Source organism: Aythya marila, assembly GCF_965140915.1.
Source record: "Aythya marila genome assembly, chromosome: Z".
NCBI classification, from domain to species: domain Eukaryota; kingdom Metazoa; phylum Chordata; class Aves; order Anseriformes; family Anatidae; genus Aythya; species Aythya marila.
In genome coordinates this window covers 88,454,792-88,526,126 of record NC_139080.1, presented here as the reverse complement: position 1 = coordinate 88,526,126, position 71,335 = coordinate 88,454,792, and the positions used below count along the sequence as shown (strand labels likewise).

The 71,335-nt window shown below is 49.2% G+C and overlaps 1 pseudogene across 1 annotated transcript; it reads right to left on the bottom strand.

Annotated features, from left to right (window-relative positions):
* Window positions 1-34,648: 34,648 nt before the first annotated feature.
* Window positions 34,649-52,585, bottom strand: LOC309890276 (delta-1-pyrroline-5-carboxylate synthase-like; annotated as a pseudogene). Its single transcript has 11 exons — window positions 52,487-52,585; window positions 51,874-52,018; window positions 49,549-49,622; window positions 49,215-49,323; window positions 47,887-48,113; window positions 39,732-39,869; window positions 39,427-39,622; window positions 39,075-39,196; window positions 37,101-37,287; window positions 35,469-35,555; window positions 34,649-34,851 (listed from the first exon to the last, which is right to left on the bottom strand). The product of its transcript is annotated as a delta-1-pyrroline-5-carboxylate synthase-like (transcript).
* Window positions 52,586-71,335: the final 18,750 nt, after the last annotated feature.

Here is a 71,335-nt window from a genome sequence, read left to right as displayed (position 1 = left end):
GAAACTCAGTGTGCAGTCCAGGACGTCATGACCTGAGCTGCCTCTGGAGTGACTCTGGTGAGTGATGAACAGAGGTAGCAGTTGTTTTTGGGGTGCGGTTGTCACTGCAGTTATTTTCCTACATCCAATAGAGTAAAATTCCAGTTTGCCTTTTAGAGGTGCTTTAAGTGGCTTAAGAGAACAGGTGGAAGCATCTGCCACGTGGGGCAGGTAAGAGGCTGAGGTTAAGGAGGGGATGAGAGTAACTGTCCAAAGGCTGCTGTGGGTTTTGCTGCTGTGGTTGCTTTCTCCTCTGTTTATCAGGTGCCACAGGCAAGGTGGGCTGTGATAGCCCTTAGAACAGGAGCAAAGCAGGTCTCTGGAATGCTGCGTTGTTCCTGAGAAAGGTGTTGTAGAGGAAAAAGGTTGTCTTGCGTGGCGGTTCCTGATGGCGGTCTTCTTCCGTAGGGGAAGAGGTGCCTGAAGCCCCATGCTGTGTAGCCTGAGCACACCTCATTGAGGATGAAGCCTGCTTTCCAGCAGTTCCCAAAACTGTGTTGAGGCTGAAATGCTGTGTCTGTGTTTGGGTTGGGTTTCAAGTTTTCATGCTGTGTTAGGGATGGGTTTCAAGTCAGTGCAGCGGAGGGCCAGGACCCAGCGTCCTGTAGCGTGTTTTGACCCGTCAGCATGGCCTTTTGGTTCTCAGATAGCCTACTCAAGTATGTGATTTTTCCTGCAAGTGATAAAGTGATATTATTACATTGAATTGGTTTTCTTTGGCATGTTGTGCTGTGCTTTTTTTTTTTTTTTTTTTTTTTTTTTTTTTTTTTTTTTTTTTTAATGCTCCTGGATTTTTCTTTCTATGTAAAGAAAGGTTTGAGCTAATTTCAGTTGAAAAAAATCCAGTTACTTGCTTGGTCATATTGTCCTTTCAAGATTAAAAGCTGCAGCCTAAGCATGCGGAACGTAGCTTCTAGAAACAGCCCGATTCTCTTGTCTGCACTCTGCTTGCTGTTGAGCTAAATCAGATTAAAAACAAACAAACGAACAAAAACACGCCAGCTGCTGCTTCTCCTTCTGCTCTCTTTCTACTTTCTTGTGCTTTGCCCCTTCCCTTTCCCAGGTGATTGGGCTTGGGTGCTGGGCGCGGCCAAACGGTATATGAGCCCCAGGTATGCCATCAGAGAGCTCCTTCTGCCTGGGCTGCTCTTTGGGGTAAGTGCTTTGTTTTTCCTTCAGTCAGTTGCAGGGCTCTTTAGGTGGGTCAGAGTCTACGGACGGACTGATGCGTTTCCAAGTAGAGAGCGGTACGCACATCTTTTTAAGGTAGCAACTAGTAGGATCTGGTAGAGTAAAGCAACTGATATAGTACTAGGTGCCTTTATTGCATGCAGTTCTTTCTCAGGTGAGTCACTGTTATGGCATGTTCATGGATAGGACAATAATGTTAGTTTGTGTGTTTGCTTAGTGGTTCTGGGTCCCTCAGGATTTTTGCAGGATTACGGGGCTTACTGTGAGTCTTTGCCTGTATGTCAAATACTATCAAAGTTACAACCTTGGTGGCAAAGTGAGGGAGCAGGGTTTAGGAGAAAGGTATTGTCGAAGCTCCCTGTGTAAGCATGTATCTGAAACCAGCAGCAGTAGGCATGTAAGGTGTAATCTTGTTCAGGGTTAGGGACAGTTTGTTATATTTCTGCAGCTTTTGCCTGTGGTTTTGCTGGCTGTTGAGTCTTTAGACCTTGCATCCTTCTAGATTTTAAGAGCTTGGAATTCACTTAGAAGAGGGATGCTTAGGAGGGGTTGCTGGCTAACTTGTTTTTGGGAAATCATGGGGTACGGTTCCTTTTTTTGGCGTTACATTTCAATCTTTAGGTATATCAAGCCATTTGTGTCACTGTCCAGAGGATTCACAAAGAGCTTCAGCGCGCATTGCAAGGGGCTCGACTGCATAAGCGCAGTAGTACGAAGAGACTGAGCAGGGTCACCTTTTTCATCTGTAAAGGATAAGTCTGTAATTACCCCTGCTGGGACTGCTGTGCATTCATGGCTTTTTGGCATTTGTGGACTTGAGGGTGTGTTTTTTTTTTTCTGGCTCTGGTCTCTGTGTTTGAGTCCTCTGCAAGAAGCTGTACTGTTTGCGTGTCCATCGTGGGCATGACCTTCTCTCTTTGTTTCTTGTAGCCCAGGGCATGGGCACGGAAACTTGAACGAAGCACGAGGGTGAGTGGACAGCAGTGTGGGCCCTGAGTTGGTCAGTGGACTGTGTTAGTCTGCTTTGCCTGTTGGGCAAACTACCTTGCGACAGCAGAGTACGTCTCCTGCCACGTTTCTGAGGCGCGCCAGACGTCAGCAGTTCTAGTTCCTGAAATGCTGGAGATGCATCTCTTTGGGGTGTTAGGTGGGCGAAGCGGTGATACTGGGCTGGGGAACACGGGTCTGGGGCTTCTTGGCTCTTGCGGTAGGGGATGAAAGAAGAGGAGTGGGTATAGACCGTTTTATGGATTGTCACGTTTGTCTGTTCTTTCTCCTTGATCTAAGCCCCGTGGGCTTGGCTTGGCACAGTGAATGGAAGCGCTGGGTGTGGGTTGGGAAGGTGAGTGGAGAAAAGTTGGAAAACAGGCATTGTTTTTGGTTTGGTAGTCTATTGGTCCACCTCTGGGTGACTCCTCTTTTCCAGGGATGAAGAAGGTACTGGGAACATCCTAGCTGGTCTCTGTGGTCCACACTGAGGATGGATTCTGAGCCCTGAGAATTAAGTTCAGGGGCAAATCTTGTGTGTTGGCAGGGGGAGGCAGGGAGTTGTCTAGGGGGTGTCTATCTGATTTCAGTAGCAGAGCAGGTCAGTTGACTACTGTTTTGTTTCTGAGGAGGGTGCTTCCCTGGAAGAAGTTTGGCTGGCGTGCTGGTGCCTGATGGCACTTTATTTCTGCAGGTGAAGAGGAGCCTTAGGCTTGAAGCAGTGTCCTGGCTAGCCTTTGTGTTCCTTGATGAGGATGGAACCTGCCTCCCAGCATTCCCAAGCTAAGCTGGGGGGGCAAGTGCTATGTTTGAGTTGGGGTTGTGAATGGACCCATAGGGCAAGGGTCTGTGCTTGTAAGTCATTGCAGCGGATGGGGCCTTTCAGGATTGATCAGGTCAGGCAGAGATGATGTGTGGGGAGTTCTGTCACGTACAGCGTGAACACGTGCCAGGCAGGGCAGTCCCAGCTTGTTGTCTGTGCTGTGCTGTTGCTCTTGGTGCTCGGCAGGCCCTGGGGAAGCCATCCTGAGAGTATTGAACACTTGACCTCATCGGAATAACGCTGATGTTCAACTGGGAGCTGAGCACCTCTTGTCTTGCAGTAGGAGCTTAAAGGGATCACTTCTTCCGTGCGTGTAACTTTTATTTTATATCGAATGTTTCCTGATATGATCATTATGTGTTACGCGCTCCTCAGGTTTTGATATCCTCATCGCCTTCTTCCACTGGACGGATTAGATGGGCAACTTGGTAGCCACACTAAAGGTCCTAAATGCTTGTTTCGTCATCAATTCTGTGATTCTGTGATCATAGGACTGATCCAAGCACTTCTTGTCTTGCAGTCACAGCTTAAAGAGCAGATGCGTTTTGGGTCTTGTGCATATTTGGTTTCAGATTGTGTCTGTTTCCATCGTCACTGTTGTGGAAGTTATCTGGGCTTCACCAGGAGCTCAGGCTGGGGAATTCATTTCTGAAGCGTTATTCTTAAGGGGTTTGCACTGCCCATCCTTCCGGTCTCTTGTCTTAAAGGCAAGCATTCTATGCGTCCATCATCCCAGTTCTGGCGGTCACTTTCAGTCGCAGGTCATGGCATTTGAGTCTGTCCCTGGGGTAGCCACAGATCATCTGTTCTGACTCGCTGTCACTGTAGGGCTTCCCTCTGGGAGTTGTCATTCTGCCTGGTGTCATTCTGTTACGCTCCTAGATTTTTCTTTCTATGTAAAGAAAGGTTTGAGCTAATTCCAGCTGAAAAGAGTTTTTTGTTTGTTTGTTTTTATCTGAATAGAGTAAAACGATCTATTGATGCTTCCTTAGCTGGGCGTAGTGCCCAAGAATGGGGAGAGAATGAATGGCCTCCTGAAAGAATCATACAGCATTATGGACCAGCTACCTGGAACCTGAATGAGGTAGTATGGGGGCCCGAGAACCTATTTGTAATTTGAATTGAATAATTATGTTGCAAGCTGTCCTTGGAATTGTAACTATATATAGTTACAATATATATAATCGTAAACCATAAAATAGCTGAACTGGGAGCTGCAGGGTTGATGTGGGAATGTTGAGGTGAAACTCTGTGGTTTGTAGCACGCAGGAGGTCAAACGAATGTATTGAATGATCTTTGCTGGTCTAAAAGCACACCAATCCCAGCCATGTAAATCCCAGCTGAAGGTATAATAACATGGTAGAGTAGCATGGCTCTGCTCTGAGATGAGACATAATTTGTGGAAGCAGAGCCGAAAAGATGCTTGTGAGTAGATGAATTACTGATCGTTTTGACTCTAGGAATGGATGACTTCAAGGAGGGAGCTCCTTCAGATATCAAGACATTGCTCTCTGAAGTAAGACAAAGGTTTTGTCTGAGAAAAAGGGAACAAAAAGTTAACCATTCATGTGTTTGGGTTTCTGTGTGGTTTGTTGTTGTTTTTTTTTTTTTTTTTTTTTTTATGCACATTTAAAATGAAGTGACTGTTTTTGTGCTGGTTACATGCGGTGTCTTTTATATCCATTTAAATTACGTTTACTCTGGGAAAATGGTAGGCAATAATGGAATAATGAAAGTTAAACTTGATTTTGTTGTTACACCAGACTGAAGCATGATTTGAATCAAGTAATTGGAATTACAGTAGGCTAAAATTGCTGAAAAACGAGTTTGGAAAGTTGAAATGCATTTATTTGCTATTAAACCTTACTGAAAACATTTGGTTGTTTTCAGTTAAGAACTACTGGATTCATAAATGTAATACACAAATGAGAACATTTATGAAGTTTAATATTTAAACCATACCATTTTCAAAATACAGAATTGTTAATTTTATTGAACAAGTTTTCCAGTTTTCAAGCAGTGACCTTGCAAACAGTTCAGGTAATCGGTGACCCTTAAAAGCACAAGCCAGTGTTTTCAAAACAAAACAAATCTCCTACTTAAATATCTCTTTTCTAGTGATCTTCTAAGAGGTTAATTACTAACCACCGTTTGCTGCTTATGTTACCATCCTCATCCTCCATCCTTCACTCCTTATCTCTTCTTCTCTTAAACTTCACGTTGCCACTGTTGTTTTCAACCTTTCCTCTTGGATGGATGGAGCAACATGAAACAACTTTTCTAGCCAGAATAGAATAATTTCTGAATTTTATTTATGTGTTAGCATTCTTCATTCTGGTTGTGTCAGTGGTCCGCTGACTTAACTGACCAGCAGCCTGCATTCCCTGCCACCAGCCCCTAACCACCCCCCCAGAACAGAAGAACTGAGCAACCATTCTGGAAGGTTCTGGTGGTGAATGTTGTCATGAATATATGAATGTTCTTTACCCTCTTCCAGTCTTAATCCTATTTGTACTTTTTTTCCTTTTTTTTTTTTTTTAATAACCTCATTGGAAGAAGTAGCTCTATACATTTGTACGGGGTCACAGCGGCTGCTGCTCAGCAGGCATTGATCTATGGAGGATGGCACTGTTAGCCCACCGTGTTGCTGGAGGGCAGCCACTAAGCGATGACCTATGAACCAGGTCATCACCTACCAACCAGGTGATTGTGATGACCCATGGTGGCAGAGACCAAACTGTCCTTCAAGAAGGCCCCAGGCTCACTGCATCGTCCGGTGCTGAGGGGTCTTCATCTCCTCCCTCCCAGCTGGGCATGGTTGTCTTCTGCTGAGGTACCCCGGTACCACAGGGCACTGACCATAGCATCTGCCTGGGAGGGGAAGTACCCGTACTCTGAGATGGAGAACAGGAGCGTGCTCCTCCCCGATCTTCTTTCTGAGGACTTCACCTGGGACAGCCAGATCTCCAGGCTTATCGTGGGAGTGCTGTTCTTAGCGGATTTTTCAGGTGGGTTGGGCACGGTAGAGCCTCCCCGGAAACGAGCCATTGGGACACACCAGGCCCTCGGGGGCCCTGGCCCGTAGATGGCACAGCTATCTTGTCGCTCTTGAGGACTCCTGCTGTGATGGCTAAAGAGAGCACGGATTGGCTTCTCTTGCGATGCAGCGACTGACAGGCGCTTAGGCTTGGCAGCATGGGACTGGCTGCCAGGCCCTGTGGCCCACGTAGACATGTCCTGATTTCTGCCTGTTCTTCCTGCAGGTTTCACTTCTTTGTCAGAGAAGTGTGTCCAGCAGAGCGGCACAGACAGAGGTGCTGACGAGCTGGCACAAACACTCAATGACTACATGAGCGACGTTTTGGAGGGTAAGAGCCATGCTGCCAGGCTGTTGTATATGGGGCCCTGAGGTTGCTTGCGGAGGGCAGAGGCAGCCTTGCTGCACCAGCTGCTCCTGCCTCCTTGGAAGGGCTGTGGAGCTCACTGTGGCCTGGGGGGACAGTGGGAGCCGTGGGGCTCCCGTGGCAAGGGAGGAGCGCAGCAGGTCTCTTCTGCTGCCCACTGGGATGAGGGAGGCCCCAGTGGACTGCAGGCTGGCAGACGTGCCTCCAGGCAACAGGAAGGGCTGGAAGGACTTTGCAGGGAATTACAGGCCCGTCAGCCTGATGTCAGTATCAGGGCAGGTTACAGAGCTGTGTTTGGGATTTAGTATGAGACTAACGTTGGTATCACCCTGATGTTTTAATTGTTGCAGAGCAGTTCTTACACTAAGCCAAGGACTTCTCAGGTTCTTGCTCCGTCCTGCCAGCAGGCAGGCTGGGGTGAAGAAGAAGCTGGGAGGGGACAAACCCAGGACAGCTGACCCAAATTGGCCAAAGGGCTAATCCACACCATATGGCATCATGCTGAACAATTATATGGGGGGCTGGACGGGGTGGGGGGTCTGGCTGCTTAGGGATAGCCTGGGCATCAGTCAGCGGGTGCATTGTACATCACTTGTTTGTACACAGTATTATTAGTTTTCCTCTCCTGTCCCCTTTCTATTCCCTGTATCTTGCAGTTCACTCTCATTCCTTGTCAAGTTAGAACAGTTGGACCTTGGTGCTAATGACCTGGAATTACTGGTAGGTGAGGCATGGTGGGGAGGGAATATGGGTGGTTGGTAGGGGTAGCATCTGTACCTTTTTGGAAGTGTTTCTTGTTTTGTTTTGTCTGAAATGCAAAGAAGTAGACCCTCAGGTTGTTTGGGAAGATTCTGATCTGCCCAGGATGGCCTAGTCATTGTTCCCAGTGTAATGTTTTCTTTGCGTGTTGGCCCTGTTTCACTTTCTACTACCCTTATACACACCTTGCTCTGCTTTTTCCAAGCCCCTTTGCTCTGAGGCATTCTTTGTTGCTATCTAGCTGCCTAAAGATCTTTCCTTTCCAATGAAATTCTTGTCTGGTACTTTATTTCTCTGCTGTGTTTCACTGCCACCAGCTGTCGTTTTTCACTTCTGCTGGGCTGACTTTCTGCATTTCCCTTCGTAATTTATTTTCTCCTTTAGAAAGTACAGGACCATTCCATGTTGTTCCTGACAGTGATGTCAGCCTAGCATGTGGTGGGTGCCCTCTGGATCAGGGTGCCTCCATGGAGGGCTCTGAACCCAAGCCTAAACCTAAGTACGCTGAGAGCCAGTGCATAATCTTGAATTACAGCTCGTCTTGACACTGGGGGAAATCCAGTGATATTTACCTTTGCAGTTGTGGATCAAGTTGTTACTGAACCCTGTTCTTAATGTTCTGAAATGCTTTTTGGCAGAAAGCCAACTAAAATGGGAGACAGAAGAGATTTTGCAGCTTCCTATGCACAAAGCTGCAGCCTGCTTGTGAGAACAGTTGGCTGATGCTTGAACAGCACTCGAGTGGTGCTTTAACTCCTAAACCAAACACTCATCAGTGTGTGTTGTGTTTACAGGTAACAAAAGGAGCAATACTATGAACACGTCTACCGTTGCTGATAGCGCTGCTATATCATGTTGGGATTGTCAGTGTTAACCAAAAGCTTTTATTCATGTCCGGGAGGAGGGGGAGAAAGAAACATTTCTACTGTGGGTCCAGCATTTCCAAAACCTTGCTACTGGACAGTCCTTCCTGTTGTCTTCCATGTTTCCTGTTGGGAGCTTCCGCAGCCAGTATGCTAACCCAGACACTTCCAAACATATTTGCAGCAGTATTGTGGCACACCAAAATGTTAGTTTCATAAACCATTTGGTGAATGGTTGTAGGAGGTGTGAAAGCAGTAACATCGAGTTTTGCAGAGTTTTAGTGTGATTTGGAATATCCTAGAGCAGTTTCTCCCCTGGAAAGGACTGACACTGCTACTGCTGTGACACTGCTACTGCCCTGCTCTGTTACAGCCAGATAACTCTGGGAGTGCTACCAAACTTGTGCGAGCTTTGGTTAGACCAGAATGAAGTCCTGTACCCAGCTGCACACTGTAATAGCAGAGAAGTCCACATCAGATTCTGTGACGTTTTGTTCATGTCCAGCTTGGGCTCTAGTGGTCTGATAAAACATGTCATTTGAACTGATTCAATCTTGAGGTATGACACGTATTCCTCTGATTGTTAAATGTCATGCTCTGCATGAGTGCTTTTTCTTCGGTAGGGCCTACAGCGCAGAGAAACCCCTCATCCCAGTGAGCTGAAGGTTATGAAGAAAGTTGTTGAAGTTCCGTGCAATGAGGTACATGCTGCAAAACCTGGCACAGACCTGAATTCACCTAAGTCAGAAGCGAGCGCTGTTCACTAAGAAATGGATAACTGTACAGAACATGTTGCAGATGGGGGAAATGGAGAGGCAGTGTTTGTAAGCTGGGCAGAAAGAACTTAACTTTTGGGAAATGTGAGACTGGACTGAGCATGGATTGCTTGCATTTCATGAGTTATAAGCTACCTTGTGGTGTCTGCTAGGACCACTGAGACAGCACAAGATACAGCAAGGATACAGAAAAGGCCATAACGGGGAATGTGTGCCTCAATGCCGCTTCAGTCACAGAAGAGGGAGAGAAAAAGAAGGCTTTGGGAAATGGTGTCAAAAGCCTTGCTGAAGTCAAGGTAGACCACATCCACAGCCTTTCCCTCCTCCACTAAGCACGTCGCTTTGTCATAGAAGGAGATCAGGTTCGTCAAGGAGGACCTGCCTTTCATAAACCCATGCTGAGTGGGCCTGATCGCCTGGTTGCCCTGCAAGTGCTGCGTGAGGACTCTCAAGATAATCTGCTCCATGAGCTTCCCTGGCACTCAGGTCAAACTGACAGGCCTATAGTTCCCCGGGTCTGCCCTCCGGCCCTTCTTGTAGATGGGCGTCACGTTTGCTAGCTGCCAGTCAACTGGGACCTCCCCCGATAGCCAAGACTGCTGATAAATGATGGAAAGCGGCTTGGCCAGCTCCTCTGCCAGTTCTCTCAGTATCCTCGGGTGGATCCCATCCGGCCCCACTGACTTGCACACATCCAAGTGCCGTAGCAGGTCGCCAACCATTTCTTCATGGATAGTGAGGGCCACATTCTGCTCCCCATCCCCTTCCACCAGCTCAGGGTACTGGGTATCCAGAGAACGACCGATATTGCCGCTAAAGACTGAGGCAAAGCAGGCATTAAGCACCTCCGCCTTTTCCTCATCTTTTGTAACAAGGTTTCCCCCCGCATCCGGTAAAGGAAGTCCATTTTGCATTGATGGATTTAGCTACATATATGGTAAAATATCCTAATTATCTGGGATGTAGACGAGAACCTTATGAGCAGCAGATGTAAAAAGGAAGATATCGCTCAAGGCCAATGGGTGAGGGAAGGATGAACAACTTGTTGGCAGGAAACAAGGCAAAGACAAGCAAAAAAGGCCTAAACTGTCCAACAGAAGGTCAAAGTCCACAAAGGTCAAGAGAGCTTAACCTGCTCTTCCTCGTTGCCTTCATCCTGAAAGACCCCTGCCCACGACCACCAGGCTACATTGCGCAGGCGCAGCCGGAAGGAACTAAGGGCAGGCAGTATAGAAATGAGTACTTGGAAGAGGTCCGCCTTTTTGGGGAAATCAATGAATATGTATGAGAGCTCATGTAATATGTAACAGTATTCGTGTATAAAATTGTGAGAGACGAGCGGGCAGGCGCGCACCTTTTTCAGGGAAGCCATTCCCAGTGTGTCCGGTGCACCGCAATAAAGCGTACCTACTTTACAACCTTATGGTTGTGGAGTCTTTTCCGCGCGTCGGTTAGGGCTGTGCTTAGGGGAGAGAGAAAGCTCGGGCTCCCTTTGTAAGTGGAGCTGTGAAATGGCAGCTAAAGGAATTTGTGGACTATGAAAAGCCTTCTGTTGTGAGCACTGTTAACCGCCATCTAACAGTCACTCGCCTGAGGCGATCGGCTCTGGGGCAGATGTATTCCACAGTGGAGTGGGGATCACAGTGTGCAGCCATCAAAGTAGCTGAGGGAACCACCAGAAGCCGGCAGCCCTCACGAGGGCAGCTAATGAGGCTTTGCTGGAGCCAGGAGTGCCCCCCTAAGTCACACAAAGGCAGCCCCTGAGGACTGTGGCTCCTCACCTAAGGCTTGCTGGGCAGCACTTGACGGATGGGCATGAGGAGAAGCTAAAGAACATCATCGAGGGAAAGAAAAAGAGCATCATCACCAGCCTGGGAAGGGAGCCGCAGCCAGGGCAGGGGTCTGGCCCTGTGTCCGCGGTGGCGGGCTCTAGAGCCCAGGCCCTAGGGAACAGCCTGCTGGGGTCCCCGTGCGTGGTGTCCCTGGCTGCCTCCTGCCCTGGTGCCTCAGTGACTGCAGCGCTTCACCTGCCTGCTGGCCTTGGCTGCAGATGAGCAGCTCTGGGGGACCTCTGTCCTGCAGCCCCAGCAGCATGAAGTGCCAGAGCTGGTGGTTGCCCCACACCTCTGCCTGAGTACTGAACCCTCTGGCAGATGCCTTCCCCAGCTGCTGCACCTCCCCAGCAAGGGCCAGGTGCAGCACTGCTACCACTCCAGCCCCTGCGGCCACTCCAGCCCAGTACAGGCACCTGTGTGGTGCTTAGCTGCCAGCCGGGTTAAAGGATCGATGGGCCGAGTTCAATCTCGTGCCACTATACAAGGCTAAGTGCTGGCTCCTGCTCTTGGTTCACAGCAACCTAATGCAGCCGCCTAGGCCTGGGGAAGAGTGGCTGGAAGTGTGCCCAGCAGAAAAGGACGTGGGAATGCTGGTTGATGGCTGGCTGAACGTGAGCCAGCAGCGTGCCCAGGTGTCTCATCCTGGACGGCATGAGAACTAGCGTGGCCAGCAGGACTAGGCGGTGAGATCAGAGCACATGATGACACTAGTCACCCCAGGACTCTGAAAATGTGCCATTTCCAGTTCCAAAGCCAAAGTCGCAGGTGTTTTCTAATGTCTCCCTATGGGCAGGATTTTTGGATGTGCTCTAAATTGTGCTCGCTCTCTCTGTCTATTGGATGTGTGACCATGTTTTCAGAAGGACGGAAAATGCAATGTAGAGGCTTTTTTGCAAAGCACTTCCTGGCACTGAAAGAGATTTCAGCGTGAGGGAAAGGATGTAAATGTGATATGCCAAAAACTGCAGAAAGTGGGAGAGAGCATCTGCGCCTCACACACTCAGCGGTGTGGCCAGGGTAGTATTATCACAGGAAGGATTAATGATTAGCAAGAGATCACAAAAGAATTGGTAAGTTTTGATACCAACAAAAGAAGTTAGCTGTGATGGCAACACTTGGCAGGATACTAGGGTGCCATCGCCACATCTGCCTCCAAGCTGAAGGCTGACAGTGTTATTTACTTCTATGTGGCACTAGAGAACTTTCTAGATTGCTCAATAGCAACCAGAAGGCACCCTTGTGTGGAGATCACGTTCCTCACAGGCCAAACAACTCAAATTATAGAAGTTTCTCTGCAGACCCTGCAGACAGGGGCTTCTCCCTGTTCTAAAAGCTGTGGGGTCAGGGTAGAACAAGCAGGGAAAGTGGCCCAGAAGGTGTCCATGTCCATACTTTCCCAAAGTATATTCACCTTTTCAGACAATGAAGTGCTGTTAGAGCTCCTCCTTTTTGCCCTTATCAGTGGTCGCTCAGGAGGTTTCTGCTTCTTAGGTGCACAGCCAAAGTTCCAAGGGGCCACTTGGGCCTTCTCAAGGATTAGCAGTTTGCAGGCTGACTGGCAGTTGTGTCTGCCAGTGTTTTAGCAGACCTTTGCTGTCAGAATGTCTCCCAGGATTGCCAGGTCACATCCATGGCTGCTCTGGCCACTGAGTGGGAGAGGCAAGGCTCTGGTGTGCCCATGAAGACAAAGGGAGGTCCTTCAGGCACACTGGCGCTCTGGGACACGCCACAGAGCCACAGGGTGGTCCCAAGAGGGTGTGAGGGCACACAGGTGACGTGCGGAAAAGACTCCACAACCATAGGGTTGTAAAGTAGGTACACTTTATTGCGGTACACCAGGCGCACTTGGAATGGCTTCCCTGAAAAAGTGCACACCTGCCCGCTCATCTCTCACAATTTTATACACGAATACTGTTACATATTACATGAGCTCTCATACATATTCATTGATTTCCCCAAAAGGCAGACCTCTTCCAAGTACTCATTTCCATACTCCCCGCCCTTAGCTCCTCCCGGTTGCACCTGCGCAGCGTAGCCTGGTGGTCGTGGGCAGAGGTCTTTCAGGTTGAAGGCAGTGAGGAAGAGTAGGTTAAACTCTCTTTACCTTTCTGGACTTGGACCTGCTGCTGGACAGCATGTAGAAGTTTTTTGTTTATCTTTGCTTTCTTTCCTGCCAACAAGTTGTTCATCCTTCCCTAATGAGTTGTTCGTCCTTCCCTCACCCGTTGGCCTTGAGCAATATCTTCCTTTTTACATCTGCTGCTCATAAGGTTCTCATCTACATCCCTATAATTAGGATATTTTACCATATATGTAGCTAAATACTAATTTGGATAAGTTTTAGCATCTTCCCCATCTCACAGCGGCCTTGTGGCATCTGAGAGGAGTCAGGTGCCTGGGCCTCACGCCCTCCACCCTGGAGACAGCGTCCCCCTTCTGTCCTGGGTGACATCACAGCAGAGCCCTTTGTGACTCACCCCTGGGACAGCTACAACTACCCAGCACCAGCAGGGCAGCCCCACAGTGTCCACGAGGATTACAATGGGACAGTGCACGAGTTGTGCGGCTCCTTGCCAAAGGGGCACTGACGATTTTTCCCTGGCGGGGCTGCTATTACTTGTCCCCGAGATCCTGAACGCTGAGAAGGATAGCAGATCTGCTGCATATTCTACGTGGGAGACCCATGTGCTTCAGAGGGGTAAGTACGCAGGCACTGCTGGGCCCGTCCAGCCTGGCCCCAGGCTCCAGGCTCACCAGCAAGCTGGAGCCGGGGCTCCACCAGGGACGGGTGCCACAGCATGGCACTGCCATGCCACTGCCACAACTGAGGAAGCCAAGCGAGCGAGGGTCCCCAGCGGGCTGGACGAGACCAAAGTCAGCGAGTGCACGCTGTTCTGCAGCAGGAGCCCGTTTCCCTGGAACATCAGCAGAGGGGTACAGCTGGCAGGGGGCATGCCGGTTCCTGAAGGGCAGGGCAGCTGTGAGCCAGGAGCCAGCCCCAGCACAGCCTCCCCTGGCAGCAGGGGAGGCTCCCAGCGGGAGAAAGTGGAGGGGACCCAGCTCTTGCTGTGGGGACAGGCAGCAGAAGGCTGCTCACCTGGCAGGAGTGCTGCAGGACAGGGACCTTTCCTGCTCTGCTGCCAGCGGCAACCTTGAGGAAAGGGGGCATCAGTGCTCCGACCCAGGGCTTGCAGTCGGCAGGGCGGTGGGCACAGGGCTCAAGAAAGGGCATGGCTCTTCCCTCTGCCTCCTGCCCCGCCTACAGCTCTGTCCATTCTTTTTTAATCAGATGATGCTTCTGCTGCCTCCGTCATGTCTCCGGAGCCCAAGGACGTGGAAGCCTGTGACTACTTCTGGGCTGTTCTCACTGGCACCAAAATGGTAACTGCAGACTTTGTCAGTGCGTGAGGCTCAGCCTGCTTCTCCCAGCTGGGGGCTGCCATGTTTGCTGCCCACACACAGGCTTTTGGAGGGCTGCTGGCTGTGCTGAGCTGCTGCCCTCCTGGCCCCTTGTGCCATCACTGCACCCCTGTGGTGCAGTGGCCCTGCTGGCCATGTCGCCGCCCTCTCACCCTCCCTATTTGTCTCTCTGCTCCCTGACTGTCAGGAAGAGGACTGGAAGCTGAAGTTTCTGGCCTCGATCCGCACCATCTGCAGCACCAGGATGGAGAGGACACACATGTACCTGCCCAGCGACGAGCTGGGAGTGGAGAAGAAGGTGAGGGGATACCCAGTGGGGCGGGGAGGGGGGAAGGGTGAGCTGTCCGGGCACCAGCCCAGCAGTCAGAACAGCACAGGGGTTTCTGCACACAGGGGAGGGTGGGACGGGCCTCTGTGGGAACAGAGCAGCCTGGCCTGTGCCCCCCTTAGCCCCCCGGTCTTGACGCCAATGCTGGTATAGTGCCAGCAATGCTCTGCCTGCCCTGCAGATCAGTGCCAGCCCCTGGCAGCTTCCCGTGTCCCATCCTGACCATGTTGTCTCTCTCCAGATGCAACTGCCTAAGTCTCCCTTCGACCACCTGCGCACTGTGATGCTCCTGGGCTGGCAAGCTGCGTATGCCATCAGTGAAAGGAGGTACCTGCCCCATACCCTGGCTCGGCCAGGGCCTCTCCACAGCATGGGCCTGACAGCAGCGGGCTTCCCCCACCCGGGCAGGACTTTGGTGCTCTGTCTTAGGGCCTCAGCTCTCCCCTGCACCAGATAGGAGGGCAGAGGGTGCCATGCCAGTAGAGCCAGCCGGCAGTGCCGGCAGGGGCTCTCCATTGTCTCCCTTCCCAGCTTTTTTCCCTGAAGGGAGAGAGGCAGGAGCTGGAAAGGGCTTTGTGCACTGCATGCCATGACTGCCCTCTATCCCTGGCTCAGCAGCACGGGAGAGGGAGAAGATGCCTCCACACAAGCCTTGCCCACCCAGTACGGGTCCCACCTGGTGACCCCAGGCCCTGACATCTACGGTCACCTTCCCAGGGCATCTGGGCACTGCTCCTAGTGCCAGCCTCCAACGGGCACCTTCTCTCCTCTCCTTGCAGCAAAGAGAACCTAGCACTGCTGTCACAGCACCTCGGCCCCTGCATCAACGCCATTGGCTCTCTTGCTTCAGAGACAGAGAGGGGCAAGTTGGATGCTTCACTTTATGCTGAGGTAAGCAGCGAGTGAGCTACAGAGAGCCTGCTGCCAGTCAGTTCCTGCGCACTTTTTCCTAGTTAGCTTTGGCTGCTGAAAGACCACGGGAGAAACAGAAAGACAACGGAGATCCTGAGACACCACTGGGCAGGTTGCTGGCACCACTGGGCAGCTGAGGCCTGCCTCAGGCAGCAGGCATTCAAGCCAGCTTCCCATGAGGAAGGACCAACAAAAAAGCACCACCCGCTCTGTCTTCCTTACAGATTCTGAAATCTCTGGACAACGTGCTGAAAGTGCTGGTGTGTACTTCATCGGACTACACTGCCACTATGCTGGAGATCATCTTGCAGGTCTGTCCCCAAGGCCGCGACGGGCTATACCCCTTTTCCAGGCTCTTCTCTTGTTCAGGAGAAGCCTGGGCACGCTGCGTAAACCCTGCCCGGCGCTTGGCAGAGCTGCCGCTACGGGAGCTGCCACTGCATCCCAAGGCAAACCAGCAGCTTTTCTCTTCTCAGGCCCTGCTGCCCCTCACAAGATCCGAGAAAGTGGCAAAGCGTCGGTATGCCGTGGGGAGGATTGCCAGTCTGAGCAAGGCCCTGATCCCCACTTCTCTGATGCAGGTAAGGAGCTGGTGGTTCAGGCAACCTCTAAGCACTCCCTCACCCCTTCCTGCTGTCTCAAGTGCACTAGCTCAGCCAAGCTGCCACTGTCCATCCTCTCAACCCCAGGACTCGTTCACAAACAGAGTGGGCACGGTCAGCGTTCGCACCTTCCAGACGAAGCCTGTGCCACTCCTGGGGCAGCTGATGGGGTGCCTCACCCTGTGCTGTGCCGAGGAGGACAAGAACATCAGCTGTGGGTCTGCAGAGGCTCTTCACGCCATCCACAGGATCGTGATGGTGCGACAGAGTAAGAGAGGCTGGGGTGGGCTAGCACCTTTCAGACACGAGGGCCCAGTCAAGACCAGGCATGGTGATACGCCGCTTTGTCCGCCCTCCCCAGCTAGAGGAAAGAGCAGCACATTCCTCCAAGGGTGGAGCAGGGGAGCAGCCGTGCTGCACCAACCCTAGGGGGCTCCCCCAGCCCCTATTGGAGCAGCAGGATGTCCCCTGGGGCAGTGGCTTAGTAGCACTCCTGAGAACCAGTGGACTGGAGAGCCTGTAGCAGTAGCAGCATCGTGGGGCTTCTCTCCTGCTTCAGAGCAGAAAGCCGGACCAAACTCTCTGGCCTTTCTGCAGACTGCGAGGCGGTTTGCCCTCCTCCCCCTTGCAACAGAAGACCCATTTCCTCCCTGGCATGTCTCCTGTCCCCACCCCCTACCCTCCACCCAACACAGAGTGCCCCTCTTTGACAGACACAGCGCCCTGCCACAATCAGAGCTCTGCTTGGTGTTCTCAGCTGTCTTCTCCAAGCAGCAGCTTCTGCATCATTCCTACCACTCACCCACTCTCTGTTTGCCTTGCTGCCCAGGCCACCTGATGACACCTACCTATCCGTATCTCTTGCTGGAGCGGGAATGCCCAAGCACCTTCCTGCCCAAGGACGCTGCTAACGAACCAACGGTAATGAGCCCCTCCCTTCCTGGGATTCTTGGCTGTGAGGTTGACAGGAGACCTGGATGAACCAGTGCCCCAAGAACTGCGGGCAGGAGGCAGGGTCCGTCACGGCCTCCCAGCAAGCCGGCTGCAGGGTCCCACCATATCTCAGCAGGGAGCAGCCAAAGGCTAATGTCAGTGGCCAGCGTCAGCACTGCAGGTCCAGCTGTCCTGGCCACCCACAAGGCCTGGCTGCCTACACACCACCAAGTGTGCCCTGACCCTGACCTCCACCACCTGCCTTCACCCTGCGGGGCAGTTCCCTCTCCGCAGCCACTGAGGCTACAGTCATCCCAGCCCAGGCCGGCCCTTGCAAGCCCACGCCAGCTCTTGCTCCTGCCTGTGCTGGGGGCACAGTGCCAGCACTGCCCTGGCTCTCTCTCCAGAGCTGCCCTCGCTGCTCAGCTGCAGCCCGCCACCAAGGCAGGCTGTGTGACATGTCTTCCCTCCTGCAGGTATTTGGCAGCTTCCTCTTCCCTGTCGAGAGGACGGACTTCATCCTCACCATCTTGGAGGGCATGACACACCCCAGGGTCTCTGACACAAAGGTGGTTGCTCGCATGTTGGATATGATCACAGACTCACAGATGGAGGAGGTTAGCAGTTTGCAGACAGATTGCCCTGTGCTGTTGCCCTCTCGGGGGCCGTTCTCCCTGGCCCGGGTCCAGGGCTTGGGAGTCCCCGACAGCCATTCGGGCTGGCAAAGAGCCACAGGAGGGAAGCATTTGCTGGTGGCAGCTGGGGCCATGGCTGTGCTCCGCTCCATTCTCCCTCGTCTCTCCTCCAGGTGCCACGGGTCATGCAGATCATCCATGACCGCCTGGCGTCGGTCAGCAAGGAATCACTCCTGGACATCCTGAAGAGGACCCTTTTCCAGATCACCTCCTTGCACCCTGAGCACGCGGTCCAGGGCCTGCTGGAGGTCTTCCCGTGGTGCGATAGGTACAGGGCCCCCCCAACCACCTCTGGCACAGCTCAGGACCCTCAGGGCCGGCACAGGCCAAGGGGCAGTGGCTGGGGTGGCCCCATCGACAGCATGCTTTGTCTCTGCAGGGTTGCCACGGCCATGTGGCAGACGATGGTCTCCGAGCCCTGCGTTGCAGAGGACGTGCTGAGAAAGCTGCTGATGCAACGCATAGGGCCTGGGCACGATGGCTTTGGCCCACACCACAACTGTGTCCGTTCCTGGGCTGTGAGTTCCTGGACCAGGCCTCGCTCACCCCCAGTGGGGCTGCACTCCCCTCCCCATCCCCTCCTCCCCTCTTCCTCTGTCCCCAAACGACAGCCTTCCCTGGGGCTCCCCAGTCAGGGGGGCTGGGAGCCAGAGCCCAGCAGGGCCACATGCACTGCTGGGGCCCCACTGCGCACAGGCATGCAGCCCACCCCTGCCCTGCCGCTCTCTGTCCTCCTCCCTCCCCGCCTGCTCCTGCCTTGCTGGGCAGCCCCGGGCAGGGCGGCTGCCTGGCCCAAGCAGGCTGCAAGGTTTGGCCCAGGGAGCTGAGGACAGCTGGCAAGACCCCCGGGGCCTGCTGGGCCCTTTGCTCTGGACACGAAAAGCTGGCTTGCCCATGCCACAAAGCAGAGACGAACCCAGGGAGCCGCTGGGGCTGGGCCCCAGGCCAGGCAGCCAGGCAGCGGGCTCTGGCCCGGTGCCTCCATCAGCTCAGAGCGACGCCTCACCCCCACCTCCCTCACCCCCCAACCCGCAAGCTCTGGCAGTGCTGCAGGGACACCTGTGCACTGAGAGCTGCACCTGACTGTTTTCTGCAGGTAACCAGTGCCATGAACAAGATCTTCCAGCTGCCCTCCAGCAAAAACATTGCGCACTCACTTTTCCACAAGCTCTACATTGCCGTGCTCTTCCAGATCTCCTTCATCCATGAGTGCACACTGCAGGACTTCAGCAGGAGCAGCAGTCAGATGGGGGAGTGCATGTGGCCTCCAGGCATCTTTCTCAGGTGCTCCATCCCCTCTGCCAGGTCTGTGCCCCAGGCCGGAGCCAGCGCTGGGGCGCCACATGTGACGCGCATTGTGCTCTGCATGCAGGACTGCGGTGACGACCATGAGAGCTCTTTTCCAACACGTGGGGGGTGCCACTTTGGTTGAAGACATCCAGACGCAGGGTGGCTGGTGCACGCTTTTAAGACATGAGACCTTCCACACAGGTGTTGCTGTGCTGACTAGGTGAGCGCCTCATCAGTTGTCCTTGTCTCCCCTGGCACTCTTCCCCCAGAGGTGGAGGGCCCCACGTGATCCCCTTCCTCGTGGCTGGTGAGGTGTCCCCAGGGGTCCGAGGGACAGCGTTGACCCTCAGTGCTGGTGACTGAGGGATCTCAGGAGAGACCGGCAGGGGAAGTGGCCTCTTTGATCTTTAAGGTCCCTTCCAACCCGAGCCATTCTACGATTCATTCTATGATTTCCATGCTGCTGCCTCTGAGAGCTCCTTGGTGAAGGGCTGCTCTTGCCCAGTGCAAGAGGAGGACTCGCAGGACCTGTCACCTTCCAATGCACTCCTTCCTCGGGGACCAGTGGTGCAGGAGAGTGCTGGGGCTGGCTCTGCAGGCAATGCCACAGCCTGCACTGGAGCTGTGTGGCAGAGCAGCCGGAAGGGTGGCCAGAGAGCGCGGGAAGGCTCAGTGGCCTGGGGATCCAAAGTGGTCAGGAAATGGCATCTGTTGGAAGGCCACAACTTGTGTGTAGGCAGGGCATCCCTCAGTGAATCGAGCACATCTGTGCTCGTCACCCTCCATGTTTGCAAAGGCAAGGTATGTGGTGAAGGGCGGGTGGCCTCTCCTCAAGTGGATGGCACCAGCTGCTGAAGCAGAGTGCAGAAATGCAAGCCTTGCCCTGGTCTGGCCCATGGGATAACAGCTAGCGCTGAAAGCACAGTCCCAAGGAGGTTTGTTTGCCCAGCTTGGTACTACCAATGCGTTCTTCCCCTGGCCAGGGCTCTGCGAAGCAAAGCACCGCTCTTCGGTGCCTCGGCGTTTGAAGAGGCAGTCATATGTCTCCGCCAGAGACAGAAGCACAAGGAGATCACCGCCATGGCTGTCTTCATGGAGGTAGGGCCTAGCAGCAAGCGGTGCCTCTCCAAGGTGCCTTGAAACTCTGGGCTCTCTGGCAGATTCAGCGTGCTGCCAGGAGTCCTGCCGGCTGGGCCAGGCTCTCACTGGGCTGCTGGGTGTCTTTCAGTTGCTGGACTGCGTAGACTTTGAGCAGTTTGTCAATGCCTGCATCCCAGACATTCTTCATTCACACCTGCGCAGTCAGTCCTCGGTGCTGCGTAGGATGGCGGTTACAAGCCTCGTCACGCTGTCTACGAGACCCAAGATGGTGAGTGGGGGCATCTGGGCCAAGTGGCGGCATCTGCCTGGGGCTGGGCTGCAGGTGCTGTTGCCCGCAGAGGCTTGCTTGGACTTTGCCAAGAATCGGGAGAGGCGGTAGTGGCTCCACTGCTCTCACTGCCTTCTTCATCAGCCCCTGAGCGCTTCTGGGCAGCCCCTGCCTGGACTGTGCAGCACGAGGCGAGCGGCACCAGTGTCCGCTCAAAGGCACCTCCTGCTGTGCCAGAAAGAGGTCAATGCCAGGCCCCAGGCCAGCCAGCGCAAGGCTGCCTCAGCTGCAGGAGCACTCTACCCAGAGCAGTCATCCTGCTGAGGTTGGGAAGATGAGGCCCCGCACGGGGCCAGGCTGACACAAGTGGCTACTTCTGCAACCCAAGGCAGCAGCCTTCTGTCTGAAGGGGCCTCAGCACGCTCCTGGAGACAGACCTCTGCTCTGGGCTGTGCCTGCTGTAAGCAAAGGGCTTCTGCCAGGATGGTCTTCGGTGTTTCTGAAACAGAACTGCTGTGTTTCATGTAGGCAGTAACTCTGCAAGACCTGCTGCCAGAGGTCGTGCAGCAACTGCAGGATGCCAACAGCGACATCAGTATGAAGGCCGTGACTGTCCTCCGCAACACTCTGCGCCTAGCAGATGGGCAAGTGGCTGGCCCCATCGCTCTGCAGCTGCCTGACAGGCTCCTGCCCCTCTTTGAAAACGTAAGTCTGGTGGGCAAGCAGGAGGTTTGGCTAGCGTGGCCACGGGGCACGTGAATGTGGCCTGGGGGTGGTGCGTCCCTCTCCGCGTGTCTCACTGGCCTGCGGATTCTTCGCCCACCACGATCCCTGGGCACGGGCTGGAAACGTTTTGCTTGCTGCTTCTTGGGCTCTCCTGCTGGGGCAGCCCCTCCCTGTGCAGAGCCCTGCAGATGTGTGCTCCACAATGGCAACTTCTCCTCGGCCCCTTGCTGCCCATGGCCGCTTCTCCCCTTGCCATGTGTCCCCTTGCCAGCCCCAGGGTGGACCATCTGCAACCCACTGCCTTGCCCTTCCTGTGTCTTGAGCCATTTTGCACTGCCCACACACTTGGCCTACCTGCCACAGCTCACTGCAGAGTGAGAGCCAGGAGCGTGTGTCTCCCTGTCTGCCACACCGACCCCTTGCTCACTGTGAGCTCGGAAGAGCCTGGACTGAGGTCCTCCCTTGTTCTGTCTCACCAGGAGTCCAGCTGCATGAGAGAGCTCTCCATCCTTCTCTGCAAGGATGCCATGGAGGTTGCAGAGGGCACCCATAAGATGGAGATGAAGAAGCAAGTGCAGAGCACCATCCTCCCCCTCTTCTTCCACCTGCATGACCAGGACCAGCGTGTGGCTGAGGTGGGGACACTAAGCTGAGCATTCACTTGAGGGGGCAACACCCCTCAGGAGGGCCTGAGCATTAGGGGCATGGGCTGTTAGCAAGGCTCCCTCTGAATGTGCCTCACCTCAGGGCCAAAGCTCCCGAATCCAAAAGAAAGGTGCAGAGCCCCTCTGTGCCTGCACCAGGCCCACCACAGCCATTTTGCCCCTACTACACCTCCGCCTGCACAGAGGGCCAGAGCGGAGGGGCCTCTCCCTGCCCCACATCCAGCCCCGCATGCAGCCCTCCACAGAAAAGCCCACTGGGAGGCTTCCTGCAGCCCCAGAGCTGTCAGGGGCCAAGAAGGTGGGCACGGACATTTTCCAGACCTGCCCTGCCTGCTCCCAGCTGTGCTCAGCAGTGCTGCGTAGCCACAGATACCTAGGCACTAGAGTTTTCACGGGCATCCCAGCTGTGCCTGCAGGTGTCTGAGGCCAGTGGTGAGGTGCCCAACAGTTGTCGACCCCATGTTATGCACAGGGACCCGCCAGATGCCTAGGCTGAATGCTCCTTTGCTCTCTTGGGCATGAGCACCCTGGAGCCGCCAGCGTGCTCACTGCAGAAACCCTGGCCTGCAGGCTGCCCTGGGCCACGCAGAAGGGTGCAGCCCCTGCCAGGGGTTGCAGGAGCCAGCATGGCTGCCAGCCTGGGAAGGGAGCCGCAGCCAGGGCAGGGGTCTGGCCCTGTGTCCGCGGTGGCGGGCTCTGGAGCCCAGGCCCTAGGGAACAGCCTGCTGGGGTCCCCGTGCGTGGCGTCCCTGGCTGCCTCCTGCCCTGGTGCCTCAGTGACTGCAGCGCTTCACCTGCCTGCTGGCCTTGGCTGCAGATGAGCAGCTCTGGGGGACTTCTGTCCTGCAGCCCCAGCAGCATGAAGTGCCGGAGCTGGTGGTTGCCCCACACCTCTGCCTGAGTACTGAACCCTCTGGCAGATGCCTTCCCCAGCTGCTGCACCTCCCCAGCAAGGGCCAGAAAAGCCCCCAAGCCTCGCCAAGGTGCAGGACAACCAGGGCCTGTCCAATGCGCAGTGGTTTCATCTCCCACTCTCTGCTGCTCTGCAGGCCTCTCGGGAAGCCCTCCTTGGTGCTGCCAAGCTCCTGAAGTGGAAGCAGCTCAGGAACCTGCTGGAGACAGCGCAGCCACAGAGGATTGGCAAGTGCCTGGTAAGGACAACTGCCCGAGGGCTCCCAAAACCTGGCCCAGACAAGGCCTGCCAGCCCTGGCCCAGGGTGCAGGGTGGCTACCCTTGCCTCTAGCCACTGCATCAGGCTATCCCAGCAGGGGAAGCCAGTCCCACGTACAGGGCTGGCCTGGCCAAGGGGCAAGGCTGCACCAGCCCCATCCACATGTACTATTCTCTTCCAGCTGGTGGGGCACAGCAGCAGAGTGGATGACTACCTGTGCCAGAGCCTGCCATACCTGTGGAGCCCCCAGGAGCCCCTGCAAGAGGCGGCCATCAGGTTCATTGGTGAGTCACAACCCCATGGGCCCTTTGTGCCCCACAGCAGCTTGGCCGCAGCCCCAGCTGCTGCTGAATCAGCCACGTGGCTGCAGAGCACTGCCGGCTCAGAGTGGGCCTGGAGTGCCTGTGGGGGCTTCCTGCTGCCCTCGGCCACCCCCTGCCCACGCAGTGGTTGCTGGTGGGAAGCTTAGCGAGTGCCTCGCAGCCTCCTTGGGTGGTGTCACACTTGGGCACACATGGCCAAGCCGGCAGGGATGTTGAGGGGGGGACTGTGTCTGGGGCGAGCTGGCCAGCGGGATCTGTGATGGGCTGTGTGTACCTAGGGCTTGCTGGGCAGCACTTGGTGGATGGGCACGAGGAGAAGCTAAAGAACATCATCGAGGGTGAGTGAGGGCAGTGGGGTATCAGCACAAACTGGCTGGGAGGAGAAAAGACCCTGGGCAGTGAGCTGCGACCCCTGCCCCAGCTGAGGAGGTGGGGTGGGCTTGGCAGGAGGGGTTCCTGGGCGTGCTTCCCAGTGATACAGGCTCTGAGCTGCCCTCTGTTCCTTTCCATGTCAGCCCTGAGAAGCATGGAGGGCTACAGCAGCCCTTCGGTCTCCTCCCTGGTGACTGAAACCATCCTGGACCTGAGAACTTCCTCCACATTCAGCCTGCAAGCACTACGTTACCGGCTCCGGAGGGTGTGGGAGAGGAGGCCCCGTGTCCCGATGTAATAAATTAGACCACACAATTTTCTGGTCTATTGAAATTATTTTATTAATTAAGTAAGCAGACACAAGCAAAACAGTGCTGGCCAGCTGGGGAGTCTCCAGCTCTGCAACAGCACGCAACTTCCCTTTCCAGGGTTGCTGTTTTATAGCAGTCGAGTTCCGGCTTGTCAGGACTTGTTGAACTGGCTGAAGCTGCGCAGTCTATTGTTGAGAGGGGGGTCGTTGTTCCTCTGCTGGTGATCACGTGTTGTGCTTGTGTTCAGGTGGGGGCAAAACAGGATGTCTTGCAGTGGGTGGGTGGTATCTTACAGAATCTTTGCTTTAACAAGGATGTTTACCCAACACCCTCTCCTGCTATATGCTTGCTTAATCGTCCCCCTTATCAAGGCTGTTAAATTGTGCAACCTTATCACCTTCAGCAGATTCTCCAAATTCCTCAAAGACAATGAACTAACCCCCACTAATTTATCACACTGAGAGCTGGCTGACTATGCTGCTGCAGCTGTGCTCAGTGCTGAGCCCAGCTCCAGCTCTTGGGCCCCGCCGAGTAACCTCTCTGCTGGACTTTCCCCAAAGAAACAGCCCTCTTTCTTCATCGCTTGAACGTGTCATTTTTTTGTGTGAAAACTGAATGGCTAGAAACCTCCACGGCACCAAGCTGCTCTGCTAGGCTGTGAAACCAAGAGGAAGGAAAGCTTTTGCTTCCCTGGCCACAGCGTGTTAGAGCAACCCACCGCCTTGGCCTTCCTGGGCATCGGGCCATTTTGCTAGGAACAGCGCGATTTTAGAGTGAGCCTGATGGTACGGAACTGAGAGATTGCATGGCCAGCCCTGAGTCTAACTGACAACCTACTCATGTCCTCTGGATGAACTTTGCTCATTATAATCTCACTACAGTGCCAAAATACACCTCCATCCCCAAGGCTACCCGCCTCCAAGGTGCAACTACCTCTCACTGAGCACACGCTCTGAATTTCCCTGAGCAAAAACAAAAGCCAGGAAAATGTATACCAGTCACAACAAAGGCGCATATGACTTGAGTCGCTCACTACCTAAAAGCAGGAACATAGTAAAAAAAGGGCTCAAGAGAGGAAAATGTTGGGGAAGACACCACCACAGACAAGTAGGGAGGACGTCGCTGACTCCTGGCATCAGCCGAAGGCTGCCGTGCTGAACCTCTCTTCCCCCCTACAGGGATGCCTACAGGGTGAGGTCTGAACCCTCAGTTACAGCGAGTGCTTCCCTGGGAAACCTAACATTCTCTATAGAGTTGTTCCACAAGTTAACGTATATGTAGCTGGTTGTGTTAGTCATATTCTTGGTATTTGCACGTGCTTTGCAGACAGAGTCTTCATCAGCGGCAATCCAAAAGAACCTGTGCTCGTGTTGCTCCAATAAACTACACCAGTCATTTACTAGACTGAAAGTGTATTACACGATATGTGCACCCATGATCACGATAATTTAGTCTATTGAATACAACTGGATTTATAGTTCCAAACAGGGCATCGCTCAGAATCCAAACCCAGCCACCCCCAGCCCCTCTGATATCTGAGGACAAGTTGGAACGCAAGGGGGTTTAGGTCCTGCCAAACTTCCTTATCCTTTAACACAACATGCTTTACTAAACGTCTGCTACAGTGGAGCAAATTACTAATGTTCCGGCAGATTCTATCACCTCAGCGCTACAGGAGGTCACATCCTTATCAGCAGGGGTAGTTCAGAACCATGAGGGGTTAGACTGCATAGTAGCATCCCATGGAGCAGTAGGTACACGGCTGCGTTGGAGCTGCTTGCTTCTACGTAGGTGAAAATCAGGTGATCGCCAGTGATGCTGTTATCTCAAATCCTTTGTGCCCCATGCTGGCTGCCCAGTGGGCAGCTGAGCACCACACAGCTGCTCTCTCACTCCGTCCTTGCACCGGGAGTGGGGAGAGAGCTGGAGGGGCCAAAGTGAGCAAAGTCATGCATTGAGGTAGCGCCCAAAGAGAGCGGGCTGGCTTCTGCTGGGATGTCAGCCATTGCTGTGATGAGCACTGAGCCTGGGCCAGGGAAGGCGCTGCAGCTGACATGCGGGACAACGGAGGGATCAGAAGTAGCCAGTGTGGGTTTCTGAAGGGCTGGTCCTGGGTCTTTGTGCCTAAAGGCAAGACTCCACAGAACCACCAGCAGGGGACAGGTATCAAGTCAGGGATTACTTGAACAAACTCAGCCACCATAAACAGAAATGGAGGTGGGTGCTCTGACCAGCTCCCCAAACACAAGTAGCGGTATGCCATGACACCCCAGGATCGCAACCCTATGGTTGTGGAGTCTTTTCTACGCATGAGTTTGGCGAGCCAGGCAGGAGGACTCTGTTCGGCTGCAGGATCGACTGTGGAGCAGACCTCCTAGGCGCGCCCCGAGCCCCTTTTTCTCTCTCAGAGGAGCTCCTCTCCCAGCCGCTCACTGCAGGGATACAGGAAGTTCCTGTGGTTGCGGGCAAACGGTACACCTTAATTAAGGTAAGCCAATTGGCCGGGGAGGTCGATAAGCCGCATAGAGATGTCTAGCGTGCAACACGAACCCTGAAGGCGTCTTGGGAGGTGGCCGGTAGAGCGGCCAAAAGGGGTCTTGAGTAGAAGCTGCCATACCCTGGTTCTAGGAACCACAAGGAACATCCTGAAGATCATAGAAGAGACGGGAGGAGGGTAGGCGAGCTTTAATGGTAACTGGCATAATGTTTGCAGCTGCTGGGGAATAATTCTAACTGGAATAATAACTGTATGTTGTATATGTAAAGGCCCGGGCATTTTTGTTAAAGTGTTCTTTTAAACATATGTTAATATGTGAATATGTAAATATAATATAAGAACTGCCATTGAGGTGTATGCCTAAGGGAACGAAATTTGCCCAGGCATATTATCTGCTCGTCGGGTTTAAATGTCCTCAGTGTAATTGTCTACAGGCAGTTAATTTACAGTGGTCTGATTTTACTTGTGTATCTCTATATATTGTGGATTTTGGAGGGATTGGGATTGACTAGTAACGAGCTCCTAGGAAAATGGTGGAATATTAACTGCTATAGATTAGAATGGGAAAAGGTCAAAGCAAAGAAATCCCGCGGAAAAGCCCCCTAGAATGTATACTAACACATTGGAGGGATATAATGGGACGAGGGGGGACAGAGAGTAAAAGAACTGTTATCAAATATTGTAATCAGTGGTGGCCACTTTATAAACTAGAGGATGGAGAGGAGTGGCCCCAAAATGGAACTATTAATCATAACACCATATTACGGTCAATATGTCCTTTATTACAGTCAATAAAGTCCTTTGAGGAGAGAAGGAAAATAAGATGAAATGTAGTATACAGATATGTTGTTTCAGCATCTTGGAGAGAAAAGGAGCGGATTTAATTGGCCCTTGACTGAGCCTTTGGTGTTGGCATTAGAAAAGTACAGGCTGGAGAAAGATAAAGGAAGTGATAAAAGGGTTGTTGAAGGTGTTAAAGGTGTTTAAAGTTGAATGAGCAGGGAAAGAGGATGTAGGAATTTTAAAAGCTCTGTCTCAGCCCCAGGCTGAGATCTCAAAATCACAGGTGTTAGCCCTCTGGGGCAAAGGGATCATGATGGGTCCCAGAGAGAGTTGTTATGGAAACAGAAAAGCAGTTAACTCTTAAAACAACCTGAGTTCATGTGCAAGCTCAGATTGCCAATGGGACCGCTCAGGGAACTGTTGACAATTGCATTCCCCTGACCGACCCCACTGAGACCCTAATCATCCCGAAAATTATGAAGTTAAGTTAATACTCGAATCTGTTTGAATTGGGAATTGAGAATATGCTTCCAACTAGGTCCAAAAGAAACCCCCATGGAATTTTTGGACCAACTTTGAAATGTAATGGAAAAAAAAAAAAAAAAAATCGGACCCAGATCTCTCGGATTCAGAGAACAAACTGACTAGCCTTTTCCTAGGGTAATCAGCCCCTGATTTTGGCAGAAATAACGGGGACCTGGGGAATCTACCCTAACGGATCCTCCACTGGTTATAATGAAGATAGGGGAGAAACGGAAGTGAAATTTCTTATTGGTATGGGGGCAACATATTCAGTTCTAAATCAAGCATTAATGGCTTTAGGGAATGATTATGTTAGGGTAAAAGGTGCAACCAATCAACCTGAAAAGGCTTATTTTTGTCAACCTTTGAAGTACAAGTTAGGGAAACAACGGGGCATACACAGATTTTTATATATGCCTAACTCCCCAAGGGCACTCTTAGGTAGAGATTTATTAGAGCAATTAGGAGCAGTAATAAAATTTGAAAAAGGGGAGATTACTCTGGAGGTAAAGGATCAACAATATATACAGGTAATGAGTTTAGCCCTAGTCAACCTGCCAATGGAAGGACAAGTTAATGAAGAAGTCGTAAACCAGGTATACCCAGGCGTATGGGCTACTGATGAACCTGGGAGAGCTAAAAATGCCCCACGTGTTGAGATTCGACTCAAGGAGGGAAAGCAGCCAGTGAGGATCGAGCAGTACGCTCTAAAGCAGGAAGATAGGGAAGGAATTCGACCAGTAATAAAAGTGTAAGTAGGATTGTTGAGGGAATGTGAATCCAATTTTAATACCCCTATATTACCTGTCCACAAGCCGGATGAGTCATATAGGGTGGTCCAGGATCTACGGGCAATAAATAACTGTATTAACACCAGAACTAGCCTGGTTTACAGTTTTTGACTTAAAGGATGCCTTCTTTTGCCTCCCTCTCCATGAAGCCAGCCAGAAAAGATTTGCATTTGAATGGGAAAACCCCAAGAGTGGGCGTAGGACCCAACTCACCTGGACGGTGTTACTCCAAGGCTTCAAGAATAGCCCCACAATAGTTGGAAATCGGTTAGCGAAAGATCTTGAATCCTGGGAGGCCCCACCAGGAGAAGGGAAATTGCTGCAATATGTTGATGATATTCTGACTGCTACTAGAACAAGGGACACCTGCCTGACTTGGGCGGTGAATCTGCCAGACTTTCTCGGACTCCAAGGGTACAGGGTATCTAAGAAAAAGGCCCGAGTAGTACAACAACAGGTAACCTATTTGGGATATGAAATCAGTGCTGGGGAAAGGACCTTGAGACAGGCTCGAAAAGAGGCAATATTCCAAACTCCAAGACCACAAACAGTGAAGGAACTATGGACCTTTTTGGGTATGAGCGGGTGGTGCCATCTATGGATTTAGAATTACGGACTGCTTGTTAAACCCCTGTATGCACTCACGACTACTGAACAGAAATGCCTTCAATGGAACAAGGAAGCAATACAAGCTTTCAAGCTACTGAAGAAGGCCCTGATGTCAGCTCCAACTTTGGGACTCCCAGATGTGAGTACGCCATTTTACCTTTTTTCCCACGAGAAGCAGGGGATTGCCCTGGGAATATTAGCACAAGATCTGGGCCCATACCGTAGGGCAGTTGCTTATTTCTCCAAACGATTGGACACAACTGCAAAGGGATGGTCTGGATGTTTGTGAGCGGTTGCGGCCATAGTACTAAACATCCAGGAGGCCCAAAAATTTACCTTGGGCCAGAAAATAACCGTGTTAGCATCCCATACGGTATCTGCAGTACTGGAAGCAAAAGGTGGACATTAGCTCTCCCCACAAAGAGTTTTGAAATATCAGGCTACAGTGGTGGAACAGGATGATGTGGAAATTGTAGTCACCAACATTGTCAATCCAGCTTCTTTTCTCAGTGGGAACACAAGGGACCCAGTGCATCACAACTGTCTGGAAACCATCAAAGCAGTATATTCGTGCCGTCCAGATCTGAAAGACAATCCTATGGAAGACACAGAAAACTGGTTCACTTATGGGAGCAGCTAAGTCGTAAGTGGCAAACGACACAATGGTTATGCAGCTACCACTTGTAAAGAGGCAGTAGAATCCGGGCCTTTACCTGCGAACACCTCTGCACAAAAGGTGGAAATAATTGATCTGACCCGAGCCTTGGAATTGGCCCAAGACAAAATCAAAAACATCTGTACAGACTCAAAATATGCCTTTGGGGTTGTACATGCGTATTGAGTGATCTGGAAGGAGAGGGGATTACTGAATTTGCATGGCAAAAATATCAAGCATGCAAAAGTAATCTTGAAGTTGTTGGAAGCACTTCAACTCCCTGAGAAAGTGGCAATCGTGCACATCAGAGCACACCAAAAAGCAAACTCAGAATTGGAAAAAGGAAATGAGCTGGCAGACAGAGAGGCAAAACATGCAGCCAAAAGGGAGGTAAAAACAGAAGGGGCCCTGATCCCCAGTGGGCAAATCTCCCTAGAAGGTAAGCCCAAATATACCAAGGAAGATCAGAAATTAATTACTGATCTAGCAGGTTCCTATAATGAGGAAGGGTGGGCTCTTACCCCAAGGGAAAATGATTATTCCCTCTTACATGATATGGCCCTTGATAAGAGAGGAACATAGAAAGAGGCACTGGGGGACTGAAGCCTTATATAAACATTGGATCAGAGAAATTGTAGCAAGGAACCACTGCGAGACAACTGACTCAGCAGTGTGACCTTTGGCTCCAGACTAATCCCAAAACTACTCCAAAATTAGGGATAGGCCAAATTGGAAAAGGTAATGGGCCTGGACAACAATGGCAGATTGAGTTTTTGGAACTGCCAAGAAAAGGGGGGTACCGATACATGTTGGTATTAACTGACACCTTTTCAGGTTGGCCAGAGGCGTTTCCTACCAGAACAGCCAAGGCTAGGGAGGTGGTAAGAATACTAATACAGGAAATAATACCACGTTTTGGGGTACCAGCTACTATATCCTCTGACAGGGGACCGCCTTTCATTTCAAGAATAGTGCAACAAATCAGCCGCCATCTAGGTATAGATTGACAACTTCATACCCCATATCGCCCTCAGTCAAGTGGCCAGGTAGAAAAGACGAACCACTTGATCAAACAACAGATTGTAAAGTTGGGACAGGAAGCGAATCTGGCCTGGCCTCAGTCTCTTCCTTTGGCTCTCTTATGCATACGAACAAGGCCAAGAGCAAAGGAGGGACTGAGCCCTTTTGAAATCCTGTATGGACAACCCTATGGAATACAGAAGGGGATGTCCGCACAAGCAGGAGACAAAATTATGACATCCTATATGGTGGCATTAGGGAAACAATTAGACAAAATTGGAAAATATGTAGCTGGAACCCGGAGTAGCATTTTGGATAGACCTATACACAATGTACAACCTGGAGATTATACATCTATATATGTAAAGTCTCTTGCAGAAAAAAACTTTGGAACCCCAATGGGAAGGACCCTTTCAGGTGCTGCTTACATCATACACCGCAGTAAAAATTAATGAACAACCTGCTTGGATTCACCACATGGGAATCAAGAAGTCAACGCAAGGTCCATGGACACTTGAAACGATGGGACCCAATAAGTTGAAATTGAAAAGGCAACACGTATGGACTTTGGACATTGCTTGTAACTATTGTATCAGCTCAAGCATGGAAGGAAAACTCGAATGTAAACATACCTGAAAGAGTCGCCCTATCTTTAAATTTATCTGACTGTTGGATATGTACTGCACTTCCGAGGGGCAATATGGAAATCCCGCTATATGGGATACCCTCCAGAAATTGGAACAATGCATTATATAGACTAATCAGACGTGGTCCACTCAATGTTGGGGAGTGGAAAGGGTAAATTATACCCTCCCTGAGGGACCGAAATTTGCTTTACAAGCACGGGAAACGTTACTGTTAAAAGTCGGTGTATGGCGGTCAATGATGGCAGCGAACAAAAGATCTTGCGTGATCTGGGGCTTAGTTTTGGTCGGGAACCCGACTGTTCAAAAACTGTAAATGCAGGGGGATATAATCTAGCCAATTTAAGGTCATTTTGTAATATTACTATCCAAGTAGCATACGACCCTGATAAGGAGTCTGGAGTGGATGGATCTTTGGAAAGTGGGTGAAAATTAGGTATAGGGTATTGGTGGCTATGTGGTGATGGGAGGGCAAGGAAGAATTTACCACCTAATTGGAAGTATTATATATGGAGTGGTAATTCATGTCAAGAAAATGGTTGATATTAATAAAGAAGGGGAAGATTTGGGAGGGTGGCCATGGGGGTTGGAAAGCCCCACACTAGACACTAACACCACCCTAACACTAGACTCTTCTCGATGAGGCCATCAGGAATGTAAAAGAGTTTAGAGGGAACAGAGAAGGGTGATTCAGGAGACTGCATGCAGTCTCGGGTTTCTTGTTCTCCAGCCATTGAGGCATGGAAGTTTCTGGGTGTTTACTGTTACTGTTATTTGCAAAGTTGTTTGACCAATGAAAAGTTATTTTGAAAAGAACTGCTGTGGAGAGAAGGGTATAGGAGGGGAGCCTGCCCTCAAGATAAAAAAAAAAAAACAAAAAGGAAGGCAACACGATGTGACGAAGTTATGTCATCAATAAAGAAGCAGAAAGAAGGAATGAAAAGGAGCAGGTTGGCAGAATGGAGACCAGGACGAGAACAGGCACTTTTCTCAGCCGTTCTTCTTGCCATCTCAGGAGTCGGGAGCACTTGGAACAGTCCTTCCCACTCACGTTGCAGCTTCAATTCTTTCCACATTTGCATCAAAACACAGTCTCCTGCTCCGAATGGATGGATCAGGACTTCCAACGCCTCCAACATTACATGCTGTCGCAGTAGGAGATATCCGTGTGCTGACTCTAAGGAACGGGATGGGGCACAGAGTGGAGTGGAGACACCACGGACAGGCTCTGTGACGAGAGGGGGACCTGATGCTCTTGTGCGCACTGTGACCGATAAGCTGCATGATCGCTACCCTGAGCTAATGGCCTGTCATGTTTTTGAGAAAGCGTTGTACTCTAGTGAGAGAACTGGTGTTTCTCTACAAGCAGCAATCCCCATGCTTTTGCTTCAGCTTTGAATATTGAAAGAACAATATGATCAAGCAAGTAACCCAACTTCCAGCTTTTTCAGCTGGAAGTAGCTCAACCTTTCTTTTACACAGGAAGAAAAATCTAGGAGCATAACAGATTACACACCAAAAACAAAAACATGTAAATAAACAATGTAATAATATCACTCGCAGAAAAAAGAAAAAAAAAAAAAAAAAAAAAAAAACAACACGGACAGGCGGCGACTCCCCTTCTCCTGGGGGGCAAGACATCAAGCGGTGTCCATCTGTCCCTGCATGGGAAATGGATGCTGGAAGTGGGCTTCTCACTATCGCTGCTTTGGGTAGTTGTGGAGTAATTGCCTTAACCGTTCCCTCATTAATGGAAATGGTTAACCCAACGAAAGTTAGAACAAATGATGGGGATTCTCCCCTCTGAACACAGGCCAAGAGAGCTGGAGTTGTTCATCACGGAGAAGAAAAAGCTCCAGGGAGAGCTAATTGCCGCCTTTCAGTGCCTAAAGGTGGCTTATAAAAAAAGTTGGAGAGCAACTTTTTGCTCAGACAGATAATGACAGGGCAAGGAAGTTTCCAAACTAAAAGAGAAAGAGGGGAGTTAGATTAGATGTTATGAGACCAGGGGAAAGGATAGAGGAAGACAGACACTGAGAAGGGCAGAGGAATCAAAAAAGATCAAGAGACGAGTGGGACAGAGGAAGGAGTAACAGCGGTAGCTGGACAGAGGAATTGCAGGGAACGCTACTGCAGGCGTGCAGTACTGGGTGCTGCAGTATCAGTGCTTTTATCATTGATGGGCAGTACCAGTTGTGGTTGCAGTGCAAGCAGTTGTCACAAAGTCTCAGGAGAGCATAGAAGCACAAGAGGAGCGTGGGGCATAATGGCTTTCTCAGGGTTGCAGAGTAGAGTGCCATGGTCCTAAATGGGTGAGTGCGGTAACATGGCTACCCAGCAGACACCCAGATGCCCGGATAGGTCCTGTGTGCCACTATGTTGGCTCCTGAGTACCACGCACACGCCAGCAGTCAACAAAGCATGCAGAGGCAAGTTAGCAGCAAGAAACGGATGCACAGGAGAGAATGTCCCTGTGCAGGCTGCACCCATCCCACTCCCTGCCCTGCCAGCATTTGCAGTGTGGCACCATTCCACTCCCTCCCCATGCACCTTGACACTCCAACCACCCTGACCTATGGAGGGCTTCCCTGAGCCCTGGCTGCAGCATGCACACGTGAGTTCCTTTGTTCCAGTACGCAAAAGGCAGCATTTATTCAGAGCTTCTTTTAAACTTCAAGGTAGTATTGCATCTGGATGACGGGTTTGGAGGGATTACATTTCACAGAAAACCCATGAGAAATAAATGTCTGGTGGACAGAGGTAACAAAATTCACACCGTATACAGTTGCGCTATTTATCTACAGTTGTCAAAAATACAAAGAAATTAGATAAAAAAGGTTGCTTGGTCAAAACATTAATGAAATATACGTTCCAAACGCATAGGAATCACAGAGTGATCAGACGAAGACAGTAAGTGTCTTAAAGCTTTAGAGCTTTCAAGAGCTGCTGTGGTCACGTGACTAAAGGAAAGCTACCGAGTTTGTTCACCAAGACAGGTGTTCAGATTAAAGACAGGGAAAAAAATTTACACTCTACCACCAGGCATCTTTGCTGGAGGGGACCAAGGGCATGAACAGAACGCAGCAGATATTTCAACTTTTCCTTACGGTATCTGTATGTTTTAAAGAAACCTCTCTGGCAAAAGCAAGGTCAGTTTGCAGATACTATCTAAGGAAACAGTAAGAGACAGCAACAAATAATGCGTGTCACGGATGGGATCACTTCATATTCATTGTACTGCACAATGACCAAGAACAATGATCTCAGAGCTGAAAAGCAAATCTCTTTCCCCAAAGAGTACCCTGAAGCCTGAACGTCTTCAATAAACATTTTATTGATGAGTTTTCTCAATGTACTCGGTATTTCTCTGAGGGAGAGGTAGGCTCTCATGGGGCTACTTCATGCTCCCGTGCTCTGAGAAGTCAGAAACAACATGATTGTCCCCTGTCAGTAACCACTTTGTAGTTCAGAGTCCTTCAATTCCCACTGGTTCGCGTGCATGGATACGAGAAGTACTAATTCCAACTTCATCACCTGTAGAAAACACACAAGGTAAAGGTAGTTGATCCTCAGAAGATATTCAACTTTGTACTATATAGCCCTGCATCTTTATGTAGAAGCAGTCATTCACCTCCCTTCCTTCACTCCTCCCCAAGTGTCAGAAGTTATTTTTACCTGTTCTGATCAGAGGAGCTTTATTCTAAATTGGAATGTTTATACTTCTGTCAGTTTCAGCTTCACTTTTAGAGAGAAAGAAGCCAGAAAGCTACGTGTGTCTTACATACATCGTACATTTGTTTGAGGGTTTACCCTTTGAACAATAAGAACTAAGTTAGTCAGGATTCCATTCTTATATCCTTTTTTGTTTTTCTTTTTCCTCTTCTTAAACAGACTATTGCGTGATCTTATAAAACCCTAAACACAATTTTTTAACACACAGAGCACTGCATGTTCAAGCCTGCTACAGCGATTTCTAGTAGTTTCTACCTCAGGAATTAATGTTTCCCTTGTCTTCTGCACTTCCTAGTATGTGCACCTGTTTACTTAGGTAACTGATACTCAGTTTTGTTCCAGTCTTTCCTTCCTCCCACACTGCTGAGGGAGCAAACGGCTTTGTGGTGCTTAGCTGCCTGCACACCACAGGCACATACAGAGTACAAATCTCTATCCATCAGAGAATCGGTTACTGGCATTCCAAGCACTGTCCACATGCTGGAGGAAGAACTCCACTGTTTTCTCTGAAAAAGAGGCAGAGAAGAAAATAGGATACAGTACAGAGTGATCATGCAGTCCAATAGGCACAGCCTCATACCATGAAGAGATACAAGAACAGAACTTTCACCTGCAACATTATCAGACAGTATTTAACAGCCTGGATTAAAGCATGTTCATACACACCTTCTTCGTAATATGTTTATCACATAGACACAACTATAAATATTACAAGAAGCTTGCAAAGACAAGAAGTGAAAAGACGTCTAATTCTTACTACAGCCTAGACCTCGCAAACAGGGATAGTTGTATGACTGGGAAGACGTGACAGCAGCCCCGAGCTACATTTTGCAGTCAGACAGTTAAACTACATGTTCAGCTCTACATTAGCTCAACGGATACATGGAACTGTTCTATAAAGAACATGGAAAGTCCTATCATAATGGAATTAATGGAAATTAATAGAAAGTCCTATATTAAGTTTATACTGAAAATAGTATTTGGGAAAGAGAATGCTGAAACACCACATGAAGTCAGCTAACTAACCCAGTTCAACACAGAACATGCGAGACTGGAGCAACCTCAAGCAGAGTTGTACGAGCCTTAGTACTCTGGAGGATGCCTTTCTCTGTAAGGCTGTAAGCTGCAAGTCAGTTGCCCAGAGCAATGGGACGAATGCTAAAGATGAACTCTATCTCCAGTACACACCCAAGTAAATCACTAGTGCACCAGGTAGTGGCTTACAGTATCAAATGCATGCCTTTCGGTGCTACTCGTTTAATTTCTGCAGAAGGTACAGAAACAGATGCCTGCTTGAATCTCACACTGATGAGCCACAAATCAAAATGACCTTACTGTAGCTGACTCTCAGAAGTTTTAGCCTTGTATGGAGAGTCATCCTTTGGCTGGGAGCAGTTCTAGCTACGTTTTGAAGTGGCAGAGTGTTCAAACCTCATGCAGAGGAGTGGAAGAAGCACAGAGTGGCGCATAGGAACAGAAGTTCGCGGCATCAAAGGAGCAAGAAACTGGGAACTGAGATACATGCAGCTTTTACGCTACAGATGCGGAACTGGGAAATAAAGGACTGGGAGAGATGGAGAAAAACACTTGTGGTCCTTGTTTGCAAGGCTTAAAAGCAACCTGGGAAGACAAAACGTATATAGTCTGATCTTTCTTACAGCCCATATTCCCTCTATAGAAGCTCACCTCTTCCTCCTTCGGAGGCCTAAAGACGTCTCCAGGATTCAGGAGATGTTTCTGCAAAACTGTCTGATGTGGTAAGTCTGTACAATACAGGAACACAAAGCAATCTGCCTGACAAGAGCATGCGTTGACTTGTCGTTGGCCAGTTGCTCAAACACATGCCTTCACCTCCTGGAATAAGGGCACACAACATGTTTTCCTTGAATTAAACACAACTACAGATAGATTTAGCTCATAGGGTTCCAGCTGATTATGCTCACTACAGAACCAAGATAAGAGAAACTACTGCAATGTAAGTAGTTATGCTAATAACAAGATCCCACAGTGAAACCAAAGCAGAAGCTTAAGGGAACAGATTGGTCACAAACCATTCTCCGTGACGGTAACATCCAGGTGAGAACTTCCATACTTGTGGATATGTTCGACACCCTCTTGTACACTGTCCACAACCTCAATGCAGCTCTCCAGATCCCCATATTCGTCGTGGAGAGATTTCACTTCTGAGGGGTTGAACATCAAGTAAGAGGCAAACTTTGGGCCAGCATGAATCTTCACCTGCAATACCAGAAGTATTTTGTGCTGTAGATTGTACCAATGCGTAACAGGCAAAAAGTGCAGCTTGTTGTTCTGGGTATAGCTAGGATAGAGTTAATTTTTTTCATAGCAGTCCCTATACTGCTACATTTTGGATTTTTGCCTTAAACAAACCACTGTTTTGGCTGTTGCTAAACAGTGCTCACACAGTTCCAAGGCTTTCTCTTCTCCCCCCACAGTGAGAAGGTCGAGGGTCTGCTAAAAGTTAGGAGAGCACATAACCACAACCGATTCAAACTTAACCAAAGGGATAGCCTATGCCATATAATGTCAAAGTCAGCAATATAAAATGAGGGGAGGGGAGTTTCAAGGAAGGCAGATATTTCCAGGTTTGCAAGTCTCCCCTACAAAAGACCTTACCTGTTTTTATCCTTTTCTTTTGTAAACTGACACCAGCCCTCTCCAAAGTGTATGTTTCAGACACAAAAGAGTTACTGGGCCCAAAACAAGGCAAGGACTTTCAGTTATTTTACGATCCTGATGAAGAAGATCTAATGCATCGTCAATCTCTGAATTTAATCGTAGCAGCTAAGACACCTTAACAATGAGAGGGAGGAGTGGAGGAGCAGGTGCTGATCTCTTCTCTCAGGTGACAGCGACAGGACCCAAGGGAATGGCATAGAGCTGTGACAGGGGAGGGTCAGGCTGGATGTTAGGGAAAGGTTCTGCACCAAGAGGTGGCAGGGCACTGGAACAGGCTCCCAGGACAGTGGTCACAGCACTGAGCCTGCTGGAATTCAAGAAGTGTTTGGGCAACGCTCCAAGATGCATGGTCTGATTTCTGGGTGGTCCTGTGTGGAGCTAGGGGTTGAACTTGGTAGTCCTCATGGGTCCTTTGCAACTCAGGGTATTCTATGAAAAAAAAAAAAAAACACAAAACAAAACACAACCAAACCAGACATTAAAAAAAAAAAAAAAAAAACAAAGACAAAAAGAAAACACAAGCGAGTGAGGACTTGCTCCTGACTAGCTATCTGGCAAGCTTCTCTTAATATGACTTTAACATTATCGGAACATGACCTATTTTCCATGTTTTCCTGCATCAATCACTGCTTGTATACACTATTTGCCAAATGGAAATGCTATGTGAAAAATCCATGTTTTAAGTGTAATTTAAGTACTTCACAAATATTTCTCTCGTGATGCATCTCTGCTACAAAACATTACGCATGTCAAAGCAACTATGTAGGACAGTGGCCTTTGTTCCTGTGGAACAGTGGGAGGGGGAAATAATGGGCGGGAAAATGGGTGGGAATAAAGGCAAGTGAGACAAAATGTTCAAAATATGTGGATGAAGCAGATTAGAGGAGGAGAAACATAAAATGGGAAACGACTGACATAAGAAGGTAAGTTAATAGATTTAATCAGAATAGTATTTGGGTCCGGGAGGTTGCCAGCCAGGAAGTCAGAATTAAGAGTAGTAGAGAAAGGGTTGGGGAAATGCTCTTCCAAGGCAGAGAATGATTTTTTTCTATGTAAAAGGAAGTAGTCGTATTTCAGCAATGGCATGCAGCCACCCCAAAGAAGCTGCTTGCAGATCGTTTCTATGGAAAAGCTTGGGGTTGCATGGAGAAGCCAAGAAAGCTCTCCAAAAAGAGTACAAAGGTGTACAAAGAGACATGTGGGTAACGTAAGTGTTATGTTATCATAAAACTACATAGGGCTATGTCAGCAAGACCAAGGGCTCCTAAAATGAACAACAAGTAAATAAAACAAAACAAAAGCCAACACAAGTATAAATGACTAACCTGTTCTACTCTCAACGTGTCTATGATCTGATCAAACAACGGGGTTCTCAGCAGGTCTCAGTGAATTAGGAGTGTCTCCCGAGCATCACAGGCAGCAGTATATTCACACTTTGAGTCTCTGACTGAGGTTTAAGAGTAAACAATTGGTTACGTAACATTTATGACAAAGAATTTGAAGAGCACGTGAATTATTATTACGTATGGTTATAATAATATATTAATATATATATTATTATAATATAATAATAATATATTAATATAATAATAATAATAATATTATAACCATACCACATATTCCAAATGTGTAGTTCAGTTACACTCATGGTATCCAAGTCACCCTCTCACAGCTTACTTATTCATGTGGCCTTCTCCACGCTGGCATCTGTGTCCACATACACATGACAGATCCATTCACCGTGTCCCATCACTGGAATTCCCTTAGCAGCTTTCTGGATATTCCTGACTAGCTGGGATGACCCATGTGGAATGATTAGATCTACCAGCTTCTCCAAATGGCAGACATCTTCCACTTCCTTGCTTGTATTCACACGTGAAAGTTGTGACACAAACAGTCAATGGCCTGAATTCTCAAGCTCTGCCTGTGCTTCTTCTACATGCTACAGCACAAAAGTTGTTGCTTTAATTCTAGACACTTACTACTTGCACTGCATCTTTGACTCCATGAATGGAGAGTGCTTCTTGAGTCAGATGATGAAGGATTTGATTGCTGTATGCTGCCTCTTTCCCTCCTTTTATTAGCAAGCCATTTCCGCTAGCTATGGCCAAAGAAGACACCTGTCAGAAGGGAATTAAAACAACAACAACAACAACAACAACAACAAAGTGATCTGACTCCTCTGGGAGAATAACATCTGCAAAATAGAGTAAGAACAGGATTTTGCATTCTGCTGACTTACTCAATATTAACATACAGCACCAAGAATTTTTTCCGAGTCAGAACGTGTAACTCCAGTAATGAAGTATCTTAACGTTTCAGAAACAAACTTGAGCTTCAGGGTACTACTGGCAAAGGGAGACTGCAGTAAGTCAAAGGAAACCCTGAACATAGGCTCTGGCACAAATTCGCTAGCTGTATAAAACTATTTCAGATGCAAGAACTCTTATCCCTAATCATTCTGGCTGGAAGTAGCTAATGAGCTCTTCCTACGACGAACATTTTACTTGTGCTCTCTTATACAGAAGCCTTTTGTTTAATCACGCTGATTTTACGTTTATAACCAGAAGGTGTCCTTGCCTATAGCAGGGGGGAGTAGATGACCTTCAAGTTCCCTTCCAGCACAAATCATTCTATGATTCTATGACACCTCCCACTAGACCAGATTGCTCAAAGCCCCATCCAACTTGGCCTTAAATACTTCCAGGGATGGGGCATTCACAACTTCCCCAAGCAGCCTGTTCCAGTGCCTCACCACCCATAGTAAAGAATTTCTTCCTTTATTCTAATCTACATCTACCCTTTTAGTTTAAAGCCATTACTCCTTGTCCTGTCATTACACTCCCTGACAAAAAGTCCCTCCCCAGCTTACCCGAAGCCTGCTTCAGGTACTAGAGGGCCACTATAAGGTCTCCTCAGAGCCCTCTCTTCTCTAGGCTAAGCAACCCCAGTTCTCTCAGCCTGTCTTCATAGGAGAGGTCCTCCAGCCCTCGTCAACTTCTTGGCCCTGCTCTGGACCTGCTCTAACACATTTATTTCTTATGTTGGAGTCCCCAGAGCTGAATGCAGCACTGCAGGTGGGGCCTCACAGGAGTGGAGTAGAGAACGAGAATCACCTCCCTGGACCTTCTGGTCATACTTTTGATGTGGCTCACAATACGGCTGGCTTTCTGGTTTGCAACTGCACATCGCTGGCTCATGTAGAGCTTTTCATCCATCAACACTCCCAAGTCCTTCTCTGCAGGGCTGCTCCCAATCCACTCATCAACCAGCCTGCATTCATTCTTGGGAGTGCCTTGATGACGGTGGTGAACCTTGCACTTAGCCTTCTTGAACTTCACGAGGTTCTCATGTACCAACCCCTTAAGCATGTCAAGGTCAACTCAGACCAACTCCTTTTCCCTACTAGTGTCCTCTGGGTAAAAAACAGTCACCACGTTTGATATTCTACCTCATCCTGCTGTCCACAATTTGAAAAGAATACTGAAAAAATAAGGAATACTTCAGAAAGATCCTTGTCAATTAGTGGAACCTTGCTGTACCCAGATACTGTGTGTCTTTAACATACAAAACTAGACATTAAAATGCAATTTGATTGTATCTGGTTAAGAATCTGACTCTCCAAAGATCAGCATCACAAAGGAAAGCTGCAGAGACAAGCTTATTTAAATAAATTTAAAAAATCCAATCTGTAATGGGTTTGAAAACAGTTTGTTCCCTTTAGATAGTAATAGAGCACGGCTATACTTCAGAACAATTGGATTTCTTGAAATCTGTAAGAAGCAGTCTGTGAAATATGATCTCAGAACTTCGCCTTGTAAGTATTAGAGACAAACATGCTATTGTATATTGTTATAAATGACTGAGTCCCGCATAGGGTTACAATCAAAGTTTACAATTTATTAAAGGAACAGAGGTAAGCAAACAGCACTGGGTGCGCTGGGAGTCTCTGCTCCACGAAGACGCACACCAGTTAAATCAGGCGGCTGGTTTTTATGCTCCTAGGCTAATACATATTCATCACCACTTTTGGAAAAGGCAGGGGTATTATAATTAGTTTCCCGGAACCCGAACCATCCCACGGATGCATGCGTATCAGTCTCCAGTGGTCCCTCTGAGGGTCGCTCATACTGAAGGCTCGTAGTCTTCCTCACAAGTTTTGTCCTTCGGTCGTTCTTCAGCTTCCCCCCCCCTCCCCTTATTTAGTAGTCTCTGGGCCAGATGCCAGAAAGTCGTGTCTCATGCAATAGTCAGCAGTTATCTCAAAAAACTCCCCCCTATTCTCTTATCTCCCAGACCCGAGTCTCAAGGTTTACCCTTCAAACCCTCTATCAACACAAACTGCTAGACCATTCTTTTGCAAGATACAAGAACTATATACACTAACCACTCTGTTTCTCTTGGACTTGTGGTTATTTATACAAGGGGATGTAAGACAGAAGGTCACATTTCATTATGAGGCCCTAGCATTGTTCCATATTGACACGAATCAGATGAACATATTTCACAGTCCCCCATCTCTTTTTTCATGGTATTGATCCGTGTTTTCCTTTCCAATCGAGTCAATACTTGCCAAATTGGTATCAATTTTGGATATTCTTTTCTTTTTATTATCGTCAGGCAATGGGTTTTCTCTTCTCCCTGGTTCTGGGTCAACAGTGTGAGAAACTCCGTAGCCAGTAATTAGGCTCAGGCGAGGATCTCAGCGAAGAAGTAATTTGTTCGCGATTGCAATGGCGGGCGCCCCACAAGCAGGAGAGCGCACCTACTAGTTCCAAAACACAGTTTATATACTTTTTGATGACAGGACCCTCCCCTGTTTCCCCACTGACTGGGTAATCCAGGTTCGCCATCTATCCGATGCTTCACAAACAATGCATGGCCTTCACTTGCCGGCCTGTTAAATTTCAGATTTCTTTTGACATTTTTACTGCTTGGAGAGGTAATGTTTCTTCACTTGTCTGACTTGACACCGTGATTTTCACCTAATTGTCCTAAGAAGTCTGGTTGTCTGCATTTTACAAGGTCGCCTGCTAAGCTTTCTTATCACTGTAAGCATATCTCAGTACCACATTCCTGCCCTCTAAACAACGTAACTCTGCAAAAACAACATTCCTATTCCCACAACAGGTACTGCAGATATTTGCATTCCTTGTATAACTGGAGTGTATCAGCCTGGTAATAGAAGGTATTAAACATGGAATTATTAACAATTCTCCACATATCCCCAATACAACCATCCTCATTTTAGCAAAACAATCACTGCCCATAAAGCCCCCTCCCATAATCTTCTTAGATCGATTCCATTCCAAGTTTGAACTGGGACGTGTGCAATCTTCTTCATTTCTTTTACAAGTTCATTTACAGCTTTTCTTTCTGTTGTGGTTTAACCCAGCTGGCAGCTAAACACCACACGGCCATTCACTCACCTCACCCCCTCCCTCTCTGGGATGGGAGAGAGAAATGGGAAAGTGAAGCCTGTGAGGTGAGATAAAGACAAGAAAATAACAATAATAAATAATCATAAATAATAATAATGACAATGACAATAATGATGATAGTTCTACTACTACTCGTGTATGAAACAAGTGATGCACAATGCAATTGCTCACCACCGCTGATGCCCAGCTGTCTGATGCCCAGCCTAACCCCGAGCAGTCCAGCCCTCCTCCCAGCTCTTGCTGCACCCCCAGCCTGCTCGCTGGCAGGACAGTGAGAAGCTGAAACGTCCTTGGCTTGGTGTAAGCACGGCTCTGCAACAATTAAAACATCAGCATGTTATCAGCGCTCTTCTCATCCTAAACCAAAACGTAGCATTCTACCAGCTACTAGGAAGAAACACCTTCATCATTAATCTCTAAACAGCAATTACTAAGGTTAGATTTTCCACAGACTTCTTCTTGTGCTAGTAAATAATCCAAAGCTAAGCGATTTTGATACATAAGTAGATAAGTAGTCCTCATCTTGGTATTTTGCTTTGCAATTAAGCCAAGTGCACCTCCGGTTTTATTTACAACTATTTCCATTACAGCTTGTAACCTAGTTATTCTATTAAGCATATATATTGGGGTCCTATAGCCCCAGGATCCGTCTTCTGCCCATGTAGCTGGATCATAATAGGCAAGACGCCTTCAATCAAGGGGTTGGGCCCACTTTCAGGGTCAATTTGGGCTTGTGATACCGTTCAGCCTGCCGGGGTGATCCAGCTCCTGGAAAACGAATCACAATTTTATATGGGTTTAAAAAGAAAAGTTCTTACGTTATTTTCTCGGGACAACCTCACCTTAGTGTGGGAGAAGTCCGGTCGAGGCCCTCTCACTCGGCAGTCAATACCCATCGCCTCCCTCGGTAGACCATACACACTGCAGTGGAGGGTCCTGCCCCGGTCTTGCCTTCTCCCTTTCCTCCCTTTAGGCTTGTCCCCTTTATTTGGCGTCCTTAATTCATGCAGAGCCTCATTGCCAGAATATGAGTTCTTCTTTAGCTTTAGTTTCAGTTCCCCAGGAGTGGACTCAACCCTCCAGGTTTCGGTAGTTACTGGTCCTTTTATTCTGGATCTGTGGATCCAACCCCTTTCCGCTGTTCTCACAGCTGTTTCAGTAGTAAGTAAAACTTACTACTTACAGTCCCTCCCATCGGGGGCTCAATGATTCTTCCCTCCAGGTTTTTATTAAGACCTTGTCTCCTGGTTGTATCTTATGAACAGCAAATCCTAAAGGTGGTGTTTGAGCCATCATTCCAATTTCTCTTAGCTCTTGTAACCTCCTTCCAATGGTAATTACGTATTTCTGGATGCTACGCTCCTCAACTACATTTTTCCTAGAGGCATCCCTTGAGAATAAGGCATACCATATAACATTTCATATGGCGATAATCCGCTCTCACTGTGTGGTTTAGTTCTTATGTTTAAAAGTGCCAATGGTAAGCATTTCATCCAGGGCATTTGTGTCTCGATCATTAATTTAGCCAAGTGTTGTTTTAGTGTTTGATTCAATCTTTCTACTTTCCCTGAGCTTTGTGGGTGCCACGGAGTATGGTATTCCCACTGAATACCTAATGATTGACATAATAATTTTATTATTTTAGAAGCAAAGTGTGTGCCCTGATCAAAATCAATGTACTGGATTATCCCATATTTAGGTATCAGGTGTTCTAATAGAGCTTTTACCACCATTTGTGCCATAGCTCGAGCTACGGGATAAGCTTCTACCCATTGTGTTAAATGATCTGCTATTTCCCATAGATATTTTATCCTCCCTACCTTGGGCAATTCAGTGAAATCAACTTGTACTTTCTCAAAAGGCCTGTAAGCTGTTTTTCTCCCTCCCGTGGCTGCTTGTCAAAACACTTTCTTATTTATCTTCTGACAAGTTAAGCAACGTTGCGTAATTTGTTTTGCTATTAAAAAAAAAAAAAAAAAAAAAACACACAGCTTCCTGCTGAGGCAGAACTATTAACATTCCTACATCCTCCTTCCCTGCTCATTCAACTTCAAAGGGCTCTGTTAAATACTACATGCCACACCTTTAACACCGGGGACAACTCTTTTAACGCTTCCTTTATCTTTCTCCAGCCTGTACTTTTCTCACACCAACACCAAAGGCTCAGTCAAGAGCCAATTAATTCCACTCCTTTTCTCTCCAAGATGCTGAAACAACGTATCAGTATACTACACTTCATCCTATTTTCCTTCTCTCCTCAAAAACATGAATTGCCAGATAGTGTTATAGTCGACTGATCCATAAAGTGGCCATTTAGCTTATATAGTGGCCACCACTGATTGCAATACTTAGTGAAAGTCCTCTTCCTTTCTGCGCTCCCAGTTCTAACAATATCCTTTGAATGTGCCAGCGTGCACCCAAGGAGGCTTTCTTTAAAACATCTTTGTTTTGGATATTACTCATTCCTTTGATTTTCCATTCCCTTTTATTTATTTATTACTATTCCTTATTAGTTACTGTCCTTTGTTTCAATTTCCACGCAAACCTTTTTACTGTGGGTTTTTACTATCTTTTCCTAATCTTCTTCCCAAATGTCCCAGTTCTCCGGGATTAAATGCCTCTTCCCGCATACAAACTTTACTATTTCAGGTTATTAAGGAGCCCCGTTCCATGTTCCAATCATAAATCCATGGAACTTCAGGAAAAGAGCTGAAGCACTCAGCCTTTCATCTTCTAGACAAACATTACCACCTTTTCCACAAAATTTACATTTCAACAGGACCGAATTTCGAGCCAAATGCCAAGTTTTCTCATGCACTTTGTTAATAAGCCCATACAAAACAAGGAATCACTCCTGTGTATCCGTCAATAAATACCATTTAAAAAGGCATTGACACCTAAATAAATTCACTCTCCCCCTTCTTACCAAATTGCCAGGGCTCAAGCCCAAACCACCACAGAAAGGACTCTCTCCGTTCTACCGCTTTGATAATCAGTCAGCCCCCTCCACCTCTCCAGTACTTGGCAAACTGACCAAACGCCACAGCAAATACACCAACACTTCTAAACTGTTAGTTACTTAGATAACGCTCCCGCCTTTTTTTCTTGTCACACTCAAAGCATGTAAGAGCAAAAATAGGATCACAAGATACACTGCCAGGCCCACATATTGGGCACCACCAATCAAAACTTGGTGAAAACAGCACTTCTTTTTGGTCTGTCACGCACTTCGTTCGTCTCCGGCCGCTCCCCTCACGGAGAATACGGAACCGCGGATCGGAACTCCGCACTCGCTTCGCAGCTCACTAGAAGGTAAACTGTTAGTCTGCAATTGTTTCACCTTTACTGCAACTCAAGACTGAACTCTGAGCACTGACTCAATTCCGTGTATGCTATCTCCAGCTAGCTATCAGGCACACACTACTCCATGGAGAAGTCAAATTTCCTCGGTAATTGCTTACCCAAACCAGTATGAGATGCAATAGTAAACTATGGAGGAAGCAACCTCTCCTCTGCACTCAGAGTCCATCCTACTATCAGCTACAGCATGGGAGAGAAACCATATTATTCAGATGCAGAGGTATCAAGGATGATCCTCTGAAGTTACATCGGAGAACTTGAGGATGGGGGCTGGCAGGAAGAAAAGTAACAAGACAAGACATCCTAAGTCTGTAAAAAAAGAAAAAAAAAAAAAAAGAAAGGTGGGGGGGGGAGGGGGGGGTTGAGGGTGGGAAGCCAGTAAGAATCAGCCTGATAAAACAAATGAGATAAAGAAGAGGAGAATGGGAGAGTTTGGCTAGGCAAGGCAAGACACCCAGGAGGCAAAGGCTGGAGTCTAGGAAGGCAGACTAGAATTTGGCAAGGAAACATACTGGTTTTCTATGAAGAACAGAGCGAGCAGCAAGGAAGCAATAATGGCAGAAAGGGAGACTACTGCCTTTTCCTTTCACATGAACTTTGCCTAGAGCAGACTCCCCTTCAGTATGGAACGAGGACAAACACTCACAAAATTCAGTTGTGAAGCTGCCCTTCGGCAGTCTCTTTTTAAGTGCCCATACCCATCCCTTGCTCCTCAAATACTTGCTCATATGTTAGAGAAACGCTCAATCAGTCTTGCTAAAGATACCGGCAGTAAGAGCCTAGACTTAGCTTTTACACGCTTGTGGAAAGATATCATTCTGCCTCAGTGCAAACATGCAGTATCAGTATGGGACAGACCACTCAGAGCCTAGAACTTCTACTTCGTGCTGATCTTGTCAGCATATATTCTTAACAGTTGCAGTTTGTTATTAACGACCTATATTAAACATTTGATGTTTAATCGTAGCCTGCAATTCAGCTGTAGTCAGCATGGACAGAAAAGTGCTCATTGGTAGGAGCCTTGTAAGTTGCAAGTTAAGCAGGGAAGCTATGTGATAAGACACGGGCAGAAATTGCACCACCTGAATGTAAGCTAACTCCTTCTCTACGTTGGGTATCAAAAACCAACGCGGAATAACTCTCAGCATTGCAGAAGCAAGTCCCAAGAAGACTGTAGTTTTCTGTAGGAAAAAAAAAAAAATGGGATGACAGCAGAATTCATTTCAGAAGAATACAAGCAGAAGTCTTTTGAGGCAAGACTTCTTGCAGCCTTCCAATAACTCACCAGTAGAAATACACTTTTGTTATCAAAGATCTCTCTGCCCTCCTCACATACCTGTGGAAGACAGTCAGTCTGGACGGGACTCAAAAAAATCGCAAGAAAGACCCCAACAGGCACTGTCACCTGCTCCAACTCTAGATCTTTTGCTATGCGTGCTCTCCGAACTATGCTGCCGACGCTGTCCTGTGAAGATGCTGCAATCTGACAGAGCCCAACAGCCAAGCTGTTCAGCTTTGATGTAGACAGACTGAGACGTTTCAACAAAGGAAGTGCCAATCTTCCTAGAAGAAAGAAAAAATTGCGCTCAAGATAGATTTATCTGGCTAGTTTCAAGAAAAAGTGACCTAATGGTCAAACCAGGAAAAAAAGCCGCTGTTTCCCACGCCGCAGCAAGAAACCTACCTAAGATGAACAATGTAAAGCATTAAGTTTAGTAGCTACAATCAAACTGCTCCAATTTGACAACGCTTTCACCTACCATCACATATACACCTAATACGATATGAATGATTTGTATATGAAGTAACATCCGCAAAGACAAAGTTTGTCCTATTTCTAGTACCGTTACACAACCGTGTACCTGAATTTCTTACCAATTTCTACCCTTGCAATATTCCTGGAAGGTTTGCGCAGTAATTGCCTCTTTCTATTTCACAGATAGAAATCCCAAAGAGCAAAGGAACGCATAGCATTTCAGATTGGGCAAGAGCTGCCGGAGTTTTCTAGTCTGAACACGTTCAGGTAGGAAGTTTACTCAGAAATGTCCCTCCAGGCATTCTCCTCAGTACAAAATGGTTGCCGTATGCCTTTTACTGAACTTCACAACTTGTGATGCGCCAGTTCCACACATTTTCTAACCCAAGACCAGCTTCCTCACGCACCACTCTTACACAAAAGAATGGATTTAGTCTGTGCTGCCTGAACTGTACTTTCCTCAGTCAGAAGGTAAGGTGGTTCTTTCTGGAAAGCATCATTTTTAAGTAACAACCTTCCCCACAGGGGCCAAACATTACGTTAACCAGCCCAGGAGAATATTCATGCTATTTCATGCATGATGATAACAGGGAAGATCCTTGCTAGATTTAATTTCTAAAGTGAGCCTCCTTTGGCAAAAGAAAACACTGTTCTATTTTTAGTTTTTTAAACAATGCTGTGGGTTGCTGCTTTCAAAGGCCTCTCTCTCCATCTTCTCTGATAGAGACAGCTCTTACGGAAGCTGCAGCTGCTTACACTGACAAGCTCTCAAAGTCCTGGGTTCCCTAATCTGTGACGGCCATAATATCCAATTGCAGGTGACAGACTACTCTTGTTCTGCTCCTTTCCTTTGAGGCCCAGAAAAGCTCATGACAACAGGTGTTCCATGAAAGGACCCGTAATATTACCTTTATTTTCAGCTTCTTCTAAGTCCTTTTTGTTTGCCAAGAGAATTTCTTCTCTCTGATCAGTTAATAAGTCACCGAGATGATAAAAAAATAAATAAATCTCTGCTCTCTGAAAGAGAAAAGTGTCTGAACTGCATTCTTACACGAACTCCATGGTGTTTGACATCTGGCTCACTTCAGCTCATTCCTACTGACACATCTTCTCACTGGCTTGATGCCCTGAATACTTGGAGCCAGCTGATTTTTTCCAGGACCCGTTTGTGTTATAAACCTGTATTTTAAAACTTGCCACATGTTCACAGCCTTAAAGAGCGAGAACATACTGTTCTCTCACCTGCTCAGGCTGCAGAGCTGCCAGCGTCCTGCTACCGGCTCGAGACATTCCACCCTGCTGCTCTACTGTAGGGCCTGCCAAAACAAACACACACACGCAACCACAAGACATGCAGACAAAGGTGGAAGGAAATGAACACTAACCTTTCAACTTTCAACTCCTTACTCAAAGCAGAAAAACAGGTACGGTCTTAAGAGACATATCAAAGAAGTTTACTGTATGCCACAACAGGAAAATTTGTATCAGATACCAAAATGCTGCCACGGTCCCCGAGCATAGCCCTTTTCAAGGCATCACAGAGATTCAGTAAGATCATCCATGTCGTAGGGGACAAACAAGTATACAACCTGTAACAAGAAGACTTGACAAAGAGCAAAAGAATACAAGGACAGCTACATCTCAGGGAGTGGGAGGCTACTGCAAAAAAAGGAAGGCATCCTTTGAAAAAGTTTAATTACATAACTACTGAAAAGAGAAAAGATTGCAAAACAACCTGGGAATGTGCAAACAATACAGGAAGCCAAAACCAGCCTCAGCAACAGCTTGCACAATAGCTGCTCTCTCTCTGCTCTGTGTACGTTGAAGGGCTCCTACAGAGGAGAGGTTTTTTTCTTGGCACGGATGTCAAAGAATCCATCTCAAACTGAAATGATACAGAACAAGTTTTGAAACAGAAACTGAAGTAACAAGTCAAAAGGCTCAGGCAGCATTTCACTAAGGAGTTCTCAAGGAGCTCCTGGATAAGCTACGTTTTCACTTTTAACTCTTGAAATTGTCTGTAGAACAGATGACTTGGCATGTGACTAATATGCCCGGACTTCTATTCAAGAAGTGTCCTACAGAAATTGCCAGAGCAGGAATTCCCACGGTAAGGAAAATAACAGGAGGTATAGTGGGAAGCGTAAGAAAAGAACTAGGGGACACTTGATTAATAAGACTTAATGAAGGACTGTTAAAACAGCTTTTTAAAGCAAGGTCATACTTTATAATGTGGCGTGTATTTTTGTGTTCTTTGAACACAAAAGGGGTGTTGGACCACGTGACCTCTGGAGGTCCTTTCAACCTCAACCAGCCTGTGATTCCTTTGCAGCCACTATGCAACAAAATAGCAAGTACAATTCACAGCAGATAAACATGAAGCAACGCAGAGACAAAAGGGGAAATCAGGCCTTGGTAGTGCACATAATCCTACGAAAACATCACTTCAATGCTCATCAGCGTTGAACAGCAACTTCCCTGTTTAAGCTTTTGGAGAAGGCCTAGGAAAGGCAACAAAAACCATCCACAATCTAATCAAAACTCAAAGTTAGCCTTGCTATCTCATAAACTGAAGGTTCACTTGCATCTCGGACGCTACACAAACTTTTATTTTCGCTCACCTTGAAAAGGTCACAGTAGAATAAAAACCATTTCAGCCAAGAGAAACAGGGATCGACAGATCTTTGGAACAGTTTCTGTAGAAAAGGACTAAGAAAACACCTTTTTCATGTGAAAAAGCAATGAGGGAAAAGACAATGTCTCATCATAGAAGTTGAACAGAGATCGATCACCCACGTTCTCTTTCCATACAGAAGGTGGGGGCATCAAAAGCTAGCAGGAAGCAACTTTCACTCCTCCTGCCCACAAGCACACACAAAGTAAAGCAAGCAGTTCTTCACATAGTGCTAGCTCCAGAGTTTACACACAATACCTGGTTAAGGCTCGTGACTCCTGTGACCCATGAATGCTAAGTGTTTACCTCGGTCCAAAGGATATGGCCAATTTTTACAAGAAATCCATTTAGCATTTTTATACTCCAAGGCGTTTGCTTGTCTTACAGTGCAAGTCACGAGTATCACTCTATACTTGTTCTATTCTGCTAAGATCACAGATCTTTGGTCTGACTTTCTGCGGCCCTTGTTACATTGTCACAGCAACACACAGGCAGGAAAACATTGCTACATACAGTAACAAAAGACTGAGTCATAAGAAGAACCTAGGATAAAAAATGAAACCGCACACTATCTTAGTTCAGCACTACATTCTATATGCATGCTTTCAGCCTGAAATCATCAATAAGAGACGATAACCTCTAAGACTGAAAACAAGACAAATTCTACTTAGTTCTCTGAATGCAAGGCTGATGCAGCAAGTCATCAGCTGGAAGGAACCCAAGCAGAGGATTCAAGATGTTCCATTCCAACATTGAAACTTACCTTTCCAAAGCCGCTTGTCAAGCAGAGCATAGTTTCCCATTTGTTGAACAGGCAGGCCTAGCCAAATTTCAACCCTAAACTTCCAGGGAATCTCTACTGCTCCCAGCGTACATATTACTTCCGTACTCACCTGCAGGTCTTACCTGTGAAAACAAAGTTCCAACTTTCTTCCCTTCTACAATATCTGTGATGACATGACCCGAGATTTTCGGGTGGACTCCATTTGCAATCACTACAGAGGTGCCTCCTCGCAGGGCCCACAAAGCTGCTGTCACCTACAGTGAAGGAGAGAGCCAGTTCCCAAAAATGCACTTGTTAGTTGAATCCCCATCCTCCACAAGAATTCTTATGTTGGAAGAAGCCCTTAAGACCATCAAGTCCAAGCATCAACCTAATGCTACCACTAAATCATATCCCTAAGTGCTATGTCCACACGTCTCTTGAATACTTCTAAGGATGGGGACTCTACCACTTCCCCGGGCAGCCTGTTCTAATGCCTAACCACCCCTTCCATGAAGAAATGCTTATTTAGTACCCAGATATCTAGTGCTGCTCAATAGAGTTGTTCCTCCCTAGGGGTAGGGCTTGGCATTTCCCTCTCCTGAACTTCAAAAGGTTCCTGCCTGCCCCTATCTGCAGCCTGTCAAGGTTCCTCTGAATGCACCGCCCCCACCCCGCACAAGGGCCATTTCCACAGAAGCCACCAACCACCCGCCGCCTCGCCCCCTCCCTATCCAGCCCACCGTGGCGCGCCACCGACCACCAACCTCGTTGCGCCACCCCTCCTCGGCGTCCCGGCCTGCCCCGACAGCTTCTGCCCATGGCGCCGGCAAGCCCTGCATGCTGCTTCTGCCCTGGCTTCCTCCAAGCCAATCACACAGTGCTTCCGCCCTGATTGAAGACAGGCCCTGACATCACTTCCGCCCCAGGTTCCCAGCCAAGCACAGCGTGTCCCCACAGACACAGCAGAGCAAACACACAAACTAACATTGACATCCTACCCGTAAACATGCCGTAACAGTGACTCACCTGAGAAAGAACTGCATGCAATAAAGGCACCTAGTACTACATTAGTTTATTCTAACAGATCCTACTAGCTGTCACCTCAAAAAGACGTGCGTACCGCTCTCTACTTGGAAACGCATCAGTCCGTCCGTAGAGTCTGACCCACCTAAAGAGCCCTGCAACTGACTGAAGGAAAAACAAAGCACTTACCCCAAAGAGCAGCCCAGGCAGAAGGAGCTCTCTGATGGCATACCTGGGGCTCATATACCGTTTGGCCGCGCCCAGCACCCAAGCCCAATCACCTGGGAAAGGGAAGGGGCAAAGCACAAGAAAGTAGAAAGAGAGCACAGAAGGAGCAGCAGCTGTTGTTCTGTGGGCCTTTTTTTTTTTTTTTAAGTCTGATGGCACAATTTTGTGCAGCGCTGCCTGGGCACACATTTCAGATAGAGCTAATGAGCAGCTGAGGTAAAGGAGCTGGGAAGAGAGAGGTGTTGCAGCAGGTATGCTGTGGCTGTGAGGTGCCTCAGGGTGTGCTTTTTCTCTTGTTTCTACGGGTGCTTCTTTAGGCAGCTTGGAGTCTATGGATTTCTAGATTTTAAGTGCTTGGAATTCACTTAATAGAGGGATATTTAGCAGAGGTTGCTGGATCACTGGTTTTAGGGATGGTGGGATACACTTCTGGTTTTGAGTTATATTTTAATCACTTGTGTAACTCTCCAGAGAACTAAAAACAGCTTGATTACATGCTCCAAGAGGCTTGACCACGTAGGCACAGTATTACTAAGAGACTGAGCAGGGTCGTATCAGAGTTACCTTTTTTCATCTGTAAAGGGTCTGTGATTACCCCTGCCGGGCTGCTGTGTGTGCGTGGCTTTTTGGCATCTGTGGAGCTCAGTCGCTTTTGTGTGTGTATGTTCTTACTTTTTGTGGGTTTTTGTTTGTTTGTTTGTTTGTTGTTGTTGTTTTTGAGAGGCAAATAGTGCGTGTGCTGAGCGTGGTTGGCAGGAGGAGGTGGGGAGCTGTCTGGCAGGGAAGCTGTTCAGGACTGGTAGGTTTGGTTTCTAGGAGCATGCGGCATCCTTCCTGTGTGATGCGACTGATTCTTGGGCAGGAACGTTCCAGCTCGTGTGTCTTAAATAACGTAGCTTGTGTAGTGTGTGTTGTGTGGCCTGGGCAGAGTTTGCTTTGGCGCTGTGAGCCAAGAATCTCAGTTAAAGCTGGTGAGCAGCTGGAGTAACGGAGCTGGGAAGAGAGAGTATTGCAGCAGGTACACTCTGGCTGTGAGGTGCCTCAGGGTGTGCTTCTCTCTTGTCTCTGCAGGTGCTTCGTGCAGTCTTGGACAGGGAAGGGAAATCCCCATGTCACGGAGCAGTGAGGGAAGGTGAGAGTGTTTTCAGCCTGGTCATCCCTTATCCAAAGCGAACGGAAGACACTCAGGTGTTTCCCTCAGGGTCTGAGGTGAGGCTGTTTGGGATAGAGGAGCAGTGTGGCAGGTGGTTGTTTGCAAGCACAGTGGTCATTTTGTCCTTTTGTGTTCCCAGGTGGCATGGGTGATGCTGTCTACTCCTTCTGAGCTTGGACTTAATTTCCAGGTACAGAGGCAAGTGGACCGCTGTTTTGAAAGGATACAATTAAAGATGGAGTCGCTTGTGTTGATGAGGGATGGGTGCTAACGCTGGCAGCTGAAAGTTTGTCTTCTGGCTGTGTTTTCCTTTGTTCAGGCTGAAACTCAGTGTGCAGTCCAGGACGTCATGACCTGAGCTGCCTCTGGAGTGACTCTGGTGAGTGATGAACAGAGGTAGCAGTTGTTTTTGGGGTGCGGTTGTCACTGCAGTTATTTTCCTACATCCAATAGAGTAAAATTCCAGTTTGCCTTTTAGAGGTGCTTTAAGTGGCTTAAGAGAACAGGTGGAAGCATCTGCCACGTGGGGCAGGTAAGAGGCTGAGGTTAAGGAGGGGATGAGAGTAACTGTCCAAAGGCTGCTGTGGGTTTTGCTGCTGTGGTTGCTTTCTCCTCTGTTTATCAGGTGCCACAGGCAAGGTGGGCTGTGATAGCCCTTAGAACAGGAGCAAAGCAGGTCTCTGGAATGCTGCGTTGTTCCTGAGAAAGGTGTTGTAGAGGAAAAAGGTTGTCTTGCGTGGCGGTTCCTGATGGCGGTCTTCTTCCGTAGGGGAAGAGGTGCCTGAAGCCCCATGCTGTGTAGCCTGAGCACACCTCATTGAGGATGAAGCCTGCTTTCCAGCAGTTCCCAAAACTGTGTTGAGGCTGAAATGCTGTGTCTGTGTTTGGGTTGGGTTTCAAGTTTTCATGCTGTGTTAGGGATGGGTTTCAAGTCAGTGCAGCGGAGGGCCAGGACCCAGCGTCCTGTAGCGTGTTTTGACCCGTCAGCATGGCCTTTTGGTTCTCAGATAGCCTACTCAAGTATGTGATTTTTCCTGCAAGTGATAAAGTGATATTATTACATTGAATTGGTTTTCTTTGGCATGTTGTGCTGTGCTTTTTTTTTTTTTTTTTTTTTTTTTTTAATGCTCCTGGATTTTTCTTTCTATGTAAAGAAAGGTTTGAGCTAATTTCAGTTGAAAAAAATCCAGTTACTTGCTTGGTCATATTGTCCTTTCAAGATTAAAAGCTGCAGCCTAAGCATGCGGAACGTAGCTTCTAGAAACAGCCCGATTCTCTTGTCTGCACTCTGCTTGCTGTTGAGCTAAATCAGATTAAAAACAAACAAACGAACAAAAACACGCCAGCTGCTGCTTCTCCTTCTGCTCTCTTTCTACTTTCTTGTGCTTTGCCCCTTCCCTTTCCCAGGTGATTGGGCTTGGGTGCTGGGCGCGGCCAAACGGTATATGAGCCCCAGGTATGCCATCAGAGAGCTCCTTCTGCCTGGGCTGCTCTTTGGGGTAAGTGCTTTGTTTTTCCTTCAGTCAGTTGCAGGGCTCTTTAGGTGGGTCAGAGTCTACGGACGGACTGATGCGTTTCCAAGTAGAGAGCGGTACGCACATCTTTTTAAGGTAGCAACTAGTAGGATCTGGTAGAGTAAAGCAACTGATATAGTACTAGGTGCCTTTATTGCATGCAGTTCTTTCTCAGGTGAGTCACTGTTATGGCATGTTCATGGATAGGACAATAATGTTAGTTTGTGTGTTTGCTTAGTGGTTCTGGGTCCCTCAGGATTTTTGCAGGATTACGGGGCTTACTGTGAGTCTTTGCCTGTATGTCAAATACTATCAAAGTTACAACCTTGGTGGCAAAGTGAGGGAGCAGGGTTTAGGAGAAAGGTATTGTCGAAGCTCCCTGTGTAAGCATGTATCTGAAACCAGCAGCAGTAGGCATGTAAGGTGTAATCTTGTTCAGGGTTAGGGACAGTTTGTTATATTTCTGCAGCTTTTGCCTGTGGTTTTGCTGGCTGTTGAGTCTTTAGACCTTGCATCCTTCTAGATTTTAAGAGCTTGGAATTCACTTAGAAGAGGGATGCTTAGGAGGGGTTGCTGGCTAACTTGTTTTTGGGAAATCATGGGGCGTTACATTTCAATCTTTAGATATATCAAGCCATTTGTGTCACTGTCCAGAGGATTCACAAAGAGCTTCAGCACGCATTGCAAGGGGCTCGACTGCATAAGCGCAGTAGTACGAAGAGACTGAGCAGGGTCACCTTTTTCATCTGTAAAGGATAAGTCTGTAATTACCCCTGCTGGGACTGCTGTGCATTCATGGCTTTTTGGCATTTGTGGACTTGAGGGTGTGTTTTTTTTTTTCTGGCTCTGGTCTCTGTGTTTGAGTCCTCTGCAAGAAGCTGTACTGTTTGCGTGTCCATCGTGGGCATGACCTTCTCTCTTTGTTTCTTGTAGCCCAGGGCATGGGCACGGAAACTTGAACGAAGCACGAGGGTGAGTGGACAGCAGTGTGGGCCCTGAGTTGGTCAGTGGACTGTGTTAGTCTGCTTTGCCTGTTGGGCAAACTACCTTGCGACAGCAGAGTACGTCTCCTGCCACGTTTCTGAGGCGCGCCAGACGTCAGCAGTTCTAGTTCCTGAAATGCTGGAGATGCATCTCTTTGGGGTGTTAGGTGGGCGAAGCGGTGATGCTGGGCTGGGGAACACGGGTCTGGGGCTTCTTGGCTCTTGCGGTAGGGGATGAAAGAAGAGGAGTGGGTATAGACCGTTTTATGGATTGTCACGTTTGTCTGTCCTTTCTCCTTGATCTAAGCCCCGTGGGCTTGGCTTGGCACAGTGAATGGAAGCGCTGGGTGTGGGTTGGGAAGGTGAGTGGAGAAAAGTTGGAAAACGGGCATTGTTTTTGGTTTGGTAGTCTATTGGTCCACCTCTGGGTGACTCCTCTTTTCCAGGGATGAAGAAGGTACTGGGAACATCCTAGCTGGTCTCTGTGGTCCACACTGAGGATGGATTCTGAGCCCTGAGAATTAAGTTCAGGGGCAAATCTTGTGTGTTGGCAGGGGGAGGCAGGGAGTTGTCTAGGGGGTGTCTATCTGATTTCAGTAGCAGAGCAGGTCAGTTGACTACTGTTTTGTTTCTGAGGAGGGTGCTTCCCTGGAAGAAGTTTGGCTGGCGTGCTGGTGCCTGATGGCACTTTATTTCTGCAGGTGAAGAGGAGCCTTAGGCTTGAAGCAGTGTCCTGGCTAGCCTTTGTGTTCCTTGATGAGGATGGAACCTGCCTCCCAGCATTCCCAAGCTAAGCTGGGGGGGCAAGTGCTATGTTTGAGTTGGGGTTGTGAATGGACCCATAGGGCAAGGGTCTGTGCTTGTAAGTCATTGCAGCGGATGGGACCTTTCAGGATTGATCAGGTCAGGCAGAGATGATGTGTGGGGAGTTCTGTCACGTACAGCGTGAACACGTGCCAGGCAGGGCAGTCCCAGCTTGTTGTCTGTGCTGTGCTGTTGCTCTTGGTGCTCGGCAGGCCCTGGGGAAGCCATCCTGAGAGTATTGAACACTTGACCTCATCGGAATAACGCTGATGTTCAACTGGGAGCTGAGCACCTCTTGTCTTGCAGTAGGAGCTTAAAGGGATCACTTCTTCCGTGCGTGTAACTTTTATTTTGTATCGAATGTTTCCTGATATGATCATTATGTGTTACGCGCTCCTCAGGTTTTGATATCCTCATCGCCTTCTTCCACTGGACGGATTAGATGGGCAACTTGGTAGCCACACTAAAGGTCCTAAATGCTTGTTTCGTCATCAATTCTGTGATTCTGTGATCATAGGACTGATCCAAGCACTTCTTGTCTTGCAGTCACAGCTTAAAGAGCAGATGCGTTTTGGGTCTTGTGCATATTTGGTTTCAGATTGTGTCTGTTTCCATCGTCACTGTTGTGGAAGTTATCTGGGCTTCACCAGGAGCTCAGGCTGGGGAATTCATTTCTGAAGCGTTATTCTTAAGGGGTTTGCACTGCCCATCCTTCCGGTCTCTTGTCTTAAAGGCAAGCATTCTATGCGTCCATCATCCCAGTTCTGGCGGTCACTTTCAGTCGCAGGTCATGGCATTTGAGTCTGTCCCTGGGGTAGCCACAGATCATCTGTTCTGACTCGCTGTCACTGTAGGGCTTCCCTCTGGGAGTTGTCATTCTGCCTGGTGTCATTCTGTTACGCTCCTAGATTTTTCTTTCTATGTAAAGAAAGGTTTGAGCTAATTCCAGCTGAAAAGAGTTTTTTGTTTGTTTGTTTTTATCTGAATAGAGTAAAACGATCTATTGATGCTTCCTTAGCTGGGCGTAGTGCCCAAGAATGGGGAGAGAATGAATGGCCTCCTGAAAGAATCATACAGCATTATGGACCAGCTACCTGGAACCTGAATGAGGTAGTATGGGGGCCCGAGAACCTATTTGTAATTTGAATTGAATAATTATGTTGCAAGCTGTCCTTGGAATTGTAACTATATATAGTTACAATATATATAATCGTAAACCATAAAATAGCTGAACTGGGAGCTGCAGGGTTGATGTGGGAATGTTGAGGTGAAACTCTGTGGTTTGTAGCACGCAGGAGGTCAAACGAATGTATTGAATGATCTTTGCTGGTCTAAAAGCACACCAATCCCAGCCATGTAAATCCCAGCTGAAGGTATAATAACATGGTAGAGTAGCATGGCTCTGCTCTGAGATGAGACATAATTTGTGGAAGCAGAGCCGAAAAGATGCTTGTGAGTAGATGAATTACTGATCGTTTTGACTCTAGGAATGGATGACTTCAAGGAGGGAGCTCCTTCAGATATCAAGACATTGCTCTCCGAAGTAAGACAAAGGTTTTGTCTGAGAAAAAGGGAACAAAAAGTTAACCATTCATGTGTTTGGGTTTCTGTGTGGTTTGTTGTTGTTTTTTTTTTTTTTTTTTTTTTTTTTTTATGCACATTTAAAATGAAGTGACTGTTTTTGTGCTGGTTACATGCGGTGTCTTTTATATCCATTTAAATTACGTTTACTCTGGGAAAATGTTAGGCAATAATGGAATAATGAAAGTTAAACTTGATTTTGTCATTACACCAGACTGAAGCATGATTTGAATCAAGTAATTGGAATTACAGTAGGCTAAAATTGCTGAAAAACGAGTTTGGAAAGTTGAAATGCATTTATTTGCTATTAAACCTTACTGAAAACATTTGGTTGTTTTCAGTTAAGAACTACTGGATTCATAAATGTAATACACAAATGAGAACATTTATGAAGTTTAATATTTAAACCATACCATTTTCAAAATACAGAATTGTTAATTTTATTGAACAAGTTTTCCAGTTTTCAAGCAGTGACCTTGCAAACAGTTCAGGTAATCGGTGACCCTTAAAAGCACAAGCCAGTGTTTTCAAAACAAAACAAATCTCCTACTTAAATATCTCTTTTCTAGTGATCTTCTAAGAGGTTAATTACTAACCACCGTTTGCTGCTTATGTTACCATCCTCATCCTCCATCCTTCACTCCTTATCTCTTCTTCTCTTAAACTTCACGTTGCCACTGTTGTTTTCAACCTTTCCTCTTGGATGGATGGAGCAACATGAAACAACTTTTCTAGCCAGAATAGAATAATTTCTGAATTTTATTTATGTGTTAGCATTCTTCATTCTGGTTGTGTCAGTGGTCCGCTGACTTAACTGACCAGCAGCCTGCATTCCCTGCCACCAGCCCCTAACCACCCCCCCAGAACAGAAGAACTGAGCAACCATTCTGGAAGGTTCTGGTGGTGAATGTTGTCATGAATATATGAATGTTCTTTACCCTCTTCCAGTCTTAATCCTATTTGTACTTTTTTTCCTTTTTTTTTTTTTTTAATAACCTCATTGGAAGAAGTAGCTCTATACATTTGTACGGGGTCACAGCGGCTGCTGCTCAGCAGGCATTGATCTATGGAGGATGGCACTGTTAGCCCACCGTGTTGCTGGAGGGCAGCCACTAAGCGATGACCTATGAACCAGGTCATCACCTACCAACCAGGTGATTGTGATGACCCATGGTGGCAGAGACCAAACTGTCCTTCAAGAAGGCCCCAGGCTCACTGCATCGTCCGGTGCTGAGGGGTCTTCATCTCCTCCCTCCCAGCTGGGCATGGTTGTCTTCTGCTGAGGTACCCCGGTACCACAGGGCACTGACCATAGCATCTGCCTGGGAGGGGAAGTACCCGTACTCTGAGATGGAGAACAGGAGCGTGCTCCTCCCCGATCTTCTTTCTGAGGACTTCACCTGGGACAGCCAGATCCCCAGGCTTATCGTGGGAGTGCTGTTCTTAGCGGATTTTTCAGGTGGGTTGGGCACGGTAGAGCCTCCCCGGAAACGAGCCATTGGGACACACCAGGCCCTCGGGGGCCCTGGCCCGTAGATGGCACAGCTATCTTGTCGCTCTTGAGGACTCCTGCTGTGATGGCTAAAGAGAGCACGGATTGGCTTCTCTTGCGATGCAGCGACTGACAGGCGCTTAGGCTTGGCAGCATGGGACTGGCTGCCAGGCCCTGTGGCCCACGTAGACATGTCCTGATTTCTGCCTGTTCTTCCTGCAGGTTTCACTTCTTTGTCAGAGAAGTGTGTCCAGCAGAGCGGCACAGACAGAGGTGCTGACAAGCTGGCACAAACACTCAATGACTACATGAGCGACGTTTTGGAGGGTAAGAGCCATGCTGCCAGGCTGTTGTATATGGGGCCCTGAGGTTGCTTGCGGAGGGCAGAGGCAGCCTTGCTGCACCAGCTGCTCCTGCCTCCTTGGAAGGGCTGTGGAGCTCACTGTGGCCTGGGGGGACAGTGGGAGCCGTGGGGCTCCCGTGGCAAGGGAGGAGCGCAGCAGGTCTCTTCTGCTGCCCACTGGGATGAGGGAGGCCCCAGTGGACTGCAGGCTGGCAGACGTGCCTCCAGGCAACAGGAAGGGCTGGAAGGACTTTGCAGGGAATTACAGGCCCGTCAGCCTGATGTCAGTATCAGGGCAGGTTACAGAGCTGTGTTTGGGATTTAGTATGAGACTAACGTTGGTATCACCCTGATGTTTTAATTGTTGCAGAGCAGTTCTTACACTAAGCCAAGGACTTCTCAGGTTCTTGCTCCGTCCTGCCAGCAGGCAGGCTGGGGTGAAGAAGAAGCTGGGAGGGGACAAACCCAGGACAGCTGACCCAAATTGGCCAAAGGGCTAATCCACACCATATGGCATCATGCTGAACAATTATATGGGGGGCTGGACGGGGTGGGGGGTCTGGCTGCTTAGGGATAGCCTGGGCATCAGTCAGCGGGTGCATTGTACATCACTTGTTTGTACACAGTATTATTAGTTTTCCTCTCCTGTCCCCTTTCTATTCCCTGTATCTTGCAGTTCACTCTCATTCCTTGTCAAGTTAGAACAGTTGGACCTTGGTGCTAATGACCTGGAATTACTGGTAGGTGAGGCATGGTGGGGAGGGAATATGGGTGGTTGGTAGGGGTAGCATCTGTACCTTTTTGGAAGTGTTTCTTGTTTTGTTTTGTCTGAAATGCAAAGAAGTAGACCCTCAGGTTGTTTGGGAAGATTCTGATCTGCCCAGGATGGCCTAGTCATTGTTCCCAGTGTAATGTTTTCTTTGCGTGTTGGCCCTGTTTCACTTTCTACTACCCTTATACACACCTTGCTCTGCTTTTTCCAAGCCCCTTTGCTCTGAGGCATTCTTTGTTGCTATCTAGCTGCCTAAAGATCTTTCCTTTCCAATGAAATTCTTGTCTGGTACTTTATTTCTCTGCTGTGTTTCACTGCCACCAGCTGTCGTTTTTCACTTCTGCTGGGCTGACTTTCTGCATTTCCCTTCGTAATTTATTTTCTCCTTTAGAAAGTACAGGACCATTCCATGTTGTTCCTGACAGTGATGTCAGCCTAGCATGTGGTGGGTGCCCTCTGGATCAGGGTGCCTCCATGGAGGGCTCTGAACCCAAGCCTAAACCTAAGTACGCTGAGAGCCAGTGCATAATCTTGAATTACAGCTCGTCTTGACACTGGGGGAAATCCAGTGATATTTACCTTTGCAGTTGTGGATCAAGTTGTTACTGAACCCTGTTCTTAATGTTCTGAAATGCTTTTTGGCAGAAAGCCAACTAAAATGGGAGACAGAAGAGATTTTGCAGCTTCCTATGCACAAAGCTGCAGCCTGCTTGTGAGAACAGTTGGCTGATGCTTGAACAGCACTCGAGTGGTGCTTTAACTCCTAAACCAAACACTCATCAGTGTGTGTTGTGTTTACAGGTAACAAAAGGAGCAATACTATGAACACGTCTACCGTTGCTGATAGCGCTGCTATATCATGTTGGGATTGTCAGTGTTAACCAAAAGCTTTTATTCATGTCCGGGAGGAGGGGGAGAAAGAAACATTTCTACTGTGGGTCCAGCATTTCCAAAACCTTGCTACTGGACAGTCCTTCCTGTTGTCTTCCATGTTTCCTGTTGGGAGCTTCCGCAGCCAGTATGCTAACCCAGACACTTCCAAACATATTTGCAGCAGTATTGTGGCACACCAAAATGTTAGTTTCATAAACCATTTGGTGAATGGTTGTAGGAGGTGTGAAAGCAGTAACATCGAGTTTTGCAGAGTTTTAGTGTGATTTGGAATATCCTAGAGCAGTTTCTCCCCTGGAAAGGACTGACACTGCTACTGCTGTGACACTGCTACTGCCCTGCTCTGTTACAGCCAGATAACTCTGGGAGTGCTACCAAACTTGTGCGAGCTTTGGTTAGACCAGAATGAAGTCCTGTACCCAGCTGCACACTGTAATAGCAGAGAAGTCCACATCAGATTCTGTGACGTTTTGTTCATGTCCAGCTTGGGCTCTAGTGGTCTGATAAAACATGTCATTTGAACTGATTCAATCTTGAGGTATGACACGTATTCCTCTGATTGTTAAATGTCATGCTCTGCATGAGTGCTTTTTCTTCGGTAGGGCCTACAGCGCAGAGAAACCCCTCATCCCAGTGAGCTGAAGGTTATGAAGAAAGTTGTTGAAGTTCCGTGCAATGAGGTACATGCTGCAAAACCTGGCACAGACCTGAATTCACCTAAGTCAGAAGCGAGCGCTGTTCACTAAGAAATGGATAACTGTACAGAACATGTTGCAGATGGGGGAAATGGAGAGGCAGTGTTTGTAAGCTGGGCAGAAAGAACTTAACTTTTGGGAAATGTGAGACTGGACTGAGCATGGATTGCTTGCATTTCATGAGTTATAAGCTACCTTGTGGTGTCTGCTAGGACCACTGAGACAGCACAAGATACAGCAAGGATACAGAAAAGGCCATAACGGGGAATGTGTGCCTCAATGCCGCTTCAGTCACAGAAGAGGGAGAGAAAAAGAAGGCTTTGGGAAATGGTGTCAAAAGCCTTGCTGAAGTCAAGGTAGACCACATCCACAGCCTTTCCCTCCTCCACTAAGCACGTCGCTTTGTCATAGAAGGAGATCAGGTTCGTCAAGGAGGACCTGCCTTTCATAAACCCATGCTGAGTGGGCCTGATCGCCTGGTTGCCCTGCAAGTGCTGCGTGAGGACTCTCAAGATAATCTGCTCCATGAGCTTCCCTGGCACTCAGGTCAAACTGACAGGCCTATAGTTCCCCGGGTCTGCCCTCCGGCCCTTCTTGTAGATGGGCGTCACGTTTGCTAGCTGCCAGTCAACTGGGACCTCCCCCGATAGCCAAGACTGCTGATAAATGATGGAAAGCGGCTTGGCCAGCTCCTCTGCCAGTTCTCTCAGTATCCTCGGGTGGATCCCATCCGGCCCCACTGACTTGCACACATCCAAGTGCCGTAGCAGGTCGCCAACCATTTCTTCATGGATAGTGAGGGCCACATTCTGCTCCCCATCCCCTTCCACCAGCTCAGGGTACTGGGTATCCAGAGAACGACCGATATTGCCGCTAAAGACTGAGGCAAAGCAGGCATTAAGCACCTCCGCCTTTTCCTCATCTTTTGTAACAAGGTTTCCCCCCGCATCCGGTAAAGGAAGTCCATTTTGCATTGATGGATTTAGCTACATATATGGTAAAATATCCTAATTATCTGGGATGTAGACGAGAACCTTATGAGCAGCAGATGTAAAAAGGAAGATATCGCTCAAGGCCAATGGGTGAGGGAAGGATGAACAACTTGTTGGCAGGAAACAAGGCAAAGACAAGCAAAAAAGGCCTAAACTGTCCAACAGAAGGTCAAAGTCCACAAAGGTCAAGAGAGCTTAACCTGCTCTTCCTCGTTGCCTTCATCCTGAAAGACCCCTGCCCACGACCACCAGGCTACATTGCGCAGGCGCAGCCGGAAGGAACTAAGGGCAGGCAGTATAGAAATGAGTACTTGGAAGAGGTCCGCCTTTTTGGGGAAATCAATGAATATGTATGAGAGCTCATGTAATATGTAACAGTATTCGTGTATAAAATTGTGAGAGACGAGCGGGCAGGCGCGCACCTTTTTCAGGGAAGCCATTCCCAGTGTGTCCGGTGCACCGCAATAAAGCGTACCTACTTTACAACCTTATGGTTGTGGAGTCTTTTCCGCGCGTCGGTTAGGGCTGTGCTTAGGGGAGAGAGAAAGCTCGGGCTCCCTTTGTAAGTGGAGCTGTGAAATGGCAGCTAAAGGAATTTGTGGACTATGAAAAGCCTTCTGTTGTGAGCACTGTTAACCGCCATCTAACAGTCACTCGCCTGAGGCGATCGGCTCTGGGGCAGATGTATTCCACAGTGGAGTGGGGATCACAGTGTGCAGCCATCAAAGTAGCTGAGGGAACCACCAGAAGCCGGCAGCCCTCACGAGGGCAGCTAATGAGGCTTTGCTGGAGCCAGGAGTGCCCCCCTAAGTCACACAAAGGCAGCCCCTGAGGACTGTGGCTCCTCACCTAAGGCTTGCTGGGCAGCACTTGACGGATGGGCATGAGGAGAAGCTAAAGAACATCATCGAGGGAAAGAAAAAGAGCATCATCACCAGCCTGGGAAGGGAGCCGCAGCCAGGGCAGGGGTCTGGCCCTGTGTCCGCGGTGGCGGGCTCTAGAGCCCAGGCCCTAGGGAACAGCCTGCTGGGGTCCCCGTGCGTGGTGTCCCTGGCTGCCTCCTGCCCTGGTGCCTCAGTGACTGCAGCGCTTCACCTGCCTGCTGGCCTTGGCTGCAGATGAGCAGCTCTGGGGGACCTCTGTCCTGCAGCCCCAGCAGCATGAAGTGCCAGAGCTGGTGGTTGCCCCACACCTCTGCCTGAGTACTGAACCCTCTGGCAGATGCCTTCCCCAGCTGCTGCACCTCCCCAGCAAGGGCCAGGTGCAGCACTGCTACCACTCCAGCCCCTGCGGCCACTCCAGCCCAGTACAGGCACCTGTGTGGTGCTTAGCTGCCAGCCGGGTTAAAGGATCGATGGGCCGAGTTCAATCTCGTGCCACTATACAAGGCTAAGTGCTGGCTCCTGCTCTTGGTTCACAGCAACCTAATGCAGCCGCCTAGGCCTGGGGAAGAGTGGCTGGAAGTGTGCCCAGCAGAAAAGGACGTGGGAATGCTGGTTGATGGCTGGCTGAACGTGAGCCAGCAGCGTGCCCAGGTGTCTCATCCTGGACGGCATGAGAACTAGCGTGGCCAGCAGGACTAGGCGGTGAGATCAGAGCACATGATGACACTAGTCACCCCAGGACTCTGAAAATGTGCCATTTCCAGTTCCAAAGCCAAAGTCGCAGGTGTTTTCTAATGTCTCCCTATGGGCAGGATTTTTGGATGTGCTCTAAATTGTGCTCGCTCTCTCTGTCTATTGGATGTGTGACCATGTTTTCAGAAGGACGGAAAATGCAATGTAGAGGCTTTTTTGCAAAGCACTTCCTGGCACTGAAAGAGATTTCAGCGTGAGGGAAAGGATGTAAATGTGATATGCCAAAAACTGCAGAAAGTGGGAGAGAGCATCTGCGCCTCACACACTCAGCGGTGTGGCCAGGGTAGTATTATCACAGGAAGGATTAATGATTAGCAAGAGATCACAAAAGAATTGGTAAGTTTTGATACCAACAAAAGAAGTTAGCTGTGATGGCAACACTTGGCAGGATACTAGGGTGCCATCGCCACATCTGCCTCCAAGCTGAAGGCTGACAGTGTTATTTACTTCTATGTGGCACTAGAGAACTTTCTAGATTGCTCAATAGCAACCAGAAGGCACCCTTGTGTGGAGATCACGTTCCTCACAGGCCAAACAACTCAAATTATAGAAGTTTCTCTGCAGACCCTGCAGACAGGGGCTTCTCCCTGTTCTAAAAGCTGTGGGGTCAGGGTAGAACAAGCAGGGAAAGTGGCCCAGAAGGTGTCCATGTCCACACTTTCCCAAAGTATATTCACCTTTTCAGACAATGAAGTGCTGTTAGAGCTCCTCCTTTTTGCCCTTATCAGTGGTCGCTCAGGAGGTTTCTGCTTCTTAGGTGCACAGCCAAAGTTCCAAGGGGCCACTTGGGCCTTCTCAAGGATTAGCAGTTTGCAGGCTGACTGGCAGTTGTGTCTGCCAGTGTTTTAGCAGACCTTTGCTGTCAGAATGTCTCCCAGGATTGCCAGGTCACATCCATGGCTGCTCTGGCCACTGAGTGGGAGAGGCAAGGCTCTGGTGTGCCCATGAAGACAAAGGGAGGTCCTTCAGGCACACTGGCGCTCTGGGAAACGCCACAGAGCCACAGGGTGGTCCCAAGAGGGTGTGAGGGCACACAGGTGACGTGCGGAAAAGACTCCACAACCATAGGGTTGTAAAGTAGGTACACTTTATTGCGGTACACCAGGCGCACTTGGAATGGCTTCCCTGAAAAAGTGCACACCTGCCCGCTCATCTCTCACAATTTTATACACGGATACTGTTACATATTACATGAGTTCTCATACATATTCATTGATTTCCCCAAAAGGCAGACCTCTTCCAAGTACTCATTTCCATACTCCCCGCCCTTAGCTCCTCCCGGTTGCACCTGCGCAGCGTAGCCTGGTGGTCGTGGGCAGAGGTCTTTCAGGTTGAACGCAGTGAGGAAGAGTAGGTTAAACTCTCTTTACCTTTCTGGACTTGGACCTGCTCCTGGACAGCATGTAGAAGTTTTTTGTTTATCTTTGCTTTCTTTCCTGCCAACAAGTTGTTCATCCTTCCCTAATGAGTTGTTCGTCCTTCCCTCACCCGTTGGCCTTGAGCAATATCTTCCTTTTTACATCTGCTGCTCATAAGGTTCTCATCTACATCCCTATAATTAGGATATTTTACCATATATGTAGCTAAATACTAATTTGGATAAGTTTTAGCATCTTCCCCATCTCACAGCGGCCTTGTGGCATCTGAGAGGAGTCAGGTGCCTGGGCCTCACGCCCTCCACCCTGGAGACAGCGTCCCCCTTCTGTCCTGGGTGACATCACAGCAGAGCCCTTTGTGACTCACCCCTGGGACAGCTACAACTACCCAGCACCAGCAGGGCAGCCCCACAGTGTCCACGAGGATTACAATGGGACAGTGCACGAGTTGTGCGGCTCCTTGCCAAAGGGGCACTGACGATTTTTCCCTGGCGGGGCTGCTATTACTTGTCCCCGAGATCCTGAACGCTGAGAAGGATAGCAGATCTGCTGCATATTCTACGTGGGAGACCCATGTGCTTCAGAGGGGTAAGTACGCAGGCACTGCTGGGCCCGTCCAGCCTGGCCCCAGGCTCCAGGCTCACCAGCAAGCTGGAGCCGGGGCTCCACCAGGGACGGGTGCCACAGCATGGCACTGCCATGCCACTGCCACAACTGAGGAAGCCAAGCGAGCGAGGGTCCCCAGCGGGCTGGACGAGACCAAAGTCAGCGAGTGCACGCTGTTCTGCAGCAGGAGCCCGTTTCCCTGGAACATCAGCAGAGGGGTACAGCTGGCAGGGGGCATGCCGGTTCCTGAAGGGCAGGGCAGCTGTGAGCCAGGAGCCAGCCCCAGCACAGCCTCCCCTGGCAGCAGGGGAGGCTCCCAGCGGGAGAAAGTGGAGGGGACCCAGCTCTTGCTGTGGGGACAGGCAGCAGAAGGCTGCTCACCTGGCAGGAGTGCTGCAGGACAGGGACCTTTCCTGCTCTGCTGCCAGCGGCAACCTTGAGGAAAGGGGGCATCAGTGCTCCGACCCAGGGCTTGCAGTCGGCAGGGCGGTGGGCACAGGGCTCAAGAAAGGGCATGGCTCTTCCCTCTGCCTCCTGCCCCGCCTACAGCTCTGTCCATTCTTTTTTAATCAGATGATGCTTCTGCTGCCTCCGTCATGTCTCCGGAGCCCAAGGACGTGGAAGCCTGTGACTACTTCTGGGCTGTTCTCACTGGCACCAAAATGGTAACTGCAGACTTTGTCAGTGCGTGAGGCTCAGCCTGCTTCTCCCAGCTGGGGGCTGCCATGTTTGCTGCCCACACACAGGCTTTTGGAGGGCTGCTGGCTGTGCTGAGCTGCTGCCCTCCTGGCCCCTTGTGCCATCACTGCACCCCTGTGGTGCAGTGGCCCTGCTGGCCATGTCGCCGCCCTCTCACCCTCCCTATTTGTCTCTCTGCTCCCTGACTGTCAGGAAGAGGACTGGAAGCTGAAGTTTCTGGCCTCGATCCGCACCATCTGCAGCACCAGGATGGAGAGGACACACATGTACCTGCCCAGCGACGAGCTGGGAGTGGAGAAGAAGGTGAGGGGATACCCAGTGGGGCGGGGAGGGGGGAAGGGTGAGCTGTCTGGGCAGCAGCCCAGCAGTCAGAACAGCACAGGGGTTTCTGCACACAGGGGAGGGTGGGACGGGCCTCTGTGGGAACAGAGCAGCCTGGCCTGTGCCCCCCTTAGCCCCCCGGTCTTGACGCCAATGCTGGTATAGTGCCAGCAATGCTCTGCCTGCCCTGCAGATCAGTGCCAGCCCCTGGCAGCTTCCCGTGTCCCATCCTGACCATGTTGTCTCTCTCCAGATGCAACTGCCTAAGTCTCCCTTCGACCACCTGCGCACTGTGATGCTCCTGGGCTGGCAAGCTGCGTATGCCATCAGTGAAAGGAGGTACCTGCCCCATACCCTGGCTCGGCCAGGGCCTCTCCACAGCATGGGCCTGACAGCAGCGGGCTTCCCCCACCCGGGCAGGACTTTGGTGCTCTGTCTTAGGGCCTCAGCTCTCCCCTGCACCAGATAGGAGGGCAGAGGGTGCCATGCCAGTAGAGCCAGCCGGCAGTGCCGGCAGGGGCTCTCCATTGTCTCCCTTCCCAGCTTTTTTCCCTGAAGGGAGAGAGGCAGGAGCTGGAAAGGGCTTTGTGCACTGCATGCCATGACTGCCCTCTATCCCTGGCTCAGCAGCACGGGAGAGGGAGAAGATGCCTCCACACAAGCCTTGCCCACCCAGTACGGGTCCCACCTGGTGACCCCAGGCCCTGACATCTACGGTCACCTTCCCAGGGCATCTGGGCACTGCTCCTAGTGCCAGCCTCCAACGGGCACCTTCTCTCCTCTCCTTGCAGCAAAGAGAACCTAGCACTGCTGTCACAGCACCTCGGCCCCTGCATCAACGCCATTGGCTCTCTTGCTTCAGAGACGGAGAGGGGCAAGTTGGATGCTTCACTTTATGCTGAGGTAAGCAGCGAGTGAGCTACAGAGAGCCTGCTGCCAGTCAGTTCCTGCGCACTTTTTCCTAGTTAGCTTTGGCTGCTGAAAGACCACGGGAGAAACAGAAAGACAACGGAGATCCTGAGACACCACTGGGCAGGTTGCTGGCACCACTGGGCAGCTGAGGCCTGCCTCAGGCAGCAGGCATTCAAGCCAGCTTCCCATGAGGAAGGACCAACAAAAAAGCACCACCCGCTCTGTCTTCCTTACAGATTCTGAAATCTCTGGACAACGTGCTGAAAGTGCTGGTGTGTACTTCATCGGACTACACTGCCACTATGCTGGAGATCATCTTGCAGGTCTGTCCCCAAGGCCGCGACGGGCTATACCCCTTTTCCAGGCTCTTCTCTTGTTCAGGAGAAGCCTGGGCACGCTGCGTAAACCCTGCCCGGCGCTTGGCAGAGCTGCCGCTACGGGAGCTGCCACTGCATCCCAAGGCAAACCAGCAGCTTTTCTCTTCTCAGGCCCTGCTGCCCCTCACAAGATCCGAGAAAGTGGCAAAGCGTCGGTATGCCATGGGGAGGATTGCCAGTCTGAGCAAGGCCCTGATCCCCACTTCTCTGATGCAGGTAAGGAGCTGGTGGTTCAGGCAACCTCTAAGCACTCCCTCACCCCTTCCTGCTGTCTCAAGTGCACTAGCTCAGCCAAGCTGCCACTGTCCATCCTCTCAACCCCAGGACTCGTTCACAAACAGAGTGGGCACGGTCAGCGTTCGCACCTTCCAGACGAAGCCTGTGCCACTCCTGGGGCAGCTGATGGGGTGCCTCACCCTGTGCTGTGCCGAGGAGGACAAGAACATCAGCTGTGGGTCTGCAGAGGCTCTTCACGCCATCCACAGGATCGTGATGGTGCGACAGAGTAAGAGAGGCTGGGGTGGGCTAGCACCTTTCAGACACGAGGGCCCAGTCAAGACCAGGCATGGTGATACGCCGCTTTGTCCGCCCTCCCCAGCTAGAGGAAAGAGCAGCACATTCCTCCAAGGGTGGAGCAGGGGAGCAGCCGTGCTGCACCAACCCTAGGGGGCTCCCCCAGCCCCTATTGGAGCAGCAGGATGTCCCCTGGGGCAGTGGCTTAGTAGCACTCCTGAGAACCAGTGGACTGGAGAGCCTGTAGCAGTAGCAGCATCGTGGGGCTTCTCTCCTGCTTCAGAGCAGAAAGCCGGACCAAACTCTCTGGCCTTTCTGCAGACTGCGAGGCGGTTTGCCCTCCTCCCCCTTGCAACAGAAGACCCATTTCCTCCCTGGCATGTCTCCTGTCCCCACCCCCTACCCTCCACCCAACACAGAGTGCCCCTCTTTGACAGACACAGCGCCCTGCCACAATCAGAGCTCTGCTTGGTGTTCTCAGCTGTCTTCTCCAAGCAGCAGCTTCTGCATCATTCCTACCACTCACCCACTCTCTGTTTGCCTTGCTGCCCAGGCCACCTGATGACACCTACCTATCCGTATCTCTTGCTGGAGCGGGAATGCCCAAGCACCTTCCTGCCCAAGGACGCTGCTAACGAACCAACGGTAATGAGCCCCTCCCTTCCTGGGATTCTTGG